Consider the following 72,089-nt stretch of genomic DNA (forward strand, 5'->3'; position numbering starts at 1 on the left):
GATGGTCCAAAAGGCCTCCTTCTGCACTGTTTCACTCCACACATTCAAATATATGCACAGTAACTCATATTTACATCTTATTGCTTTTACCCTTACTTGAACACCTAATGTTTTACTATTTCTTATTCTAGTGTTATCTGTCTCTCTGAATATTTATATGCAATGTTGAAAAATGTAAAAGCCCCCTCTCCATCATCATCTTTCCAGCTACATATTCAGCCACTTTATCCTCCTATTTCTGTACTCACTTGGGTTCAGCCAAGCTCACTCAGCTGGCCCACAGAACCATCATCAGGAAACTAACAAGAGGGGAAAACACTACCTGGCCATGTGTTCACCAATCTATCACAGATAAATCTGTCTGTGACATTGTCCGTAGGAGTGATCACCATACGGCCCTTATTGAGACAAATTTCCATCTTCACATTGAGGATGCACTCCCACTGTCAAATAGGACAGACTTCAAACAGATCTAGCAACACAAAATTGGACATCCATGAGGAACTGTGGGCAGTAGAATTGTATACAACCACAATCTGAAATCTCATTGCCCAGAATATCCCCCTCTGTACCATTACCATTGTAAGGGGGAAAATACAAGGGGGGCACACTTTAAAATGGCAGCACAAGAAAGCACACTCTGAAATGGCTGCCTGGCACATAAAGGGTTAACTGGGAAAGCCAAAAGAGCAGACACAGGCTCCTGCTGTTCAGAAAAACCTAACAGACAAGCCATTTCCAAATCACAGACAGTGACTCATAGCAAACAAACACCTCAGGAAGCCAAAGCCAAGGGTCAAGACATCTTTTAAGATAAGGAAACCCCAAAACAAAGAGCTTAGATTAATGTTAAAGGAAGGCGGGAAATATGAATGCGAGGGAACCGATTAGCACCTGAACGAGACGAAACTAGCCATTGATAGATACAGACATAAGGAGATGTACCCATTCATAAAATGCTAAATGTCTATACCTGTTTGTACTCTTGTAAACATGGGGAAATGTACCCATTCATAAAATGTTAAATACTTGTACTCACTTAAACAATGTGATAATGTTCGACTCACCGGTTTACCCATTGTGTAAAGGGTATAAAATTGAACCGCTCCCGGCATACAATTGAGAGAAGGTTTGCTACAGACCAATGTGCCTTGTCTCCATGGAGCTCCATTTAATAAATCGTATTTTCTGAATCTCGAAATCTGACTACTAGTGGATTTTTCCCACAACACCATTAAAACGGGAAAGTGTGTGAGGTTATTGCCCCTCTGCGGTAAGTGTATGACGATAAATAAACTTTTTTTTTCATAATTCACAAAAGCTTAGTGCTAGAAATCATTTAATCGTGCCAGTGAGGATAAGAATAGGGAGTTGGTTCAAATGAATGCCTGGCTAAAGGACTGGTCCAGGAGGGAGGGCTTTATTTTCATAGACCAATGGGAGGTTTTCAGGAGAGGATGGCACCTGTACAAGAGGGAGGGGTCACAACTAAGTTGGAAGGGCACAAATATCCTGGCTGGGAGCTTTGCTAATGCAGTTCGGGGGGGTTTAAACTAGTATGGCAGGGGGGTGGGGATCAAACTATTAGGTCTATAAGTGTGGTGGCTGGGGACGAGCTTGGGGCTGGGACAAGGCTGGCAAAGAAGAAGAGCACTCTGGGGGAGGACGACCTCACTGAGCCTGGGGGTCTGGAGTGCTTATACTTCAATGCAAGGAGCGTAGCAGGTAAAACAGACGAACTTGGGGCCTTAATGCGCACGAGGAATTTGGATGTGGTTGCGGTGACAGAGACTTGGTTGAAAGAGGGACAGGACTGGCAGCTGAATATTCCAGGGTACAAGTGTTTTAGGCGAGACAGAGGAGGGGCCAAAAGAGGTGGGGGAGTAGCGGTATTGGTTGGAGAGCATATTACAGCGGTGCAGAGGGAGGACAATTCGGAGGAGTCGTGTAGCGAGTCACTCTGGGTGGAGCTTAGAAACAGGAAAGGCGCAGTCACTATGTTGGGGGTGTACTACAGGCCCCCCAACAGCCCAAGGGAAGTGGAAGAATGGATATGTCAGGAGATACTGGACAGGTGCAGGAAATATAGGGTTGTTGTAGTGGGAGACTTCAATTTCCCTGGTATAGACTGGAAATCGCTGAGGGCAGGGACTCTGGATGGGGAGGAATTTGTAAAATGTGTACAGGAGGGTTCGTTGGAACAATATGTGGACAGCCCAACTAGAGAGGGGGCTATACTGGACCTGGTACTGGGGAATGAGCCCGGTCAGGTCTTCAAAGTTTTGGTTGGGGAACATGTGGCAAATAGTGACCACAATTCTGTTAGCTTTAGGATAGTGATGGAAAAGGATGAGTGGTGTCCCAAGGGTAAGGTGTTGGATTGGGGGAAGGCTAACTTTATTGGGATCAGGCAGAAATTGGCAGCTCTTGATTGGGAGAGGCTGTTTGAGGGTAAATCCACATCTGGTATGTGGCAGTCTTTTAAGGAACGGTTGTTAGGGCTACAGGACAAGCATGTGCCTGTAAAAAAGAAGGATAGGAATGGTAGGATTAGAGAACCGTGGATAACCAGGGAAATTGAGGGACTGGTCAAAAGGAAAAGAGAGGCGTATGTTAGGTCCAAGCAGCTAAAAACGGAGGGAGCTCTGGAGGAGTATAATGAAAGTAGGAAAATACTCAAACGGGGAATTAGAAGAGCAAAAAGGGGTCACGAAATGTTCTTGGCAGACAGGATTAAGGAGAATCCCAAGGCATTTTATTCATACGTTAGGAACAAAAGGGTTGTTAGGGAAAAAATCGGACCTCTCAGGGACAAAAGTGGGGACTTATGCTTGGAGCCCAAAGAGGTAGGGGAGATCCTAAATGAATACTTTGCGTCGGTATTCACAAAGGAGAGGGATGTGTTGACTGGGAGTGTCTCGGAGGGGAGTGTTGAACCGTTGGAGAAAATCTCCATTACAAAGGAGGAAGTGTTAGGTTTGTTAGAGAATATAAAGACTGACAAATCCCCAGGGCCTGATGGAATCTATCCAAGGCTGCTCAGGGAGACGAGAGGTGAAATCGTTGGGCCTCTGACGCAAATCTTTGTCTCGTCACTGGACACAGGTGAGGTCCCAGAGGATTGGAGGATAGCCAATGTGGTCCCGTTATTTAAGAAGGGTAGGAAGGATAACCCGGGTAATTATAGGCCGGTGAGCTTGACGTCCGTGGTGGGGAAGTTGTTGGAGAAGATTCTTAAAGATAGGATGTATGCGCATTTAGAAAGGAATAAACTCATTAACGATAGTCAACATGGTTTTGTGAGAGGGAGGTCATGCCTCACGAACCTGGTGGTGTTTTTTGAAGAAGTGACCAAAATGGTTGACGAAGGAAGGGCCGTGGATGTTGTCTATATGGACTTTAGTAAAGCATTTGACAAAGTCCCTCATGGTAGGCTAGTGAAAAAGGTTGGATCCCATGGGATAAAGGGGGAGGTGGCTAGATGGGTGGAGAACTGGCTTGGTCATAGAAGACAGAGGGTGGTAGTGGAAGGGTCTTTTTCCGGCTGGAGGCCTGTGACTAGTGGTGTACCGCAGGGCTCTGTATTGGGACCTCTGCTGTTTGTGATTTATATAAATGATCTGGAAGAAGGAGTAAATGGGGTGATCAGTAAGTTTGCGGACGACACAAAACTGGCAGGACTTGCAGATAGTGAGGAACATTGTCAGAGGCTACAGAAGGATATAGATAGGCTGGAAATTTGGGCAAGGAAATGGCAGATGGAGTTCAATCCTGATAAATGCGAAGTGATGCATTTTGGTGGGAATAATGTAGGGAGGAGCTACACGATAAATGGAAGAACCATAAAGGGTGTAGAGACGCAGAGGGACCTGGGTGTGCAAGTCCACAGATCTTTGAACGTGACGTCACAGGTGGAGAAGGTGGTGAAGAAGGCATATGGCATGCTTGCCTTTATAGGACGGGGCATAGAGTATAAAAGTTGGGGTCTGATGTTGCAGATGTATAGAACGTTGGTTCGGCCGCATTTGGAATACTGCGTCCAGTTCTGGTCACCACACTACCAGAAGGACGTGGAGGCTTTGGAGAGAGTACAGAGGAGGTTTACCAGGATGTTGCCTGGTATGGAGGGGCTTGGTTATGAGGAGAGATTGGGGAAACTGGGGTTGTTCTCCTTGGAAAGACGGAGGATGAGGGGAGACTTAATAGAGGTGTATAAAATTATGAAAGGCATAGATAGGGTGAACGGTGGGAAGCTTTTCCCCGGGTCGGTGGTGACGTTCACGAGGGGTCATAGGTTCAAGGTGAAGGGGGGGAGGTTTAACACAGATATCAGAAGGACATATTTCACACAGAGGGTCGTGGGGGCCTGGAATGTGTTGCCGGGCAAGGTGGTGGAGGCGGACACACTGGGAACGTTTAAGACTTATCTAGACAGCTATATGAACGGAGTGGGAATGGAGGGATACAAAAGAGTGGTCTAGTTTGGACCAGGGAGCGGCGCGGGCTAATTGTTCCTGGTTTCTCGTTTCAAGGCTTCATTCTATGATCATCTTGCTGGTGCCAGTACAGAGTGAGACTGCGGATAGTTGGGAACCTGTCTCGGGGGCAGGGAATTCATATGGTGTTCGTGGAAGTGGAAATGACTAGGGTTGGGAAGCATTTTCCGATCAGGGCCATTGTGATCTCCTGGACTCGTTTCGATCGCCTCAGGGGGTCGGAGAGGAATTTCCCAGATTTTTTTTCCCCATATTGGCCCTGGGGTTTTTCACTCTGGGTTTTTGCCTCTCCCTGGAGATCACATGGTCTGGAATGGGGGGGTGGGGGTAAGTTAATAGGTTGTAATGAACAAAGCATCGTAGCTGTGAGGGACAGCTCGGTGGATAGGATATTGGTATGTAGATAGGCTGGAAAATTGGGCGGGGATCCTGGAATCAGGATTCAATCCTGGACCGGGGAGCGGCGCGGGCTTGGGGGGCCGAAGGGCCTGTTCCTGTGCTGTATTGTTCTTTGTTCTTTGTTAAATTGGGACAACCACTCTGAGGGGAAGGAAATGCACACTAACCTCACATGTTAAAACAATTTGATTCCAGACAACAATAAAATACAGAAATTCTGTCTGTGACATTAGGTTCACTCCTACAGCAAATGATACCTGAATAAATTATAACACAACGGCAGGAATTCTCCAAAGTCGTATGTACTGGCATCGAGAACTGAGAATTTGGCACTTGGCCAAATCTCCATTCACAGCAGCGAGACTGGAAAGTCCCAGCCACGGCTGAGGTGGGAGAATTCTGGTGATGTACCGGGAGCTTGGACAGATAGATATGCACATTAATGTTAGAACTCCTACTATAATTACTACTTCTGGCATTAAAGGGCAATATGAGAGGGCAATGTGGACATTGGAGCTTCCATAGGAAATGTTTATATAACAGAATTTAATAGAACAGGAGATCTATGCTAATATGTAAGTAGGTTATAGATAAATGCAAAATGTCAAGGCATATATACACCTGTGTGACAGAGAACTATGAGTGCATGCAGTCAACTTACCCATAGTGCTCGAAAGTGTAATAAATTAAGAGGTGGTCATCTTCTTATTTGCTATTTAATTGCATGCTGGATTTTTATACATGGACACAATGCAGAAACTGATTACAGTTTCTAAATCAACACATTCACAAGATAACCAGGAAAGCTGCTGTAAATGGAATTTTCTCATTGTAGACAGGGGAACTGCTGGCACCAATGGGGCAGATTACAAATAAGTACTGCCCCATTATAACTCCAATTGATTTTTTATACTCCAATTCAAAGAACTAGGGCATCCAAGATAGGTCCCTGAAATTGCTTCTGAAAATCTAGCATTGTGACGAAATAAAATCAAATTGTAAAGCTTAAAGATTTAAAGAATGTGCAATGCAGTGCTATCTTTTAGGTCAAGGCTTTCTGGTTTCTGCTGAGTAAATATTATTCTCCTGACCTATTGCAGTAATCTGCTGCTGGAGAATGCCAGCAATCAAGAACAATTTGTGGAAGTAGTCTCTAAATATTCAGAAAGTATGTTTTCAAAGTGTGAATAATCCTCCATGAGAACAAAGGATGTTATCTTTTGAGGTAAACACAGTAAGGGTTTTAACAACACCAGATTAAAGTCCAACAGGTTTATTTGGTAGCAAATGCCATTAGCTTTCGGAGCGCTGCTCCTTCATCAGATGGAGTGGAAATCTGCTCTCAAACAGGGCACAAAGACACAAAATCAAGTTACAGAATACTGATTATCTCTACAGCCAACCAGGTCTTAAAGATACAGACAAGGTGAGTGGTGGGAGCATTAAGCACAGGTTAAAGAGATGTGTATTGTCTCCAGACAGGACAGCCAGTGAGATTCTGCAAGTCCAGGAGGCAAGCTGTGGGGGTTACTGATAGTGTGACATAAACCCAACATCCCCGGTTTAGGCCATCCTCATGTGTGCGGAACTTGGCTATCAGTTTCTGCTCAGCAACTCTGCGCTGTCGTGTGTCGTGAAGGCTGCCTTAGAGAACGCTTACCCGAAGATCAGAGGCTGAATGCTCGTGACCACTCAAGTGCTCCCCCACAGGAAGAGAACAGTGTTGCCTGGTGATTGTCGAGCGGTGTTCATTCATCCGTTGTTGTAGCATCTGCATGGTTTCCCCAATGTAACATGCCTTGGGACATCCTTTCCTGCAGCGTATCTGACGAAGGAGCAGCGCTCCGAAAGCTAATGGCATTTACTACCAAATAAACCTGTTGGACTATAACCTGGTGTTGTTAAAGCTCTTACTGTGTTTACCCCAGTCCAACACCGGCATCTCCACATCGTGACTACCATCTTTTGAGGTACACATTCACTAACTGTGCATCATGCTCGCCAACAAATTTGCTTTGACCACCGCAAGTCCTTGATGGACAAAGGAGACCATCCTGAACATGAAAGCTGTGGTTCTATGACAGAGGAATTCTGACTGTAAAAATGGGCAAAGTGTAGCTGTAAAACCTAAATTAATTTGTGAAATTGTAATTTAAAAAATCTACAGGGTATCTCGCATGATGCAAAATTATGTTAACATCAATGTTTTTGTATAAAAAGGACATAAATGCCTTAATGTGTGTCTCATAAATGCTGGAATTCTACATCCCGCCCGCCACAGAATCGGAGTGGGCAAGAGGCGGACAATGGAAGTGTCTGTTGACCTCGGGCGGGAATTTCCGGTCTCTCTCAAACAAGGCCGTAAAATCCTACCCAAAGTGTCTGAAAGTACAAATACTTTGAAGTGCAGCCACTAATATGTACAGAATGTCACGGTCGAGATGTGAAAGATAAATATTTATTCATCAACTGGACTGCTCTATAAAGTCATTTCTTTCGTGTGTTGTTAAAAATGGAAAATATGTCTCCAGCTTGTTACCTGATGCCTTGCAGTCATTCCAAAGTAACAATGGCCACGGGATGGTGAGTGTCTTCCAGCTAACTTTGTACAAACGAAAACCTTTGCAGGTCTTAATTTGCCATTAGGCTGCTAATGACTGAAGTGTTAACAGTCCCAACACAACAGTTTCGACAGAGAGTGACAGTTAGTAACCCGACACCATAGTATTTTTAAAAGTTTACTTATTAGTGTCATGAGTAGGCTTACATTAACACTGCAATGAAGTTACAGTGAAAATGCCCTAGTCGCCACATTCCGGCGCCTGTTCGGGTATATGCTAAAGAGAGAATTTAGCATGACCAATGCACCTAACCAACATGTCTTTTGGACTGTGGGAGAAAACCAGAGCACTCAGTGGAAACCCGTGCAGACACGGGGAGAACGTGCAGACTCCGCACAGACAGTGACCCAAGCTGGGAATCGAACCTGGGTCCCTGGCACTGTGAAACAGCAGTGAGAACCACTGTGTCACCATGGCACCAGTGTATCCAAAAACCAAAAGGCACAGGCTTGGAGGGCCAAAGAGCTTGTTCCTAAGCTGTACTTTTCTTCTTCTTTGCTCTAAACCTGACTTCAGTTAAATCTCTATGATTCCAGTCACTGCTCGTGTCCAACGTTGAGGAGTTATGCCACATGATCTTTCCAAAACTGTGGTGTGATATCATCCAGTGGAATTAAATTCGAGCAGTTACTGTTTTGGACCTTCAGCATGAACAGAATTCCAGGCAACAGCCTGTGCTCTTTGTCATCAAACCGGTGGCAGGAGAAAGAACTTGGACACTCATCAAATCTGCCAACTGCTGGAACCTTGGAACTCCTGTCTCCTGACTTATTCACTCTACGTACCTTCTCCGATGCAAATCTCACTCTGGAAAGATGAAGCATTCTACAATCAGCCAACCTCCTCTCAGAGGGAACAGACCGATTCTGGACTTGAGACACATGTAAAGCAAACTTGTGTTTTATTGTGGCTGTGCCCTGAATCCTCTTCCTTTTGTCTTATCCAAGTGTAAAAGGGGTAGATGTTGTGAAATCCCAAGTATGTATGCGCAAATATAAATAAACCAACCCCTTGTATTTTCATCTTACTTCACGTTTGCTGTGCAGGTTATTAATAGAGGATTGGAACATTTCTGAATTGAAGGATTGGGGAAAACAAACCATAATACATACATAAAAAGGGAAATCAGAATAAAAAAAGAAACACCTGTTTATGGACAGATAGGGAGTGGAGAAATCAGGGTTGTTTAATTTGACCCCTCCCCCCCACACTGCCACTCCACACCACCCCTCCCTCCCCCCTACCCCCCGCCAGATTTAAGTCATAGGAGTGCTTTGCAGTTGTGAGTTTGTGTTACTTATACAGATTCAGGATTATGAAAACAATTCAAATGTAAGGTAATGACACCACTTAATTCTGCACTGAGACAGCCTCCCAGATATTTCTATCATGCTCCAAGACTCCAAAGAACTAGAGTCATAGAGTCATAGAGTAATACAACATGTAAACAGGCCCTTTGGCCCAAATGGTCCATGGCAACCATGGTGCTCTCCCAGCTAGTCCCAATTGCCTGCATTTGGCCCATATCCCTCCAATCCTTTCCCATCCATTTACTTTTCCAAATGCTTTTTAAATGTTGTTATTGTACCTGCCTCAACCACTTTCTCTGGCAACTCATTCCATATATGCACTACCCTCTGCGTGAAGACGTTGCCCCTATGGTTCCTTTTAAATCTTTCTCCCATGCCCTCTAGTTTTCAATTCCCCTTCCCCTTTGAAAAAGACTATGGCCGGAATTTTATCGCCCCACCCGCTACAGGAATCGGAGCGGGTGAGGGGCAGACAATGGAAAAGTCCGTTGACCTCAGGTGGGATTTTACAGTTTCGGGACAAGCAGGCCATAAAATGCCGCCCTTTGTGTGTTCATCCTACCTATGCCCCTCATGATTTTATACACCTCATTCTGCTATGTTCCAAGGAATAAAGTCCTAGCCTGACTAACCGCTCCCTATAACTTAGGCCCACTAGTCCTGGCAACATCCTCATAAATCTTTGCACTCTTTGCAGTTTATCAATGTCTTTCCTATAACAGGGTGATCAAAACTGTACACAATATTCCAAGTATTAGCTAGCAAAGAATTTTGACAAAGTCAAAGGGGCAATCTTACCAACTCATCCCGCCAGTTGATTGGCGCAGTGAGCCGGTAAAGATCGGGTGAGAGGTGAGAAATCAGGATCGTGCCTGGTTTTTCATCCCTCGTCACTTTACTGGCCTGGTTTTGCCGGCGAAATCGGCGTGAATCCGATTTCAATATTCATGACTTAATTTAAATCTCATTAGTGGGTCCTGGAAGCAATCCGCTGAGCTCACTTGACCTTACCTACTCGCCGGTTGAGGTCCCCACCAACGGGGACCAGAAGTGATGGCAGCGCCGGTGGGAACGGAGGGTTGGGTAGTCGGGGGAAGAGACTGAAACAGGTAATGATCAGTGGTGTGTCCCGATGTCCACAGGGGCGGCGAGTGACATGAGATATCCCAGCGCACTGCGTACAAAATGGGGGCAATCTTACCAAAAAAATTCCAAGTGCCGAATAAGCGTGAAAACAGAACAGAATCACACCAATGTTTTGGGCGGGCTCCATGCACAATTGCACGGCACTTAGCGAGGCAAAGCATGATTCATGCCAGTAGAGGAAGTGACAGAGTCTATTCACATTGGGAAGCTGGCTGCTGACTGCCAGAAGGCGCCATTGTGCAAGCACCCTGATCTTCCAGTGTACACAGTGCAGTGGGAATCTGTCACTCCCCCTACCCCCTGGATATTGCACTCCCAACTCCCCGATCACACCTTCACCTATAATGCCCCCACTGATTACCGTCTCCAATTCCCACCCGCTGCTGACTGCTGCTCCTGCAATCCCCGATACAGAGAACACAGACCCTATTCAGACCCCACCCCTTCAATTCCCTCTCTCTCATTAAACCATGCCCTATGGAACTGCCAGGGTCCCAGGCTGGCACTGCTCACCCCTGCCCCCGATCACCCATTGGTGGGGGGGAGCTTTAATTGTTTCCGGTCCCACCGGAGAGGCCATCACATCTGGTTCCCATTAGTGGGGGCCATACAATTGCATCCCGGGCTCACTAATAATATTTAAATAGCCTACTGAATATTGAAATCAGCCAGGCATCCTTATGATTAGGGCTCATTACGTCGACAGATTGGGGCTGGCAATATTAGTAAGAAACCGGACAGGAACCCGATTTTTCACCTCTCATGCCATCTTGCCGGCTAGCCACACTGATTGACTGACGGGTCGAGCCAGTAAGATTCCACCCCCCCTTCAGTGTACACAGTACACTGGGAGATTGGGGTACCTGCACATTGGTGTCCCTAGAGCTCAGCAGCCGGCTTCACTGGTGAGATTGGGCTCTGTCCTTCCACCTACTGGCAAGAATCGCATCTTGGCATTTTCTTTTACTAAGTGCCATAAGGTTGCATTTTTTCAACTCGCCGATAAAACAAGTCTTAAACTCTCCCGTTTTTTCACTCATTCAGCACTGAGAACTTTTTTGGTAAGATTTCCCGCAAAGTGATAACGTTTGGTTCAGTTAGTAACTTCAGTGTCACAAGGCTTTGGGTAAGACTTTATTCCAGGAGTCAAGGACTTGGGGCATAAAAGTCTGTTAAACCCAATCCACTACTGAACCATAGCAGAACAAAGAACAAAGAAAATTACAGCACAGGAACAGGCCCTTCGGCCCTCCAAGCCTGCACCGACCATGCTGCCCGACTTAAGTAAAACCCCCTACCCTTCCAGGGACCATTAACCCTCTATTCCAATCCTATTCATGTATTTGTCAAGACGCTCCTTAGAAGTCACTAAGTGGGAGTGGGACTACTTTCCACTGACACCCATGTGCCCCCTCCTCCATCCAAATTCCTGAGACAAGATTCATTGATGCAAGATTTGTATGAATTCTTTCCATTTGTTGCACAGCTGGGGAAGCGATTAGGGAAGGGATGGCAGATATTTGCAGTGTAGGATGAGTAGACATTCTGGAAATATTAAAATTTCCACTTTATAAATGATTTTAAGTTATTGTTAATCCTACAGCCACATTTCACCCACTTGTACAGTCAGAATCCCACTGTTATAGGACCCAGAATTTCATATTAAGCGTGTTCTCCTGTTAGTACAAGAGGCTACTTCAGTTGACCAAGCACCAGCAGAAGTGATGTTTAAGCTGTTGCAACTTTCTTTGTGTTGGGTATCCATAAAAGATCTCAAAGTGTAAAAGATTGGCTAGTATCCAAACTGACCAATTTTCTATTAGCTGTAATTAACTGCTACAAGAAATTGATCTTTCAATCTCTGATAATTTAAGATTCTAACAGACATATTCCTTCTCATGTGTTCTCTGCCAAAAGGCAGGTCCGTGTCGCATTGTCTGCTGATGCTCACTCTGAGCTGTTTTCTGGGCAACTTTCTTTGGTCTGCCATTGCCTTCTACTCTCAGGGGCAGGGTGAGGAGACAGGTCTACCTCACTTAGAGCAGGAATTGAACACGTGCTGAGTGTTATTCTGAACTAAATGCAAGCCATCTAGCCAACTGCCACCACCCACCTCACACAATCCTGCAAGTATTTATATACACCAACTCAATGTAACATGCCTTACACAGTGATCCAAAGTTAATCCACAGGAACTGATCTGTTGAGTGACTTAATTCTCCCAGTCCTCCTTCGGACCTCAAAGGTAGAGATCTCAGGATTACTACCAGTGCTACATGCTAGTCAGAGCAGAAATAGGAGGATATATCAGATGAATATGTGACTGAAGTGATGCGGGGGAGGGGTTCAGATTCCTGGGATATTGGGACCAGTGTTGGGGGAAGTGGGATAAGGACAAACTGGACAGCTTACATCTGGGCAAGACCAGGACTGATGTTTTAGGGGAGTGTTTGCTAGAGTGGTTGTAGAGGTTTAAACTAAAATGGTAGGGGGATGGAAACCTAAGCAAGGAGTCAGAGGAGGGGAAATCAAGGATAAGAACAAAAGACAGAAAGGGGAATAAGAAAAGTGATAAGCAGAGAAATCAAAGGTCAGAATCAAACATGGCGACAGGGAAAAATAATAGCAATAGGACAAGGATTGTTAAAAAGACAAGCCTTTGTGCCTTAATGCGCAGCGATTTGCAATAATGTGGATGAATAGGGCAGAATGGTGCATAGTGGGGCAGGGTCCCAGGTTCAATTCCCGGTTTGGGTCACTGCCTGTGCGGACCTACACGTCCTCCCCGTGTCTGCATGGGTATCCTCTGGGTGCTCCGGTCTCCTCCCACAGTCCGAAAGACATGCTGGTTAGGTGCATTGGCCATGTTAAATTCTCTCCCTCAGTGTACCCGAACAGGTGCCGGAGTGTGGCGACTTGGGGATTTACACAGTAATGACTGAGCGTCTGCAGCAGAGAGTTCCAAAAATTATCATCCTCTGAGTGCAAGGATTCCTCCTCATCTCGGGCCTAATTGGCCTACCTCTTATTCTTAGACTGCATCCCCGGTTCTAGACTCCCCAGTCCTATTTTCGATCTTTCAGGAACATCATTACTGAAAGGCAAATTCATGATAGGTTTCCAGGATGGGACAAAATTTGAGACAAAAACTGTACACACACTCTCATCAAGGCTCCATACAATTGCAGCAGGGCATCTTTACTCGTATACCCAGATCCTCTTGCAATAAAAGCCAACATATCCTTTGTCTTGCGAATTGCTTGCATTACAGCCTACTGACTTTCAGTGACTCACAAATCAAGAAATCCAGGTCCCTTTGGACCTCAACTCTACCCAATCTCTCACGAATTAAGAAATACTCTGCATTTCTGGTTTTCCTACCCAAGTGGATGCCTCACATTAGGTTTTTCTGCCATGTTCTTGCCCACTCAGTTAGCCAGTCTAAATCGTCTTGAAGCCCCTTTGCATGGTCCTCACAAATCACATTCCTACCAAGTTTTGTGTCACCAGCAAACTTAGAAACAATAAATTTGGTCCCCACATCCAAATCATTGATAGGAGAAGAATCTTATGGCCATTCACGCTGGCGGGATTTTCCAGTCCCGCTACAGTGAACGGAGTTTTGGCTGGGCACCAAATTCTCTGACCTTACTTGCAGTGGCAACAGGGTGTGAACGGCACGTAAGATTGTGAATAACTATGCCCAAGCATTGATCTTTGTGGTACTCCATTAATCACAATCTGCCAACCTCTGTTTTCTGCCCATTAATCCTGGCCAGTTTATTTCCCCCAATCCCATGTGCTCTAATTTTGTTTACTAATCTCTTGCGTGGGATCTTATTGAAAGCCCTATAAAAATCCAAATACACCCCATCCACTGGATTCCCTTCATCAATTCTGTTAGTGATATCCTCAAAAATCGCCAACACGTTTGTTAAACATGATTTCCCTTTCATAAATCCATGTTAACTCTGTCCAATCCTACTATTATTTTCAAAGTGTTCAATTATCACATCCTTATATAACAAATTGTAACTTTTTTTATGACAGATGTCAGGCAAACCAGTCTTTACTTCTTCATTTTCTCTCTTCCTCTTCTCTTAAATTACAGCGTTAAAATTGCTATCTTCCAATCGGCAGGAACCATTCCAGAATCTACAGAGTTTTGGGAGATGACCACCAATGCATCTACCATCGCTCCAGCCTCCTCATTCAATGCTCTGGAATGTAGATCATCAGGAACAGGAGATTGATCAATTTTCAGTCCCATTAATTTCTCCAGTATTACTATTTTGCTAATACTAATTCCTTTCAGTTCCCCATTCCCATGAGTCCCTGGATTTTGCGAGCATTTCTGGGTTGTTTTATGTATTTTTCTCTCTGAAGACAACCAGAAAGTATTTGTTTAGTTTCTCGGCCATTTCTTCCTTATTATAAATTCTCCTGTCTCTGCTTGTAATGGGCCCACAATTAGCTTTGCTAATCTTTTCCATCTTACATGCCTACAGAAGATTTTACATTCTGTTTTTGTGTTTCTTGTTAGTTCACTCTGATATCTATTTTCTCTTTCTTTATCATTTCTTGGTCCTCCTTTGCTAAATTCTAAATACCTTATTACTTTTTATTTGCAATGTCCTATATCACTTCCTGTGTTCTAACACACCTCCTCTTGTTAGCCATGGTTAGATCACTTTTCCTGTTTATTTTTTGTGCCTGAAAGGATTGTATATTTGTTGTAAACCATGTATTAATTCTTTAAATGCCTGTCATTACATTCCTACCAAGTTTCGCCATGCCGGTCGATCGAATCCTGGAGGTTAGTGCTAAGAGGCACTAACTTCTTTGTTTGCCCTTGCAATCCATGGCACCGGGACCACATTGCAAGGGACCAGTAGTGATTTATGTCAGTGTTGCTTCCCGTTTGGGAAACCATTCCAGGCGGAGGGAGGGGATAGCATGGCAAACTTGTTAATGAGGTTGAAATCAATTCAATCTCATGCTAATCAGCCTTATGCACTTTTTGGGCAAGATCTTGTTTGCGCCAGCAGAAAGGAACTGGGAAGATCGCAAACCATTTGGTGCCAGGTGCAAAAACCGTGTTTTAGAACATAGAACATAGAACATTACAGCGCAGAACAGGCCCTTCGGCCCACGATGTTGCACCGACCAGTTAAAAAAAAAACTGTGACCCTCCAACCTAAACCAATTTCTTTTCGTCCATGAACCTATCTACGGATCTCTTAAACGCCCCCAAACTAGGCGCATTTACAACTGATGCTGGCAGGGCATTCCAATCCCTCACCACCCTCTGGGTAAAGAACCTACCCCTGACATCGGTTCTATAACTACCCCCCCTCAATTTAAAGCCATGCCCCCTCGTGCTGGATTTCTCCATCAGAGGAAAAAGGCTATCACTATCCACCCTATCTAAACCTCTAATCATCTTATATGTTTCAATAAGATCCCCTCTTAGCCGCCGCCTTTCCAGCGAAAACAATCCCAAATCCCTCAGCCTCTCCTCATAGGATCTCCCCTCCATACCAGGCAACATCCTGGTAAACCTCCTCTGCACCCTCTCCAAAGCCTCCACATCCTTCCTGTAATGTGGGGACCAGAACTGCACACAGTACTCCAAGTGCGGCCGCACCAGAGTTGTGTACAGTTGCAACATAACGCTACGACTCCTAAATTCAATCCCCCTACCAATAAACGCCAAGACACCATATGCCTTCTTAACAACCTTATCTACTTGATTCCCAACTTTCAGGGATCTATGCACACATACACCTAGATCCCTCTGCTCCTCCACACTATTCAAAGTCCTCCCGTTAGCCCTATACTCAACACATCTGTTATTCCTACCAAAGTGAATTACCTCACACTTTTGGGCCCACACACAATTTTCCTGGATTAGTGTGATCTGCGTCAGGTGCAAGGTGGTTGGAAAAATCACAGCCCATGGGGACGATTCTCACAGAAAAATTCTAAGTGTTAAATTTGAATAAAAACTGGAGTAAATCATGCTGGCTTTTTTAGTGGGAGTTTCAAAATGAATCTCCCACACTCCCATAAATCCCGTTGAAAATCAGTGGGCAGGCCTATTCCCACTGGAGAGGCCAGGGGCATGGCGCTCAGCAGGCCATTTGCCCATGCGCCCATCTGTCAGCGCCAAATTCGGCACAGTAGCCCCTGTTTGCTGGCCTCCTGTTTGCTGGCTAGCTCGAACGCTGGCCAGCCCCGCGACCCCCACATTACTGGCCATGCGACCCCCCCACGGCCTGATCGCTGGCCCCCTGAACATGCCCAGGCCAGGCTCAACCCCACCCCGCCAGTCCCAATCTCCCGATCACCCCCACTGGCAGCCCTGACCCCACCCCCGAATCCCCCTCAGCAGGCTGCGCCCGCCCCCCCCCCCCCACCCCCTCAACACCCTGATGGCCAGCCCTGATCGCTGACCTTCCTCCCTCTGTCACTCAGCCCAACGCAAGTGGTGAGCTATACTAAACCCTGCTGGAGTGAAACACTCCTTGCAGGGGGGAAGGGCGGGGAGGTTAGCTGTCCCGGAGATTCCATTCCTGGGCCCGCTAATGCTATTTAAAATACATGCAAATTAGTATTTGCATACATTATGCTGCTCCATGCCAATTTCTGGCGCAGAGCTGATGGCGCTGGAAATCCGGCTGCTGGAGACTCACAGAGGCTCTGGTGCCCAGCGGGAAGCCTGCGAAACGGCCTCCACTCAAGTCTCCTGGCCTGCTGCGCTACAAAAGCAGCACAACAGGATGGGAGAATCGCCCCCCATATGTTTTAATGTTTTCTAAACTTGCCAACTTGCTCCCTATACCTTCATAATTTTCTTTGTTTAGATTTAAGACCCCAGTTCAGTGAAATGAAATGAACAATATCACTTTCAAACTTAACATGAAATTCTATTTTATTGTGGCTACTCTTTCCAAGAGCCTCCCTTGCAATGAAATTATTAATAAGCACTTTCTCATTATATAATACCAGACCTAATGTAGTCTGCTCCCTCGCTGGCTCCTCAATAAACTGTTCCAGAAACCATCTTGTATACATTCAACCTCCACTGTATTATCGCTGATTAGGTTCACCCAGTCTATTTGATGGGTGGGTAGCCCACCGCCTTCCCACCCTGCTGTTCACCAAAATACAGCAGGTGGGCGAGCATTAAATTGGCAGAACGTACGCCATTTAAAATTAATGGGAAATTAAGCTTGATAACAAGGCTATTGACCTGAATATTATGCGGTCTACACCTTTATACAGTTGGCGTGGGCAGGTAGACAGGAGTGGGTAGGCTATTTTAACCAGACCCATTAAAAGCTGGGTAAGAATGTGGAGGGTTTGCCCTTCAGGGGCTCCTTGTGCTAATCAAGGGCACCCTGACCCAAGATGTTACCCCCCTGTGTTATTTCCTGCCTAGCCACCATACTCCACTCCCTGTCTTTCTCCCCTTCCCCTCTCCACAGGTTCCCCAATCCCTCCCCATCCAATATCACCAACTCCGGGGTCCATGTTATCTTCATTCTGGTGCCTGGTTACCATAGAATCTCTACAGTGCACAAGGAGGCTATTCGGCCCATCAAGTCTGCACCAACTCAGAAATAGCACCTTATCCAGATCCACAACTCCCCCGCCCCCCCCACCCCTTGCCCTATTCCTGTAACCCCACGCATTTACTATGGCTAATCCACCTAACCTACACATTTTTGGAAACTAAGGGGCAATTTAGCTTGGCCAATCCACCTAACCTGCACATCTGTGGACTGTGGGAGGAAACCGGAGCACTCAGAGGAAACCCACGCAGACACGGAGAGAACCTAGAAACTCCAAACAGACAATCACCAGAGGCCAGAGTTGAACCCAGATTCCTGGCACTTTGAGGCAGAAGTGCTAACCACTGTGCGCGGTTGCAGTCTCAGCAGTGTCTACTCCTGTGTTCTGGTGCTTCGGGGATGTTAGAGCTGCCGGCAGAAGTTCGAATCCCACTAACTTAAGGCTGCCACTCTGTATATTACGGCAATATGCCCTTGTCTTTTTGTTGGCTTGGGATTGACATTTGCTCCAGGGAGGGAGCAGTACACCAACAACCCTTCCCAGTAAAACTTAGCCCCATTTGGGTCGCAATTCCAGCAGATTTTGAACTCACTCAAATTTGTTGAAATGATAGCTAATTTCTAGTGTCGTCCTCTAGAGACTGACATTCAAAGATGTCATGGTGGCATAGGGGTGGCACGGTAGCACAGTGGTTAGCACTGCTGCCTCACAGCGCCAGGGTTTAATTCCGGCCTCAGGTCACTGTCTGTGTGGAGTTTGCACATTCTCCCCGTGTCTGCGTGGGTTTCCTCCGGGTGCTCCAGTTTTCTCCCACAGTCCAAAGATGTGTGGGTTAGGATCATTGGCCATGCTAAATTGACCTTAGTGTCTGGGGGATTGACAAGGTAAATATGTGGGGTTACGGGAATAGGCCCTGGGGGTGGGGGGGGGGGGGGGTAGGGGGGGAGGTGGGGGGACTGTGGTCGGTGTAGACTCAAAGGGCTGAATGGCCTCCTTCTGCACTGTGGGGATTCTATGATTCTATGATTCAGTGCGGTGCTGAAGGAGTGCTGTCTTTCAGATGAGAATTAAACAGAACATCCATCTATCTGTAAAAGATGCCCATGCAGATATTTGGCCAATTTACATCGATTGTGTGTGAATTGGTTGCTCTATGTGCCTACACAGCTAGAATAATTCATGGTCAGTATATTGCCTTCGTCCATCTCAAAAGCATGGAAAGCGCTAGCTCTTTCTTTATAAAATCAATTTAAATTGAATCAGTTATAGCAACATGTATACAAGCTCATTGAAATTTAATGTAAGCAAATGTTGAGAACTGAATCCAGCATTGTGAATGAAAGCATATTTTAGGCTACACTGTAATTGAAATAGCAGCAGTACATTCCCTGATTGGTAATCCAGATTTTAGGAATTTTTATGCTGATTGAGAATATTATTGGACTTTAAGTGCTGGAGCAGGAGCACTGTTACTATCTAATGACAGCATTGTGGAAAATATCACTATTTTTTCACTGAAGAGTGCTACATATAGATTTATAGCCACGTGTCCCATGGACAAAAATGGAAAACATCATGCAGAAACAGTTATGGCATTCAAACACTACCATGTATTTTTGTAATTAAGGACTTCAGATCAATGCTCACCACCCTGATTTGCCAATACAGATACTATAATTACTAAAATATAACTTGAGGTCCTGATGTCCTACCTCCCCACCAACTGAAGTAAATTCATTTCATTAAAGAACATGCATCGAGGCCTTCTTTTACCCCTTGAAATGGAAAGTAAACAATTGTACGTAAACATTAAAGCAGAGCATAAATATAAGTAGAACACGGTAGACCAGTTAGAGTCCTCTCATCAAATTGGAAAGCATCTACTTGAAATCACCAAAGAAAATCCACAGCCAAATAATCACTGATTCTTGTTTTTTGATTTCTTGTATCCCTTGCCTGTCTGCAAGTCCATTCCATCTGTTAGTCACTTATTATGAGAAACATAGAAACTAGAAGCAGGAGTAGACCATTCAGTCCTTCGAGCCTGCTCCACCATTTATTTTGATCATGGCTGATCAAAGTCAATATCCTGATCCCCCATTCCCCCATATCCCTTGCCCATTTAGCCCCAAGAGCTGTATCTAATTTCATCTTGAAATCACACAACATTTTGGCCTCAACTACTTTCTGTGGTAGTGAATTCCACCGATTCACCACTCTCTGGGTGAAGAAATTTCTCCTCACCTCAGTCCTAAAAGGTTTACTCCTTATCCTCAAACTATGACACCCGAGTTCTGAACTCCCCCACCACTGGGACATTCTTTCTGAATCTACACTGTCTAACCCTGTTAGAATTTTATAAATCTCTCTGAGATCCCCTCTCACTCTTCTAAACTCCAATGAATACAATCCTAATCAACTTAGTCTCTCCTCTCCTCGTATGACAGATCTACCATCCCAGGAATCAGCCTGGTAAACCTTCGCTGCATTCCCTCTTTAGCAAGAACATCCTTCCTCAGATAAGGACACCAAAACTGCACACAATACTCCAGGTCCAATTTCCGACGCGGGGCTGATTACATAGGAAAAAAGGGCCTGGGAGACGCGCCATCGTTGGGCACCGGTCATGGTCATGGTACTTGAGTAGCACAATGGATTGGGAGAATCTGGCCAATGTATCCAACTAGTATCATAGCATATTACAGCTTAGTAACAGGCCATTCACGTTGTTACGACTGGTGGCCAGGGCAAGGTGCCCAATCTCTCGCACAAGCTCCAATTTGTTATGTTCCAGATGGGATACCCCAATTTTCTATGTCTCCCCCCAATTGAGGACTGGCTGTTTTATTATCTCTCATCCCACGCATTGGAGATCTCTACTGCCTCCCGAAGATACACAAGGCCAACACACCTGGCCGTCCCATCGTATCAGACAATGGGACCCTGTGTGAGAACCTTTCCGGTTACGTCGAGGGCATCCTGAAACCCATTGTACAAAGAGCCCCCAGTTTTTGTCGCGACACTACAGACTTCCACAGAAACTCAGCACACATGGAGCAGTTGAACCAGGAGCACTCCTCGTCACAATGGATGTCTCGGCACTCTACACCAGCATCCCCCACGACGATGGCATTGCTGCAACTGCCTCAGTACTCAACACCGACAATTGCCAATCTCCAGATGCAATTTTACAACTCATCCGCTTCATCCTGGACCACAATGTTTTCACCTTCAACAACCAGTTCTTCATCCAGACACACGGAGCAGCCATGGGGCCAAATCCGTACCTCAATATGCCAACATCTTTATGCACAGGTTTGAACAAGGCCTCTTCACTGCACAGGACCTTCAACCGATGCTATACACTAGATATATCGATGGCATTTTCTTCCTTTGGACTCATGGTGAACAATCACTGAAACAACTATATGATGACATCAACAAGTTCCATCCCACCATCAGACTCACATGGACTACTCTCTGGAATCGGTTGCATTCTTGGACACACGCATCTCCATCAAGGACGGTCACCTCAGCACTTCACTGTACCGCATGCCCACGGATAACCTCACGATGCTCCACTTCTCCAGCTTCCACTCTAAACACGTTAAAGAAGCCATCCCCTATGGACAAGCCCTCCATATACACAGGATCTGCTCAGATGAGGAGGATCGTAACAGACACCTCCAGATGCTGAAAGATGCCCTCATAAGAATAGGATATGACGCTCGACTCATCGATCGACAGTTCCGACGCGCCACAGCAAAAACCCGCACCGACCTCCTCAGAAGACAAACACGGGACACGGTGGACAGAGTACCCGTTGTTGTCCAGTACTTCCCCGGAGTGGAGAAGCTACGACATCTTCTCCGGAGGCTTCAACATGTCATTGATGAAGATGAACATCTCGCCAAGGCCATCCCCACACCCCCACTTCTTGCCTTCAAACAACCGCACAACCTCAAACAGACCATTGTCCGCAGCAAACTACCCAGCCTTCAGAAGAACAGTGACCACGACACCACACAACCCTGCCACAGCAACCACTGCAAGACGTGCCGGATCATTGATGCGGATGTCATCATCTCACAAGAGAACACCATCCACCAGGTACCATCCATCTTGCAACTCGGCCAACGTTGTCTACCTGTTACGTTGCATGAAAGGATATCCCGAGGCATGGTACATTGGGGAGACCATGCAGACGCTACGACAATGGATGAATGAACACCACTCGACAATTACCAGGCAGGAGTGTTATCTTCCTGTTGGGGAACACTTCAGCAGTCATAGGCATTCAGCCTCTGATCTTCGGGTAAGCGTTCTCAAAGGCAGCCTTCACGACACACGATAACGCAGAATCGCTGAGCAGAAACTGATAGCCAATTTCCGCACACATGAGGAAGGCCTCATCTTGGGTTCATGTCACACTATCTGTGAACGCCCATGATTTGCCTGGACTTGCAAAATCTCACTAACTGTCCTGTCTGGAGACAATACACATCTCTTTAACCTGTGCTTAACCCTCTCTCCACTCACATTGTCTGTACCGTTAAGACTTAATTAGCTGTAAAGACTTGCATTCCAATCATTATCTTGTAAATTGAGTTTGTATCTTTATATGCCCTGTTTGTGAACAGAACTCCCACTCACCTGATGAAGGGGCAGTGCTCCGAAAGCTTGTGACTTGTGCTACCAAATAAACCTGTTGGACTTTAACCTGGTGTTGTGAGACTTCTTACTGTTTTATTGAGCCCCCTCAGTTGGTGTCAACAAGATTAATTTAAAAATTATCTCTTTTCCCAGTCCAAATGTATTACGGAACCAATTTGACCAGGCTTTCTGGAGTTAAAAAGTGAGTTCATTAGTAACTAAAACATGAGAAAAATAATAAAATGCAACACACATACGCACAGATGAAGTTAAAAATGAATATTCAAAATATTTTTGATTTGTCTGTGAGGAGGAGATGGTGAAACATGTTGCCATTTTAGATTTGTGATTCCAGTAGTGCTGATTCCAGTAGTCAAATTGTTGATTTTGAGATTCCAGCATTCTGCAGTTTAGCTGAGAGAAGTTATCCTGCTTCCTTTTCAATTGTGGCTTGGCTAACTTGACCATTCAGCAATCAGAGAGAGTGTGAAGCTTTTTTTGTAACCTGCCAGAGTAGCAGGAGTGGCTCTGCTGCCTTTCCTTGTTTGTGTGCCACACACTCTTGTCATACCCAGCCCTATCCACACTTAAGTTTGCAGCTGGCTTTTTATCTCAGTCCCCTGTGTATGCCTGGAAGGGGAGAACCCACAAACAGGTCTGGGACATTTACAGAATATGATTCCTGCTAAGATGATAATCAATTTCCATTATCTCCGCAGGAGATTGCAGTCCATTTCTGTATTGCTTCTTCCTTTGATATGTCCCTGTCGGGAAAAGGGTGTGACATTCCATTGTCTCTCAGGTCTTAATATAATTCACAAAGCAATTCAGACAGTTTTTGTCAATACATTCTCAGAATTTAAATCCTCAGACACCTTTGGCTTGTACGTCTATTTTTAAAAACCTAAGTATTATTTCCAAGTTCAATATTCCATACATAATTCGGAGTTTTGATCCACCCTCATGACAATGTTGGCATTGCCTTTCTTCCTCTCCATTTCAAGCTCATTCTCCTGGTCACTCTTTTAAATTGTATTGCTGAAGAGAGACATGTTGCCAAACATTTTGCCTTTGACTCATCAGGACAAGTGCAAGAGTGCCAAATTTCAAATGATCACCACAATTTATACTGGAGAAAAGACGGGGCTGATTGGTTGGCAAGTTAACTCTGCTTGGCTGAAGCATTGCCATGGAGAAAACACTGGGGAAATATAGGTTCCCCAAGCCTCTGGTTATTCACTGCTAAATGGTCTGTGCACTCACAATAATGTGGCTTAATCCTTCCTATTCTTCAATTTAAAACAAAGCGATTCTATTTCAACCACAATTCTATTTAAAGCCTTGCGCCTTGATGCTACATTATTTATTAGCAACTTTAGCTCTCCTCTCTGGACATTAGGATGCATGCAAAATGTTATGGATAAACTTGCCTTGCAGATTGCTCTTGCATCTTATGCAGTGCTTCAGATTGTGTTGAGTATTAATGTTCAGCACTTCAGCTAAAATTGCCAACACAGTTTGCTTTTTTACTCTAATACAATCTATCTTTGTAACGACAGTGCATCATTTCCTACGTCACAATCGTGACTACACTTCAAATTTAAGTGGTCAATAAAGTGCTTTTGGATATTTGACATATTTTTCTTTCACGCACTCATCTGGTCTTCTTCTGAAGCCAGCTGAGTTCTTTGCCTCAACCACTTCCTGTGTAAGTGAATTCCACATTTTAACCACTTTCTGGGTAAAGACATTTCTCCTTACATCCTGAGTTGATTTATTCATAACTATTGTGAATTTATCGTTCTTAGCTATGGATTCTCCCACAATTGGAAATATTCTCTCCACATCTTCATTGTTGAATCCTTAATTATGATAGAATGGGCTTGAGGGGCCGAATGGTCTACCCCAGTTCCTATTACAGTATTTTGAGGTAATAATCTTCAGATTCAGATACCCGGAAGCCATTTGTTGATGTCTGAAGTCAGTCAGTCTATCAACTGGCAAAGATTTCAACAGTAATATCAAACCCTGGAAATAAAAGCTGTCACATTCCATAATCATTTTTTAAAATCCCGTAAAAAGGTCCAGAAGAAATAAAGTCCTTTTGTCACACAACCTGCATCTTATTGCTATATTTCTCCCACTGAATATAGATTGAGTTGAGATAAATTCTGAAGTAAGAAAGACACAATGAAATTTGAGTCAGAAAACTAACAAAAACCCCTCAAATTTGTACAAAAATAGGTTTCTATTAATGGAACAATATACTCCTGTCAACTGGTTAAAAGATATTTTTAACAAATTAACAGAAGCAAAATTAGATAATTTACTGAATTACCAATCTGAACCAGACTCAATTAACAGCACCCTTTTGTTTTAAGGATCGAAGTGATATTGTGCATGTCCATAAAATGATGCAGTGTCAGCTGGCAATGGATACATGGAATGAACACATGTAACGTATTAATGTTTATTCAAACTGCCCTTGCTTTTCCACCCACAACATGTTATTTTCCTTAACTTCAGACTGCTTCTGTCCCACTAATGAATGTCTTCTCCAGCTGTATTATGCTCCTTTCCTGTTTCCTATCTGAAAACTTGCCATTTTTGATATAGCTCTGATGTTGAAAGGTGGATGTTTAATTCTGAAAGAAAAGAACTTGAACCAGTTAAAGGAAGAAGAATAGAAGAGTTGCCCCTCTTTCCCCATACCAACATTACACGTGTTGATACACACTGTAAGCCTCTATTTTCTCAGGAGGTTTAAGTAAATTTGCCGTGTCCACTACGATTCTCACCAATTTTTACAGATTTCATTGAATCATAGAAACCCTACAGTACAGAAAGAGGCCGTTCGGCCCATCGAGTCTGCACCGACCACAATCCCACCCAGACCCTACTCCCATATCCCTACATATTTTACCCACTAATCCCTCTAACCTACGCATCTCAGGACACTAAGGGGCAATTTTAACATGGCCAATCAACCTAACCCGCACATCTTTGGACTGTGGGAGGAAACTGGAGCACCCGGAGGAAACCCATGCAGACACGAGGAGAATGTGCAAACTCCACACAGACAATGACCCAAGCTGGGAATTGAACCCAGGTCCCTGGAGCTGTGAAGCAGCAGTGCTAACCACTGTGCTACCGTGCCGCCCACCTACCATTTACCATGGAAAGCATCCTTTCCGCTTGTATCAAAGCTTGGTATGGTTCATGCTCTGACCAAGATCACAACGAACTACAAAGGGTTGTGAACATTGCACAGTCCATCACACAAACCAGCCTCCCATCCACTGACTCCGTCTACACTTCCCGCTGCCTTGGAAAAGTAGCCAGCATATTTAAGGACCGCAGGCACCCCAGACTTACACTCATCCACCTTCTTCTTTTAGGAAAAAGATACGAAAGTCTGAGATCACATACCAACCGACTCAACTTCTTCCCTGCTGCCATCAGCCTTTAAGTGGTCTAATCATATATTAACCTGATCTTTCTCTACACCCTAGCTATGACTGTAACACTACATTCAGCACCCTCTCCTTTCCTTCTCCCCTATGTACTCTATGAATGATATGTTTTTGTCTGTATACCACGCAAAAAATAATTCTTTACACTGAATCCCAATACATGTGACAATAATTAATGAAATAAAAAGAAAAAGAAAGATTGGCATTTGGATCATGCTTTTCATAACCACCCGATATCTCAAAGTGCTTTACAGTCAATGGAGGACTTTTGAAGTGTAGTTGCTGTTGTAATGTAGGAATCATGGCAGCCAATGTGTGCTCAGAAAACCCACACAAACAGCAATGTAACAATGGCCAGATAATCGATTATTATAAATATTGGCTAGAATATCTTCCCTGTTCTTCAAAATAGTGCCATGGGATCTTTAATATCTACCTAAACAAAACCTCAGTTCATCCAAAAGATAATGCTTCCAATAGTGCACTACTCATTGGCCAGTCCTGATTTGTGTGCTCAAGCCCTGGAATGATTTGGTTTGATTTGATTTATTATTGTCACATGTATTAGCATACAGTGAAAAGTATTGTTTCTTGCACGCTTTACAGACAAAGCACACCGTTCATAGAGAAGGAAACGAGAGAGTGCAGAATGTAGTGTTACAATCATAGTTAGGGTGTAGAGAAAGATCAACTTAATGCAAGGTAGGGCCATTCAGAAGTCTGACAGCAACAAGTAAGAAGCTGTCCTTGAGTAGGTTGGTAAGTGACCTCAGACTTTTGTATCTTTTTCCCGATGGAAGAAGATGGAAGAGAGAATGTCTGGGGTGTGTGAGGTCCTTAATTATGTTGGCTGCTTTGCCGAGGCAGCAGGAAATGTAGACAGAGTCAATGAATGAGAGGCTGGTTTGCGTGATGGATTGGGCTACATGGAATGGACCTTGACCCCAGGACTTTGTGACTCAGAGATGAAGAACTAGCAATGGATCCAGGGCTGATACTTGTAGAATCTTTTTCTAAAAGAAAACTAACAGAGAGGAACAAAAAATGTAAAGGCATAGAAAATATCTACACAGATAAAGAAATTTACTCTGGTTTAAGATTAAGAGAATGTCACCTTTGACATTCAATGGCATTACCATCACTGAATCCCTTCCTAAAGTTTAAAGTTTTAAAGTTTATTTATTAGTGTCACAAGTAGGCTTATGTTAACTCTGCAATGAAGTTACTGTGAAAATCCCCTAGTTGCCACACTCTGGCGCCTGTTCAGGTACACTGAGGGAGAATTTAGCATGGCCAATGCACCGAACCAGCACGTCTTTTGGACTGTGGGAGGAAACCGGAGCACCCGGAGGAAACTCACGCAGACATGGGGAGAATGTGCAGACTCCGCACAGACAGTGACCCAAGTCAGGAATCAAACCTGGGTCCCTGACGCTGTGAGGCAGCAATGCTAACTACTGTGCCACCGTGCCACCCTGTCAACTTCCTATCAACTTCCTGGGAGTTACCATTAATCAGAACTGAACCAGGCTGGCCATATAAGTACTGTTGTTACAGGAAGACATGATGTGGAGATGCCGGCGTTGGACTGGGGTAAACACAGTAAGAAGTTTAACAACACCAGGTTAAAGTCCAACAGGTTTATTTGGTAGCAAAAGCCACACAAGCTTTCGAGGCTCTAAGCCCCTTCTTCAGGTGAGTGGGAATTCTGTTCACAAACAGAATTTATAAAGACACAGACTCAATTTACATGAATAATGGTTGGAATGCGAATACTTACAACTAATCCAGTCTTTAAGAAACAAAACAATGGGAGTGGAGAGAGCATCAAGACAGGCTAAAAAGATGTGTATTGTCTCCAGACAAGACAGCCAGTGAAACTCTGCAGGTCCACGCAACTGTGGGAGTTACATGTCACAATATTTGTAACTCCCACAGTTGCGTGGACCTGCAGAGTTTCACTGGCTGTCTTGTCTGGAGACAATACACATCTTTTTAGCCTGTCTTGATGCTCTCTCCACTCCCATTGTTTTGTTTCTTAAAGACTGGATTAGTTGTAAGTATTCGCATTCCAACCATTATTCATGTAAATTGAGTCTGTGTCTTTATAAGCTCTGTTTGTGAACAGAATTCCCACTCACCTGAAGAAGGGGCTTAGAGCCTCGAAAGCTTGTGTGGCTTTTGCTACCAAATAAACCTGTTGGACTTTAACCTGGTGTTGTTACAGGAAGAGGTCAGAGGCTAGGAATCTTGCAGCAACTCTGTCTATGATCTACAAGGCACAAGTCAGGGGTGTGATAGAATACTCTCCACTTGCCCGAATGATTGAGGCTCTAACAACATTGAAGAAAAAACAACATCTAGGACAAAGCAAACTATTTGATCAGTACTCCTTCCACCACCATAAACATCCATTCCCTTCACCACTGACACACGATGGCAGCAGTGTGTACTACATAAAAGATGCACTGCAGCAATTCACCTAGGCTCCTTTGACAACACTTTCCAAATTTGTGACCTCTAGCACATAGAAGGACAAGGGAAGCAGACAGGTGGGACTTCTTGAAAGTTCCCCTTTGGGCCACATACCATCTTGTACTATGTCATCATTCCTTTACTGTTATTGAATCAAAATCCTGGAATTCCCTTTCTAACATCACTGTTGGTGCACCTGCATCAGATGGACTCCTGGCTTTGCCAGAGATGCTCACTTCAACAATGGGTGAATAAAAAAAAGTATCTGAGATGCCAGTAAAGCTTGTTGTGGCTGTATCACTGCCTAGGGAATTTCATTAGTGTTAGAGCTAGCCTGGCAACATTAAGGAGGAAGTGGATCAGACAAGTAGAATGTAAGTTATTGAGTGCTAATAAGACAAGCATCAAGCTGGCTTTACCAAGATTTACACATCCTTTTATCTATTTATATTCAACTTGACAGTAATACGATTCTATGTAATATATAGTCAGATTTTGAACTCTGGGGCACATTGGATGTAACTGAGGAAATCTTTTGCAAGAGATGTACTTACAACATTTGGATATGGAGTACCATGAGTGCAATGCCCTTGGGGGCGGACCATGGAAGAGAAGTCGTTGAGAAGAATGCAGAATGTGGACTGTTGTTATCTAGCAAATGTTCCAATTTCAGCTAGTCTGGTGTTGGCTATTTAATTATATTTTAACAAATCTAGGAGGAGGTCAGGAAGAAATTCAATCTGCTGATATCAAGATTGCAATTGTACGTTAATTTTATAAATAGCTAAGTTATGAACAAAGCAATGTGATAATGGCAATATCTGACTGAGGTCACAGGCATTGTATTCAAAATTGGGATGGTTCAGGTTTAAATAGACTAATCACTGGGTCCATGTTATGCTACATTGCAAGAGGGAGGTCATTCGAGTAGGTGTTTGCAAATTCCAGATCCCAGAGTTGCAATATGACACTGCTTTAAATCAATGGAAATAAAACAGCATTTTGTGGAATCGTGGTTGAGAATGTCGACAGTGAAATGTAGGGGAGTCCTTATTCAGGAAATTGGCAGAACCTGCCCAAAGAAACCCATTTTTTATTATTGTTCATGGCACAGCATAAATGGGAAGAGTAAAGGAGTGTCTAATGCAAGCCGGTCTTTGTTTGCTGATCTAAAAGTACAGTAGTAATTGAGATAAAATAGGAGTAAAATAAGTTACCATGGGGATGTTTACCTTGCGTGCAATTGTTAGCAAATCATAAATAAGTGTTCATTATAAATAGGGTCATGATTTTGCTTGACAAAGCACATCAAGCGTATCTGCCCAAAAATAACAAAATGCTAAAGTAACAGGAAGGAGCTAAGTAATTCCACAATGCCTGCTTGTTAGTATATAAATTGGATAAATATTGAATCTTTCAGCAGGGAAATCAGTTCCTTGGTCAATTTTTAAATGCCAACATAACAGACGCTGAAAATATGTTTATAAAACTTCTACACATGCTGAAAGCAGATGTAAAATGAATCTTGTGTAAAATTGGCTTTGGCAAGAATTGGCATGGTAATTTGACCAATCTTGCATTCATAACTTAGGACGCTGCCCTTTATTACTGCAACAAAACATGCTGGCAAAATGTGTATACAGTGGGTAAATTTTCTGAGCCCTCCCTATGCAAGGTAACTGGCCCATTACAAACATATCGAAAACCATGGGCTATGTGCCTGTGAATTTCCAACCCGCACAAGCAGAGGGCCAGGTACCAGGTTTCAGAAAATCTACTCCAAGGTTACTGCACCTCCTTATTTGTATAGCAGAGACTCCTTTTCTACAACAGAGTGCCCCTTTCTTGCCTCTGAGGCAAAGTGGATTCAGATTTCACTCCATGGACTTCAGCACAAAATCTAGGCTTACATTCAGTGCAGTAATGAAGGAGTGTTGCTCAATCTGAGGTGCTGACTTTCTGATGAGACAGGAAAACCAGAGGCCAGGCTGCCCTCAATTGGGTGCCCAATGGTGGGCATGCATGGAGGCTAGAGTTAGAGGAATGGCGGGTATGACAAGGTAGCGGTGAGGGGTGTTAATGTGCTGGAGGGTGTTACAAGGGTGAGGAGAAGAAAGGCCATGAAGCAATTTTAAATTTAAGTTATTGGGGGTTTGATGTAGATTTGGAAAACAGAAGGTGTCGATGAGAGGGTCTTGGTCCAAGATAGGATTTACTTCTAATGGTTAAGATTTGAGTATTGTTGGGAAGTCTGGCCATCCTCATTGCTACAACTCGTGCATTGCTAGCCACCTCCAATAACAATTAAGAGTCAACCACGTAGGTGTGGCATTGGAACTGAACACAGGGAATTGAAATTCAGGGGTTCCCCTCAGTCTGCAGAGTTTTAACTTGACAGTATCCATGTAGATCATCAACAAATTCCCCAGGAAGAAAGCAACCTGGCTGATTGGCTGGATTTCCAGCCAAGTGGGGAGCAGTCCGATGCAGCAGATTAAGGTAGTTCCATGCCTCAGTCGGCTGTGGAATAGGCCTGAAGGAGGAGGAAGGGGCAGTATATCGACCTGTGGGGGTTGGATGGTGATCCAGGGGTGAGGGTGTTGATGTTGCAGATCTGTAAGGTTAGGGTCTATGGGGAGCAGTTTAGAGGCCTGGCAGAAAGGAATCAGAAAGCTGGGGCGGGGAGTAATCAGCAGCTGGGGAATCCGAGTCATCCACAGCTCAATTCAAAACATTAAATATTATAATGAGAGTCATTCTTCTTTAATGTGCCAACCCACATCCTTGGAGTAGGTTAGTCAGCCAGCAACCACCCAGCCTCATCTATAACTGGAAGTGGGTGGCTTGGAGTTGGGTTTCCGATTTTTAACAATTTAACCCCTGTCCTACCTAACTTAAACCCACATATACATTGTACATCCACACAACACACATTCCAGCAGAGATCAGTATAGATTGAGCAGGAGTAAGAACTTGGACACTGTTTCCTATTCTAGCTCAATAATACCTCAACCAGCCAGTGCCCCAACTGAAATCACCAAACTCAGTATAACACAGAGGTTGCACTGAGGACAATCCTGACCTGCAAACTTGACACCATACAAAGCATTTACTTCATTCAGCTACTGGGGGAGATGCTTATAAAGTTCACCGAGGTAATTCCACACAGAATACCAAAAACCTTAAAAGTATTATATGGTTGTATGTTACACTATACTTGTGGCCAAACAGGATAATTGCAATTCATGTACTATCTAAAGTTTCTCGCACATAAGGGAAACGAGTCAGGTATGAATGCAGAACTCCAGTATTACTTGGTCTCACTCTGTTGAGAGGAGCCCCGCTCACACTTGGGTAGTTGCCATTGTTGGTAGCCTGCTTTCATCACCATGCAGAAGGCAACGCCCGGACAACTGGATGCTGTTCCGCAGAAGGGTTGTGTTTCTTGCACTTGCGAACCAACAGCCCAAACTGCTTTCATCCGCTATCATCTGCGGAAGAGATTGTCGAGCTATTTTCAACCTTTGACAACAAGGAAGAGCAGTAGATATTTGAAAAGAATTCCAAATCTGGGACTTATATTAAGCAACGATGATGTATGAAGACTATAATTGATTTAGCCTTTTTACATTTGAATCCCATTAGCCACTGCACTTCGGAGGATAGACTCCTTTCCAAGGTTTTCCAAATAATAAGTTGAAAACCATTAATAACGCTCCTTAAGTGAACACTACGGCAGTATCTCAACATGCTGTGTAGTATAATTAGTTGGCAGGAAGCCCCGCTGAACAATTACTGTACCGTTGGGCAGCCAGCAATAGGGAGATTCTGCACAATGTGAGACTCGTAACCTGATCCATCACTACAACTGACCGTCTCATCGGTTTTCACATGGCAATGAAATTATGAAACAAATGAAACAAACTTGAAGTTACAAAAAAAAACTTGAAATAACATTTTTGTGCCATGACAAAGATACAAAACATACATTCGTAATCAATAATAATCCTCACTCAATCATAGACTGGTGAACGGATAGGCTTTAACTGTCTCTGTACAGTCACATTAAACCTTCAAGTCTCCAGAGTTGACAAACTGCAAAACCTCTCGTCATACTGAAATTCAAAGACGGTATTTTCTTACCTAGGACTAGGATCAGAGCCGGGTGCTGCCGCTTCCAAAACATGGTTGTCGTTTTATTTAATATATAGCTCCAGAACACGGCACCTATTGTTTCACCTGGGAGAGGGAGAAGTGAGAAGTTGCTGGGATCTGCCCGAATCCAACTTGTTCGAGTGACCAATTCTGCAAAGTTCTGTGGCAGTGAGCGCAGGAACTATGAGGAAATCTGCAGGCATTTCCTGTTTGCCCGAAATGACAGAGGATGAAGCTCGACTCCACACATTCTGCATTGAGATTGATGACCAGGCTGCTGGATGTATTAGACATTGCCCGCGGGGCTGCGGGGCACAGGCGCGTTCCGTTTCACTCATATGTTTGCATCAAGCCCAGAACTGACAATCAGCGCATGGATCTTATTGTGGCTGGGGCGTCGGGATCATACGAGGATCACAGGGCTGACTTGAAAGAGTTCATCCCCGTGAATGAAACAATTTAGAAAATTGGAGATATGTACAAAAAAAAAGCATACGGGAAAACACTCAATGTCCTCAAACGCGTTCCGCGTAGGGTTTTTTTTGTCACCTTAAATGCTCTAACCTTGAAAAGATATCCGAACGCAGGCTCACTTTGTTTTAATGGATGTTAATAACCTTATTAGGGAAAAACATAGAGCGAGCTCCTTCCTTTTTATCTGGATTTCAAGAAACAGATATTTTTTTCTGGATTCATCCCAGATGGCAAAGATTAACAAGAAAAAGAGAAACGCTTTTTTAAGAAGTACAAGAGATAGCGATTGATTAAATGAACATTTTTCCCACAAGCCCTGCTAAGAGATGAAACACGACTTTATTGGTGGGCAAAGTGAACCAGCTTTGTGAATTGCTGATGCTTGGACATGTCTGAGAAATACTGGTCCTTTGCTTATAGCATGCTGAGCTCCCTGAAGCTGCGGGCTGGAGTGAGGGCTGGAAAGTTGGCAGATGGCGACTAAAGCTACCCTGAAGCAAATCAGAGCTGCAATGGTGGAGGAGTGCAGGAGTGGGGTGGAGAGAGATATTAGAGGGATAAGGTAGAATAATAGAAGTGACTTCATTTGCAAGGACTCAAACTTAGTCAAAAACTATCCCAAATTATGTCAATGTTGTTTGAGGTGTCCCATTGATTATGAAATATGTCTAACAAGTTTGGTGTTCTCCACAGATGCTACCTGACTGGCTTTGTGTTTCCAGCATTTTCTGTGTTTATTTTAGATTTCCTGTGTCTGCCATATGTTGCCTTGGTTTTGATGAACCAGTGATTGAAGAGCAGTGGGTTGGGCAGTCGGTACTGCATTGTCTAATTAATGGGAGTTTGTATCAACAGTATTCATGCTGACTTTCTAAACATTCTTCTAAGCTGGGGGCAGTGTTAACCAATGGTCTTGGGGCAGCAATCTGCATGAACTTTGTTTAAAGTTTAAAGTTTATTTACTAGTGTCACAAGTAAGCTTGCAGTGTAAGTAATTAGTTTAATTTAGTTATTAGTGTCACAAGTAAGCTTACTGTGAAAATCCCCTAGTTGCCACACTCCGGCGCCTGTTTCGGTACACAGAGGGAGAATTTAGCATGGCCAATGCACCTAACCAGCACATCTTTTGGACTGTGGGAGGAAACCGCAGCACCTGGAGGAAACCCACGCAGACACAAAAAGAATGTACAAACACACAGACAGAGACTTAAGCCGGGAATCGAACCCAGGTCCCTAGCACTGTGAGGCAGCAGTGCTAACCACTGTGCAACCATGCCGCCCGTATAGGGAAACATGTGTTTCAGCATGTTTTCAGATGCAGGGATCATGATGTGCCATTATGCCACACTAGGTCCTGCAAACCTCATGCTACCTCCTCATCTAGGCATGCATCTGATTGTGACCTATGCTACTGACTGGCTGAACACTGAAAAGGGCAGCTAGCAACATGTGTGCCTCTTCTTCTTAGACAGTCCTTATGATTGAGGATGACTTGCTTCCACTCCACTTTGATGGGTCCTGGGGTGACTGATAAATCCAATGTGTGATCTGCAGACTCTGCTCCATGTGGGACAGACGCTGCTTTAAGGCAGATGAGATGTTGTGAGGTTTGTCCTCTCTTTCTGATGCCTCAACTTTGGCTCCATGTGTTCCTGTTACAGTCCCTCGATGTGTTCAGTGCCTTCCCGAATAAACATTCTTCATTTTGGATGGTCACAAGCCAGGATCTCCCATGATAGAGTTTTGATCGAGTGATCAAGGAAGTGATGAAGATGATTGATGAGGGTAGGGCAGTAGATGTTGTCTACATGGACTTCAGTAAGGCCTTTGACAAAGTCCCTGGTGCAGAAGGTGAAGTCGCATGGGATCAGAGATGAGCTGGCAAGGTGGATACAAAACTGGCTCAGTCAAAGAACAGTAAGAGTTTTAACAACACCAGGTTAAAGTCCAACAGGTTTATTTGGTAGCAAAAATCAAGTGTCTCTGTATGCCCTGTTTGAGAGCAGATATCCACTCCATCTGACGAAGAAGCAGCGCTCCGAAAGCTAATGGCATTTGTTCCAAATAAACCTGTTGAACTTTAGCCTGGCGTTGTTAAAACTCTTACTGTGTTTACCCCAGTCCAATGCCGGCATCTCCACATCGGTCAAAGAAGACAGAGGCTAGCAGTGGAAGGGTGTGTTTCTGAATGGAGGGCTGTGACAAGTGGCGTTCCTCAGGGATCAGTGCTGGGACCTTTGCTGTTTGTAATATATATAAATGATTTGGAGGAAAATGTAACTGGATTGATTAGTAAGTTTGCGGACAACACAAAGGTTAGTGGATTTGCGGATAGCGATGAGGATTATCAGAGGATACAGCAGGATATAGACCAGTTGGAGATTTGGGTGGAGAGATGGCAGATGGAGTTTAATCCGGACAAATGTGAGGTAATGCATTTTGGAAGATCTAATACAGATAGGAAATATACAGTAAATGGCAGAACCCTTAAAAGTATTGATAGGCAGAGGGATCTGGGTGTACAGGTACTCAAGTCACTGAAAGTGGAAATGCAGGTGGAGAAGGTAATCAAGAAGGCATACGGCATGCTTGCCTTCATTGGCTGGGGTATTGAGTTTAAAAATTGGCAAGTCATGTTGCAGCTTTATAGAACCTTAGTTCGGCCGCACTTGGAATATAGTGTTCAATTCTGGTCGCCACACTACCAGAAGGATGTGGAGGCTTTGGAGAGGGTACAGAAAAGGTTTACCAGGATGTTGCCTGGTATGGAGGGCATTAGCTATGAGGAGAGTTTGGAGAAACTTGGTTTGTTCTCACTGGAGTGATGGAGGTTGAGGGGAGACCTCTAGAAGTCTACAAGATTACGAGAGGCATGGACAGAGTGGATAGTCAGAAGCTTTTTCCCAGAGTGGAAAAGTCAATTATGAGGGGGCGTAGGATTAAGGTGCGAGGGGCAAGGTTTAAAGGAGATGTACGAGGCAGATTTTTTACAGAGAGTAGTGGGTGCCTGGAACTCGTTGCCGGGGGAGTTAGTGGAAGCGGATATGGTAGTGACTTAAGGGGTGTCTTGACAAGTACATGAATAGGATGGGAACAGAGGGATATGGTCCCTGGAAGGGTAGAGGGTTTTAGTTCAGTCAGGCAGCATGGTCGGTGCAGGCTTGGAGGGCCGAAGGGCCTGTTTCTGTGCTGTAATTTTCTTTGTTCTCTTTGTTTGTTGTTCTTTGAATCGGTGGGGATGTTTGATCTCTTTGGAGATGATTTGGGGTCACCCTCTAGTGTTTCCAATGGGAGTCTCCTGCTGTGACTGAGTTCCAAGTAAAACTTCAGGAGTCTGGTGGCAGGCACATGAATAACATGTTGCTTTGAGTGATCAGCGCCTTGCTGCTGAGTGTATTGGCTTGGGGAAGGACACTGCTGCCGGACTGTCTTTCTTGTCACAGCATTTGGAGGATCTTGCAAAGATGCCACTGTAGCAGTGCTTTGAAGTGCCTGTTGCAGGTTGCCCAAGTCTCTGAAGCACATAGAAACACGGGGATTACCACTATTCAGTAAACCATGTCCTTAATCTTGGCTTTGAGATCCCAGTTCTCAAATGCTCTTTCGTCCATTGGCCATAGGTTGAGCTGGCAGTGAGCTAATGATGAATTTTGTCATCTATAGTGTCATGGAGTTATAGAGATGTACAACATAGAAAGGGCCCTGTGGCCCATCGAGCCTGCGCTGACAATATTTACCACAGAAGGCATGCTAATCCCATTTTCCAGCACTTGTCCCATGTCCTTGAATGTTATTTTGTTTCAAGTGCTCATCCAAATACTTTTAAAAAGTTGTCAGGCTTCCAGCCTCCACCACATTCCCAGGCAGTGCATTCCAGATTCCCACTACCCTCTGAATGATTTCTTTTCTCAAATCCCCTCGGAATTTCTTGCCTCTCACCCTAAAACTGTGCCCCCTCAACCAAAGGGAACAGCTGTTTCCTATTCACCCTGTGCAAACCCCTTATACACTTGAATCATGTCCCCCCCACCATCACCCCCCTCAGCCTTTTCTGTTCTAAAGAAAACAATCCAAGCCTATCCAGTCTCTCCTTATAGCTCAAATGCTCCATCCTAGGGAACATCCTGGTGAATCACCTCTGAACCCCTTCGAGTGCAATCACATCCTTCCTTATAGTGAGTTGACCAGAATTGCACACAGTACTCCAGCTGCAGCCTAACCAATGTTCTGTACAGCTCCAACATTACCTCCCTGCACTTATACTCTATGGCATGATTGATAAAAAGGAAGTGTTCCATATGCCTTAACTACCCTATTCACCTGCTCTGCTGCCTTCAGAGATCTGTGAATAAATACCCCAAAATCCATCTGTTCCTTTGAGTTTGCTCATGTCCTGCCATTTGTTAAATACTCTTTTGTCTTCATGCTTCTTTCAAAATGCAGCACCCCGCACTTATCAGAACTAAATATCAACTGCTCTGTCTATCTGATCAACCCATCTATATCTTCCTGTGACCTACGATCATCTTCATCACTATTAACCACACTACCAATCTTGGTGTCATCTTCAAACATATTAATCATTCCTCCCACAGTCTCATCTACAGCACAATAGCACAGTGGTTAGCGCTGCTGCTCCACAGCGCCAGGAAGATTCCTGGCTTAGGTCACTGTCTGTGTGGAGTTTGCACATTCTCCCCATGTCTGCGTGGGTTTCCTCCGGGTGCGCCAGTTTCCTCCCACATTCTGAAAGACGTGCTGGTTAGGTGCATCGACCTGAACAGGCGCCGGAGTGTGGTGACTAGGGGAATTTCACAGTAACTTCATTGCAGTGTTAATGTAAGCCTTACTTGTGACTAATAAATAAAACATCACTAATGTATGCAATGAACAATAAAGGACCCAGAACTGAACGTTGTGGTATGCCACTGGACACCAGCCTTGAGTCACTCAAACAGCCTTCTATGTTGCCTTCATCATGAGCAGGCTCCCAAGATCTGAAAACATGGTCCATATTTTCCAGGATTTTGCCATTGAAGGGTGGCAAGGTGGCACAGTGGTTAGCACTGCTGCCTCACAGCGCTAGGGACCCGGGTTCAATTCCGGCCTCGGGTCACTGTCTGTGTGGAGTTTGCACTTTCTCCCCATGTCTGCATGGATTTCTTCCGGGTGCTGTGGTTTTCTCCCACGGTCCAAAGGCGTGCAGGTTAGGCTGATTGACGTGCTATATTGACCCTCGTGTCAGGGGATTAAATATGTGGGATTATGGGAATAGGGCTTGGGTGGGATTGTGGTTGGTGCAGGCTCGATGGGCCGAATGGCCTCCTTCTGCACTGTAGGGATTCTATGATTCTATGATTTGAATTAATGGAAGGGGGTGATGTTGCATGTGTTCTGGTTTGCACAACTTGATAGTAGCTAGTACTTAAAGGCAAACTGCATTCATTGAGCAAAGATTGCTGCAGGCGGTCTGTGGGAGATGTGGAAAGGGGCCTAAAACACTGAAAATCAAGCAACAGGCAAGACAGGGATTCCAGGTTTTCAGCCACGGCATTGGAAGCACTTGAAGATGGAAAGGGGAAGAGATGCAAGGGACCAAGAGATCCTCAAGACAAACTGGGGACGAGAATGGGAACAAGTGGCTAGGGGAGTAAATTTCTGGCAGTGCCCTGTACACCTGACTGAAGGACTGCTACTAGTTCACTGATCACTGGCCAAGGTGTATTTTCAAAGGTTCTGGACATCATATTTGAGGAAGGATGTGAAGGCACTTGAGAGGTGCAGAGGAGATTAAAAAAAGAATGATTCCAGTGATAAACAACTGTAGCTATGACGATAGATTGAAAAGGTTGGGTCTGTTATCCTTGGAGAAAAAAAAGCTGAGAGGAGACTTGATAGAAGTATTCAAAATCATGAGGAGTTTGGATAGGGTAAGTAGTGAGAAACTGTTCCCACTCAAGAGAGCATCAAGAACTAGAGGGCGTAGATTCATATTAATTGGCAGAAGGAGTAGGAGTGATGTGAGGAAAGGATTTTTTTCACCCAGACGGTGGTTGGAGTCTGGAACAAACTTCCTGAGAAGGTGGTGGTGACAGGTTCGATTGCAAAATTCAAAAAGGAATTGGATTGTTATCTGGAAAGTGAGAATGTACAAAGTGACGGGATAAGGCAGTGGAGTGGGGTGAGGTGGAATGTAATTTCAGAGAGTCAGTGCAGACTCGATGGGCTGATAGGCCTCCTCCTGCATTGTAAGGGTTCTGTGATCTCCTTCCCATCACAATACCAATCTTTTAAACTATTCAATGAACCATAGCTCTCTCACTCAGCAGTAATTGGGACTCATACCTTATATTCAGATGCTGCATCTCACCTGCAGACACTTATTTATGTTGCCAGCTTCGCCCTACTTGTCACTGCTTCCACATACTTCCAGCTATTCAGCTATGACAGGCACATTATCGAAACACATTGCAATACACACACTAACATTCTTTCCTCTCTGTCAATGGACTACATGATTCATATAGAAGGGAGCACTGGGGAAGAGAACTAAAGCATATAGCTATGCTTACATTCTTGAGTCCTCTTGTGGAAATGTGCTTCACATATGACAGACTCATTGCACCCACTGTCACTGATAACATGCAGGATAACAGTATGTTCCTGCATTATGGCCTTTCTTGAATCCCGCCTAATTCTCATCCTGCTACCTGACATGAAATGCAAGTTGCAGCTGGTGTAACCATGAACATCTAACTTTCCACCCCAAGCCCTCTTTCCTCACACCAACTCTCGCCTTCTGCATTTTTGGCTCCAAAACTTTGAAACTTTGCCATGTGGCCAACCAAGTCAATGTTATGAGGAAGAGTGTGATCAACACCAGCACTCTGGTGAAGAAGCACCATTACTTGATTTGACATTCCTTGCCACCAGGTCAGATACTGGCACTACATAAACTTTCGAGGATAGTTTAGAGCCAAGATCTGCATGTGGTGATTCATTGGACTGATGTAGGCTGCAGCCAGGCCAGGGGCAAAGAATAGTTTGTGTACCAACTCACCGGAGGTTGAGGCCACAGATGAGATCTGCTACAGGTAGCTCAAATAAGGAATTTGACCACAGAAGAATGCTGATGTTTATGCAAACTGAGATGCTCGATACACTGGTAGGCCGACCACAATGCCTTGTGTTACTGACAAACTGATGACCTTGAAACCATTGTCAATTGTCAGAAAAAAGACATCTGGTTCACTATTGTCCTTTAGGGAAGAAACTCTGCTGTCCTTACCTGGTCTGGCCTACATGTGACACCAGAGCCACAGCAATGTGGTTGACTCTCATCTGCCCTCTGAAATGGCCTGGCAAGCCACTCAGTTCAAAGGCAACAAGGAATGGGCAATAAATGCTGGGCCAGCCAGTGACGCCCATGACCCATGAATGAATAAAAAAAAGATCATGAATGAGTCCAAATCCAAATTGGCACAGGGCCTCATGCAGATCTTGGAATTCATCCTTTTCAGTATGGAACTGGCGACCCACTCCCCAAAAACATGTGCGAATCCTGTCATGACATATTGTCTGATTTATTTTTTTTGGCTTCCATTGTAGCACAGACAAAAGCCATTCAATGTCTTGGTACATAGAGATGTTAGAGGTTTTCTGTTTGTTACCTGCTTAGTGCCACACTGGATCATACTGGTCAGATACTGTTGCCATTGTGGCTACAGGTACCAATCGTGAAAGGGGCTTGCAGGCTCTCTCACAAGTCCAGCAATCTGCTCTTGAACAGCTTATTGGGATTGCTAAAACAGGGCCCTACGGGAGTGGCATTGGCTCAGTGGAACTTGAACCTGCCATCACCTTTAGGATGACAGCATTTGGATTTCTCATCACTGGCATCTGTATACCACCCATGCAGAAGTGGTGCAGAATGAAGTCAGACCTTCAAAGCTCAGAGCTGCTCAAGGTCAATCTCTGTGGTTATCTGCAGTATCCCCCCAGTGAAAACTAGCAAATTCTACCAGCCATGCTGCAGTCACTGTGGTAGCAATGCATAGGAGACTGGGAAAATAAAGGCAAGCACATGGAACTATATCGCTATTCCTTTACTGTTACTGGGTCAAAGTCCTAGAACTCCCTCCCTAACAGTACTGTGGGTGCACCTACACTATATGAAATGCAATGGTTCAAAAGGTGATTTACTACCACCTCCTCAAGGACAATTAAGGATGGGCAATAAATATTGGCCTAGTCAGATCAGAGATGCTCACATCCTGTGAATGAATTAAAAAAGACGAGAACAAAGGGAGTTCACAGGGTGAATAGATTGCTGTGTTTGAATGGATACATTGTTAGATAAAGTTTTATGGAATTTATATTTTGTTGGACACTTATTCAGGATTTTGTGCAAGAGGACACTGTGATAGTACAGAGCAGATGATTGAAAGGTGGTGAGTTATGAAGCAACTATGATGTGGAGATGACATCTTAGTAGAACCAGAATCTGAGTACCTGCTCAGATTGTCTGGAGTGAATGTGGTCCCAATTGCTTCCTTCCTTTCACTTCTTCCTCTTCCTCCTCCTCTGCTTTCTCCTCCTCCTCCCGCTACACATCGCTTCCCTCTCTGCTGCCTGTTCTTTGAAAATTTCAGAAGGCCAACATTGATGATGTGATCCAACATTGGATCAGTTGTGCCAGCTCAGCCTTCTATATAAATTACAGCAGCAAGTGTTTGAAAACAGAGATGTCCACAAGTCAATAAAGGCTTGTTGCAGAGAACAGCTGTTGTCACTACATTCCTGTACAGCAGTGAGACCTTGGCTGTGTTTCAGAGGCACATAAAGAAATTGCATCAGCAATGCCTCTGTTGCATCCTCCAGATGCAATGGGAAGACCATTGAAAACATGCTTGTGTCCTGGTTGAAGTCTGCTTCATTAGCATTTAGTCCTGAAAAATCAACCTCAATAGACTGGACCCTGTGCCTGGATGGCCAAAACATTTCCCCTACCAGATTCTGTTGTCACAATTCTCAAGAAGCCTGGTTTTCCAGGAGAGGCCAAAGAAAATGCTTCAAATACACCCTGAAACTCACTTTGAAGGGCAGCAGCATTGACATCAGTGACTGGAAGGAGCTTGCTCCCAATTGTTCAAAATGGCAACAACTTGTCCATCCAGCTCCATCACTCTTTGAGTCCAATATCTTAATGATGAGGCAGCGCAACAGCAGAGAAGGAAAGAAAAGGTAGCAAATCCTGCATTCTGGATTCTAGTACCTCATGGGGTGCCCCGTCCTTTGCACCCAAAGATCTCTGAGTGGAGAATCGGTCTGTTCAGTCACATGAAGGCCCATGGCAGAAACTCACAACCCTGAGTAGATTTCATCCTCAAACTGAGGGACAACAACAGTCAACAATTATAGCTAGTGGGATGGTCTCTCATAGAGCTGAGCATACAGGATGGGATTTTATGGCCTCGCTTGTCCCGAAACCATAAAATCCTGCCTGAGGTCAACGGACCTTTTCGTGGTCTGTCCTCGCCCACTCCAATTCCCATGGCAGGGGGGCGGGGGTGGTAAAATTCTGACCACAGTCTCTTAAGCATGATTAATGGAGGACGTTAACTGGAGAACAATGTGGGAAAGTGTGAGGTTATACACTTTAGCAGGGAGAATAGAGACATAGACTATTTTCTAAATGGGGAAAGGCTTTGGAAATCTTAAGCATAAAGAGACTTGGGAGTCCTGGTTCAGGACTCTCTTAAGGTTAACATGCAGATTCAGTTGGCTGTTAGGAAGGCAAATTCAATGTTAGCATTCATTTCTAGAGGGCTAGAATACAAGTAAGGAGCCTAACAACACCGAAAGGTGTTTGCTACCAATGGAGTGGAAGTCTGACGAAGGAGCAGTGCTCCGAAAGCTAGTGGCGTTTGCTACCAAATAAACCTGTTGGACTTTTTTTCTTTCAGTTTTTTTTTTTTTTAACTGGTCGGTGCAACATCGTGGGCCGAAGGGCCTGTTCTGCGCTGTAATGTTCTATGTTCTATGTTCTATGACTTTAACCTGGTGTTGTTAGACTCCTTACTGAGTTTACCCCAGTCCAACACCAGCATTTCCACATCTAGAATACAAGCGCAGGGATGTGCTGCTGAGGCTGTATAAGGATCTGGTCAGACCCCATTTGGAGCAGTTATGGGCCCCATACCTAAGGAAGGATGTGCTGGTCTTGGAGGGGGTCCTGGGGAGGTTCACAAGAATGATCCCAGGAATGAAGGGCTTGTCATATGAGGAGCGGTTGAGGAGTCTGGGCCGATACTCGATGGAGTTTAGAAGGGTAAGGGGGGGATCTAATTGAAACTCATAGAATACTGAGAGGCCTAGATAGAGTGGATGTAGAGAGGATGTTTCCACTCGTGAGAGAGTCTAGAACTCAAGGGCACAACCTCAGAGTGAAGGGATGCTCCTTTAAATCTGAGATGAGGAGGAATTTCTTCAGCCAGAGGGTGGTGAATCTGTGGAACTCATTGCCACAGAGGGCTGTGAAGGCCAGGTCATTGAGTGTCTTTAAGAAAGAAATAGATAGGTTCTTGATCAATAAGGGGATCAAGGGTTATGGGGAGAAGGCTGGAGAATGGGGATGAGAATTATATCAGCCATGATTGAATGGCAGAGCAGACTCGATGGGCCGAATGGCCTAATTCTGCTCCGGTATCTTATGATGTTATGGTTTATGGGCCATAATTTAAACATTATGATTTTCCATTTAAAGTCTAATTGATCCCAAGCTGAGATTCTAATCCCATTTTCTTTCCCTCAAAAAAATGCCCATTTCCAGTTCATAACATTGTCAACACTTTCCCCTATTTCATCCTCTTCTGACTGGCTTCCCATTCTCCACTCTCTCTAAATTTGAGCTTATCCAACACTTGGCTCTTTGTACACTGCATGAGGACCAACTCACCTTCTCCTCTGTCCTCAATGACCCTCAATACATTCCGATCTCTGAACACATCCAATTTTAAATGCTCTTGTTAAAATCATTCCATGATCCTGGCATTCCCTAACTGTAACTTCCTGCAACTCCACAACCACAACTTCCCCCTCTCACAGAACATTCCATATCTCCAACTTTGGCTTTCAGTGCCTCCACTTCCCTCTGCTTTTTCCAGAACTTGCTGAAAAGCTACCTATTTGAACCAAGCTTTTTGTAACCTTTTGGAATATTATCATCTTTGGATTGGCACCAACATTATCCCTTGTGCTTTGAGTCTTTTCTACATTTGAGGTGCCGCATAAAGTAACATTATTATTGTATATTTTGTATTTTATATTGCCAGTTTTTCCAATTGAGGATTTTCCCTGCTGCTGGCAGACTGAAATAGGTGAATAAAGACCCCTGCTTGTTTCGGTTCTGAAGATAGAATGTTGAAGGCACTAAATGCTGGTCTTGTTTATTTATGGATCATTTCATAATACCACTCTAAAGTGAAATACAGGAAAAGCTAACTTTAAGTCACAACTTGTGGACTGGGAGTTACTTGAGGAGACAAAGGAAAGGATTCTTTAAGTTTTGTGGCAAAGCTAAATATATGCTGCGGCATGAGGCATGCTGGTTTAAAAATAACTATTTTTACCCTTATTGCAGTGGTCTAGTGATCCACTGCTGAGGAGAGGCGAGTGGGAAATGACTGCGTGTACAGCTGTTCAATTGTATTTGATAATGTCCTTCTGTGTTCCCATGACCTGGCTTTTCTGTAAATCATAATTCTCCCATCCACAAAGTTGCATTGAATCTGTTTACACTTGCCGCTGCCTTGGCAGAACAGCCAGCATAATTAACCACACACCCCGGACATACTCCCTTCCACCTTCTTCCATCAGGAAAAAGATACAAAAGTCTGAGGTCGTGTACCAGCTGACTCAAGAACCGCTTCTTCTCTGCTGCCATCAGACTTTTGAATGGACCTACCTCGCTTTAAAATGATCTTTCTCTACACCCTAGCTACGACTGTAACACTACATTCTGCACCCTCTCCTTTCCTTCTCTATGAACGGTATGTTTTGTCTGTATAGCGTGCAAGAAACAATACTTTTCACTGTATGTTAATACATGTGACAATAATAAATCAAATCAAATCAAATCAAAATACCCATCTCATGTATTTAAAAGTCTGTGCGGAGAACCATGATCTGCTGGATGTAAGGCAAAATAATATTCGCAAAACAGTCAAATCTCATACTTTGAACAGATAAAATGAGAAGAAATGTGTTGTTTCATATAGGTACAGGAAATGCTAACTAACTAACTAACTTAATAAAATAGGCGACCTCTCCTTCCCCCTTGGTGAGAGGCATGAAATAAAGAATATCCTGCTATCAAGTTGTACTTCAAATTTCTCCATGAATAGCAACATTCTTTACATTGTAAAAAAATTCCATTGGATCTAATGAGTTGGAGAATATGCTGTGCTTTATAACACATGTCCCAAGCACCATGACTAGACCATGGGATCGGAGGTCATGCACAGTTCCTGCCAAACAGTACTAGGTTAAACAAGATGTTAAACATCTTAAGTTCACTTCCTGTCAACACGATCTGTGAGAACATTCTTGTCGCACTTCTATGTCATCTTTTTCGCATTTATAAATTTCTGCATCCACTTTTGTAATGGAAACTGCCTATCTAAATTTCACATGCTGTAAGTACATTCACCCACCAGTGTGGAAGCTGTAGTTCCCCTGGAGTGGTGTCTCTCAGCATCTCACCTTGCAGTTTAGAAGAACCCAATGTGCTCCATACGCTAGTTTTGCTGTTAACAATCTATGATATTGTTGTTGGCACAATGTTTAGCACTGCTTCCTCACAGCGGCAAGGACCTGAGTTCAATTCTGGCCTTGGGTGACTGTCTGCGTGGAGCTTGCACCTTCTCCCTGTGTTGGTGTGGGTTTCCTCTGGGTGCTCTGGTTTCCTACCACAGTCCAAAGGAGTGCTGGTTAGGTTGACTGGCCATGCTAAATTGCCCCTTAGTGTCAGAGGGATTATCAGGGTAAATATGTGGGGTTACAGGGATAGGGCCTGGGTGGGATTGTTACTGGTGCAGGCTCGGTGGACCGAATGGCCTCCTTCTGCACTGTATGGATTCTATGGAATATCAAATCAAAATATCACAGAAAAGTAACGAATGACTTAAAAGTGGAAGAGGGTCACAGCATGTCCGAGACACATTGGGCCCAATTCTCCCACCGCAACATGCTAGGTTTTTGGTGCGTCGGGTTGGGAAATGTTTGTTTTGGCCATTTCGCGGGATTTGCGCATGCATTCCCGACGTATGTGCGTCTTCCACCGCCGGAGAGCAGGCGCAGTCGAGACCACGCTGGAAACCGACGGGAAGACAAGGCAAGTGATAATTTAAGTGTCATTATTGGGCCCAGGACTGAATTCTCCCGGTCCAATAGCGTCTCCCACCCCGCCAGGAGTATTTCACTCCGGCGGGGTTTAGAGTAGCTCTCCACATTCGGGGAACTAGCGAGACACCCCGATGGAGTTAAGTGAGGCAATTGGCGTCCCCCCACGGGGTCGGGCAGCAGGGGGCTGGTACCACCTGGGTATGGGCATCCTGGCAATGCCAGCTTGTGCCCCCTGGCACTGCCCAAGGGGCAAAATGACCATGCCCAGGGGGCAGCTTGGCACTGCCACCGGGCATCGGGCAGTGCCAAGGGGGGCGAGGTCTCGGGGCGATTGGTGGGGGTGGCTCGTCCTACTGCAACTCTGCATGGGGATCGGTCGGGCCTGAGATCGTGGTGGACTGAGGGGTGGTGGTCTGCCGGGGGTCTGCCTCCCATGAGGGCATTCTGCCGGGGTGTGGAGGGGGTCTGCTGGGGTGTGGGGGGGAGGGGGGGGGAACTGCTGGGGTGGGGGGTGGCTGGAGATTGGTGCGCTCCAGGATGGGGAAGACATCGGGGCTGGCCCAGGAATGGTCATGGGAGCCACCATTGGGCCATGGGAGGGTTGGGGAGGCAGCATTGCGAGAGTCCCTGGCTGGCCAGCGATCGAGCTGGCCAGCAAACTGGAGACCTTGGGGCCACTGTGCACGCGCAGAGTTCCAGAGCTGTCAGCCTCTGGTGTGAATAGGCCCCACCCCCCAAGCTTTAAACAATATTAATGATTGCACAGAGTGTGGGAGATTCGAGTCTGAACTCCCACTGAAAAAACAATGTGAATTACACCATTTTTCCCACCAATTCAGCACTTAGATTTTTCTGGGAGAATTGGGCCCATTATTTAACTTCATTCAACCTAGCATCATGCTCAGTCTTAATTTCCCCGTCCAACAACACAGAAGACTCAGTAACAGATATTTTCAGTGCAGTAATGGCTGAAATTTTCAGGTGAAAGTCTTGCACAATATGCGACAGGAACCTCGGACTGAGGATGCTGAACCCACTAGCTCTTTCTTTCCCTTGTGGAATAAAATATGTTGCACAACGTGGGACTCCCATAGCGGTGATGAGCACCAATGGCTAAGGAGGTGACGCCTTGAACTAATTTGCCCTTTTTACTTCTATCTCACCTTGCAAATTCTGGATGATAAAACTGTAGCTGTATTCACCAGACACATCCTGTCTTTCACTTCAGATACTGATAATGTGGGCAAGCCTCTGTCATTTCAGGAAGAGGTAGCAGTTTCCGTGGAGAGTCAGAGACACTTGCTCTGACACCAGCAAGCACCAGTTCAGAGTTTGGTACAAGAGTCTGAGCTAGAGTTAGGGAACCTGGGGGTAGGACACCACATGAGAGAACATAAGGACATAAGAAATAGGAGCAGGAGTAGGCCATCTAGCCCCTCGAGCCTGCCCCGCGATTCAATAAGATCATGGCTGATCTGAAGTGGATCAGTTCCACTTACCCGCCTGATCCCTATAACCCCTAATTCCCTTACCGATCAGGAATCCATTTATCCGTGATTTAAACATATTCAACGAGGTAGCCTCCACCACTTCAGTGGGCAGAGAATTCCAGAGATTCACCACCCTCTGAGAGAAGAAGTTCCTCCTCAACTCTGTCCTAAACTGACCCCCCTTTATTTTGAGGCTGTGCCCTCTAGTTCTAGTTTCCTTTCTAAGTGGAAAGAATCTCTCCATCTCTACCCTATCCAGCCCCTTCATTATCTTATAGGCCTCTATAAGATCCCCCCTCAGCCTTCTAAGTTCCAACGAATACAAACCCAATCTGCTCAGTCTCTCCTCATAATCAACACCCCTCATCTCTGGTATCTACCTGGTGAACCTTCTCTGCACTCCCTCCAAGGCCAATATATCCTTCCGAAAATAAGGGGACCAATACTGCACACAGTTTTCCAGCTGCGGCCTCACCAATGCTCTGTACAGATGCAGCAAGACATCTCTGCTTTTATATTCTATCCCCCTTGCGTTATAGGCCAACATCCCATTTGCCTTCTTGATCACCTGTTGCACCTGCAGACTGGGTTTTTGCGTCTCATGCACAAGGACCCCCAGGTCCCTCTGCACAGCAGCATGTTGTAATTTCTTTCCATTTAGATAATAATCCAATTTGCTATTACTTCTTCCAAAGTGAATAACCTCGCATTTGTTAACGTTATACTCCATCTGCCAGATCCTCGCCCCTCACTCAGCCTGTCCAAATCTCTCTGCAGACCTTCTATGCCCTCCACACAGAGAGGTCAATGAGATTGTAAGATCTGCTGCAAAACACTCAAATTGTGACTGTGGGGGTCCAAGTTGCCAACAAAAGCTGATGGGTATACACCAGGGAATACTATTTACACTGAGCTGAGTGCCAGCAAGCTTACAATTAAATAGTATAACCTCTATGTTTATCAAGGCTTTGTGAAGAATAGGGAACTTCCATGGTGGTGATGCTGCCTCACAGCACCGGGGACCCAGGTTCAGTTCCCGGCTTGGGTCACTGTCTGTGCGGAGTCTGCACATTCTCCCCGTGTCTGCGTGTGTTTCCCCCGGGTGGCTCTGGTTTCCTCCCACAGTCCAAAGACGTGCTGGTTAGGTGCATTGACCCGAACAGGCGCCGGAGTGTGGCGACTAGGGGATTTTCACAGTAACATCACTGCAGTGTTAATGTAAGCCTACTTGTGATGCTAATAATTAAACTTTAAACTTTAAAGATGGTAGATTCAAAAACAGAAGAATCATGTCAATCATGATGGGCTTGGACATTGGCAGAGTCTGGTTCCAAATTGTGTCAAAGCTTTGTGCAAAACATGGATACCATTCTGTCCAACATGGAGATTCTGCTGTCAAACTTTTATTGGCTGCCATTTTGGCTTTGGTAGCCAGTGTTGACAGCAACTTCCAAGCACCACATCTTCACACAAAATTGTAGGAATGTTGAAGTATAGTCTTCGGAGTGAGGCTTTGGCTCATGCCCTCTCTCAGGAATGAGAGCATGCCTGTATCATTGCAAGTCACTCTGCCAGTGCCCTTGATAGTGACAGCCAGACCAACTTGCCCCAGCCCACATTGAGATATCACAGCCTCTGTAGCCGACCCACAAAGAAAGCTGCTGCTCCATGTTGCTCGTCAAAACCATCTGAAATTGGATAGCAGTAGTAAGAATAGTGGTCATAGGATTGTGGGATTGTTGATGTTTTGTAGACAGGAGGGTTGGTGCAGGCCAAGCATTCTCTGTTGAGCTGCTTCTATGAGCTCTGACCCTCAGGGCCTTGGTGGTGAATGCTGATCTTCACTTTGTTCTCTTCACATTGCTCCTCCTCCGGCGCCACTTTTGGCCATCCAGTCGACGGGAAGAGTTGGACTGTTGTGGTGGCAAAATATTGCAGCATGTAGCAGACAAGGATGGCAGTTTAAGGCTGTGTTGTATTAATTCTCCCTAATGGTCCAGGCAGTGGAAGCATTGTCTGATCACGCAAGCTGTCTGCTTGATGATGTTTCTTGTGGCAGCATGGCTCTTGCTGTCGTCTGCTCTGCAGCTGTGCCTGGGTTCCTAACATGAGTCATGTCTGAAGGGACATCTTTTATCATTCAATGGCCAGTTGTGACCAGACATGGCATAATCAAATTTCTGGACCTGGATGTTTGGCATTTTGATGAGTGACAAAGCACTTCCTACGTCCTGTGGAAATACTCAGTTGACATAAGACTTTTGAGTTTATAAACTAGTTTATTGCTGTTTAAGTGAAATTACACATTGATCTAAATGTGGAACTACATTTAAAACACTTGTGGATCTGACATAGCATAACATAATTACATTACTGTATCTAGTAGTTGGGTTTTCTCATTTTTTAAACATATTGTCATAATGTATAGTGGGCTGTTGTTTAAACACATCCACCTTAAATGAATGTCCTAAAGGTTTTATCATTCTTGTAAATTTGACATGTAATCGTGACTCTAGAGAATTTGTTTGGTCACAGCTGGAATATACACCATGTTGCAAGAAAACCATGAGAAGATTGTGTCATAAAGAAGTAACTGCTGAAACGTTTCTGTGTAACGTAAATGGCAGATTCCCCCTAATTCTGTGCCTAGCTGCATTGAGTTGTGTAACATAGCAGATATTTGAAAACTGGGTAGGTCAGAGTGTACACCTTTAAAAGACCTGCCTGATTTGTCCCCGTTTATTTAAGTGTAAGGAAAATAGGGTGGCTGACTTCATCTGGTGTGTAAAGAGATCTTGTTGCAGTTGTATAGAGTCTTGGTGAAACTGCACTCAAAGCTTTTCATACAGTTTTGGACTCTTTACATAAGGAAGGATATATTTGGGGTGGCACGGTGGCACAGTGTTTAGCACCGCTGCCTCACAGCGCCAGGACCTGGGTTTGGTTCCAGACTTGGTTCACTAAATGTGCGGAGTCTGCATGTTCTCCTTGTGTTTGCATGTGTTTCCTCCGGGTGCTCCAGTTTCCTCCCACAGTCTAAAAAATGTGCTGGTGAGGTGCATTGGCCGTACTAAATTCTCCCTCAATGTACCTGAACAGGTGCCAGAGTGTGGCGGCTAGGGGATTTTCATTGCAGTGTTAACGTAAGCTTACTTGTAACACTAATAAATAAACTTAAACTTATATTTGAACACAAACAGTACATTTAAGTGGCCACTGCAAATCTTTCGGCATTTTAGCAGTTTGAGCCTGACAGCCTGAGTCTCAAGTAAATAACAAATCAAATATGGACATTCACAGCATCTGGGAAATATACACATCTCTTTGTTTAAGGATAGACCATCAACAAAAAGTACTACAGCATTCTCGATACTCGTCTTCCTGTTTCACCATGGACAAACAAAATATCAAATCTCCGTGGGGCGAGTGTTACCGTCCCGCCTGCCTCAGGAATCGGAGTGGGCGAGGGCTGGACCATGAGAAGGTCCATTGACCTTGGGCGGGATTTTCTAGTTTCAGGGTGAGCAAGGCCAGAAAACCCCACCCCATGTTTGTTAAATGAATGTGAAATGGTTCCCATTGGTCTGTCTTCTGTTGACCCTTGCATTCTCTCTCTCGCTGACCTCTGTAGTCTCTCTCTCTCACTCGCTGACCCCCCACAATCTCTCTCTCATTCACTGATCCCCCCCAATCGCTCTCTCTCTCTCACTCGCTGATCCCCCACAGTCTCTCTCTCTCTCTCTCTCACTCGCTGATCCCCCACAGTCTCTCTCTCTCTCTCTCTCACTCACTGATCCCCCACAGTCTCTCTCTCTCTCTCTCTCACTCACAGATCCCCCCCAGTCGCTCTCTCTCTCTCTCACTCGCTGATCCCCCCCAGTCTCTCTCTCTCTCTCTCTCACTCACTGATCCCCCCCAGTCTCTCTCTCTCTCTCACTCACTGATCCCCCCCAGTCTCTCTCTCTCTCTCTCACTCGCTGACCCCCCACAATCTCTCTCTCATTCACTGATCCCCCCCAATCGCTCTCTCTCTCTCACTCGCTGATCCCCCACAGTCTCTCTCTCTCTCTCTCTCTCACTCGCTGATCCCCCACAGTCTCTCTCTCTCTCTCTCTCTCTCACTCACTGATCCCCCACAGTCTCTCTCTCTCTCTCTCTCTCTCACTCACAGATCCCCCCAGTCGCTCTCTCTCTCTCTCACTCGCTGATCCCCCCCAGTCTCTCTCTCTCTCTCACTCACTGATCCCCCCCAGTCTCTCTCTCTCTCTCACTCACTGATCCCCCCCAGTCTCTCTCTCTCTCTCTCTCACTCGCTGATCCCCCCCAGTCTCTCTCTCTCTCTCTCACTCACTGATCCCCCCAGTCTCTCTCTCTCTCTCTCATTCACTGATCCCTCCCAGTCTCTCTCTCTCTCTCACTCGCTGATCCCCCCCCAGTCTCTCTCTCTCTCTCTCACTCACTGATCCCCCCCAGTCTCTCTCTCTCTCACTCGCTGATCCCCCCCCCAGTCTCTCTCTCTCACTCACTGATCCCCCCCAGTCTCTCTCTCTCTCTCTCTCTCTCTCACTCACTGATCCCCCCCAGTCTCTCTCTCTCTCTCTCTCACTCACTGATCCCCCCCCCAGTCTCTCTCTCTCTCTCTCACTCGCTGATCCCCCCCAGTCTCTCTCTCTCTCTCTCACTCGCTGATCCCCCCCAGTCTCTCTCTCTCTCTCTCACTCGCTGATCCCCCCCAGTCTCTCTCTCTCTCTCTCTCTCTCTCACTCGCTGATCCCCCCCAGTCACTCTCTCTCTCTCTCACTCGCTGATCCCCCCCAGTCTCTCTCTCTCTCTCTCCCTCGCTGGTCCCCACAGTTTCTCTCACCACTGCTATTCCATGGTCATGCTTATGCACTACCATTCACTTTTTGTTGCTCCTCCAATCACAGGCCATTTATGTCTCCTGTTTGCTGTCGAGAGGCTCACCATTGAGCTTACGTTGAGCCTATCAGCAGCAAGTATTTGTTGTTCCCATCCTCGATTTTCCATGGGTTTCTTGGGGATTTCAAGAATGAATTTCAAGAGTGAATCGCCCCCTTCTATGTATTTTGAACCCTGAAATGTTTTCAACCACTCCACGTGACAGCAAGTTCCACACTTTCACTAAAAGTTTTGTAAAAAAACAATGTCCAAAGCTTGTGACAGCTTGTGACAGAGCCTACTAGGGAACAGGCAATTCTGGATTTGGCAACGTGTAATGACAGTAAGAAGTTTAACAACACCAGGTTAAAGTCCAACAGGTTTATTTGGTAGCAAAAGCCACACAAGCTTTCGGAGCTGCAAGCCCCTTCTTCAGGTGAGTGGGAATTCTGTTCACAAACAGAGCATATAAAGACACAAACTCAATTTACATGAATAATGGTTGGAATGCGAATACTTACAACTAATCAAGTCTTTAAGAAACAAAACAGCATGAGTGGAGAGAGCATCAAGACAGGCTAGAAAGATGCGTATTGTCTCCAGACAAGACAGCCAGTGAAACTCTGTGGGGGTTACAAATAGTGGGACATGAACCCAATATCCCGGTTGAGGCCGTCCTCGTGTGTGCGGAACTTGGCTATCAGTTTCTGCTCAGCGACTCTGCGCCGTCGTGTGTCGCGAAGGCCGCCTTGGAGAACGCTTACCCGAATATCAGAGGCCGAATGCCCGTGACCGCTGAAGTGCTCCCCAACAGGAAGAGAACAGTCTTGCCTGGTGATTGTCGAGCGGTGTTCATTCATCCGTTGTCGCATGTTTCTACAGGAAGGAAAAACTAGAACCAGAGGGCACAACCTCAGGCTAAAGGGATGATCCTTTAAAACAGAGATGAGGAGGAATTTCTTCAGCCAGAGTGTGGTGAATCTGTGGAACTCTTTGCCGCAGAAAGTGTGGAGACCAGGTCATTGAGTGTCTTTAAGACAGAGATAGATAGGTTCTTGATTAATAAGGGGATCGAGGGTTATGGGGAAAAGGCAGGAAAATGGGGATGAGAAAAATAATCAGCCATGATTGAATGGCGGAACAGACTCGATGGGCCAAGTGGTCTCATTCTGCTTCTATGTTTTATAGTCTTATGGTCTAAGTCTTTATTTGATTTCATTTGTTACTAAGCTTTCTTATATTTATGTGCAGGTTTTTGTTCTGGATTCACTTACAAGTGAAAATAATTTTTTCTAATCCATCTTTTCACATCCATTCATTATTTAACAACCACTAGCATGTCCCCTATTAATCATCTCTTTTTCAGAGCATGGATCCCTGGCTCCATCTTTCCTGCAAGCTGCACCCTTTCAATTTTGGTCACACTTACCTGCAGTTCCTCCCATCCAGGAGAATGCAGTATCTATTTTTGGGATCTAGTGTCAACAGATCTGGTATAGCACCATATGCGTCATTTTGCTTTAATCCAACATCAATATCATCTATTGCAACAGAGAAAATGTTTTCAGTTTCCATCCCAATTATCATAAGCATTTCTTGAGTAAAATATCACTAAACTCTGTATTAATTCGCGCCATATTCTGAGCAGTTTCATTTTGTCTTGGATTTGTTTTCAAAAACATTTTAAATCAAACCCTTCCAACCAGAAGACTTTCATTAATTAGCCTAGCCTGGACTTGAAATCTATTAGGAGATTTTCCATCTTTACATTAAAATATATGAAAGGAAAATCACAGATTAGGAATATACAATTTCTAGATTATGCACGGCAGGAAATCGCCTCTTAAATCCCACTGATTTAAGGACAGTGCACAGACTAACTGCACCATCTGATTCCCTCACACTACTTTGCGCTGACCCTAAGTATCCTTTGGATATTTCACTGCCATCTGAAGTGGGTCGTAGCAGTTATCGTGTGTTTCCAATTTCTCACTGATATAATTCTGACCAGGGAACACACAGGCAGCAAGCAGGAGGCCATTCTTGCCCTCGAGCCTGTCCCCACATTATAATTGTCCATGGCTGATCCAGCCCTCATCTCGATTGACCTGCCTTTTCTCCATTTCCATTAATACCCCGTATCTAACAAAAATTATGGGTCATGGTCTTGACAATTTCAGTCGACTCATCAAAGTCATCCTTCATTACCTTTTGCTTTCTGACAACTTGTCCAACTCTATGTTTAAAGTCATGTTCTCTTGTTCTGGATTCTCTCACCAGAGGAAATAGTTTCTCTGTTTCTGCCGCATTGAATCCCTTTATCATTTCATACATCTCAATTAAATCTCCCCCCAACTTGCAGGAGAGTCAGAAGTAACTTAGATCTTGTTCTTGTTTGTTTATTCATTCGTGGGACATGGGCATCGCTGGCTGGCCAGCATTTATTGCCCATCCCTCGTTGTCCTTGAAGGGCAGTTGAGAGTCAACCACATTGCTGTGGCTCTGGAGTCACATGTAGGCCAGACCAGGTAAGGATCACAGATTTCCTTCCCTAAAGCACATCAGTGAACCAGATGTTTTGTTTCGACAATCGACAATAGGTTTCATGGTCATCAGAAAATTCTTAATTCCAGATTTTTTTGAATTGAATTTAAATTCCACCTGCCTTGGTGGGATTTGAACCCAGGTCCCCAGAACATTAACTGAGTTCCTAGATTAATATTCTAGCGACAATACCTAGCCATCGCCTCCCCATAATGGTACACATCTGTCAGGAGTGGGGTGCATAGTGAAAGGGATTGTAAGACGGATCTCAATTGCATTGGTTGGTGAATGCATCTTTTCTTTAGTTTGATGTGTAGTTGCCTGTTAAGTAATGTTCAATATATACTGATTCTAGTTTATTTGTTATAGTAGATGCCTTAAAACATGAAATCTTGTCCTTTAGTTATTTCTGTTAGCTGTATGGAAAACTCATCTCATTTAAAAAGTTATCAGTCTCTTGGGGGATCACAACAATTTCCTTACTTTTGAATTCCAACCCCCATGATATTATGGCCAACATTCCACTAGTCACTTTGTACTAGCTTTGAATAATTTGTGTACATAGATGTCCAAATCCCCTTACTCCTCCATGGCTCCGACTCTCTTACAATGAGGAAATTATTTAGATACGTCTTTCTCAGTTCTGAAGTGGGTGACCTTACACTTCCTCATGTTGAAAACTAGCTGACATAGTTTTGCCCACTGACTTCGTCTGTCTAAACTGTTTCATATTCTCCTCCTCCCATCTAAAAAAATATTTGCCTGCTTTTCAGTAAACTTGGACATACAACTATTTCTTCATCCAAGTGTTTAATATAAAGGAAGAAAAGGAGAGGCCCCAGTACAGAATTCTGGGGAACATCGCTTGTCACATATTACCAATCAGAAGATCTTTCCTTTAACGTGACTGTTTTCCTATGTGCCAAACAATTGCCAATCACAAGATTGGCTGTGGAACTGCGCAGTTTCATTTTTGCTAATAATTGCTTGTATGGAATCTTATTGCATGCCTTCAAGAAACCCATATAGAAAATGTCCATAGTCAATCCACCACACCAGAATATACAATTAATGTAAGTTTGATATGATCTGTACTTCACATCCACCTCATATCTATAATCTAAAAGTGACTGGAGTATCAAAACTAGCAATCCAGTTGAGTAACAGCTGTCTGCATCTATATAGGGTTTGTGTGGTCCCTTCCAACCTGTAATCAGGATCTTTCTATGTAAGATGCGTGTGTGTGTATTTCTTTATCTTCAGGATGATTTTGCCTAATTTAAAATGGCAAGAGGATTGGAACCTGAGGGAAATTCTGAGTGGAGAGGAGAAAAACTGTCAGTGGGAAGTAGAAAAGTATTAACTGATAAACAGGATATAGCAGAGAATAAAAAGAACACTTGAAGAGTTTGATAGAATTTGAGTAGGCAATAGTAAGCCATTAGATGGGGTTCGAGTAAGGGGGAAAGTAAAAAAAGCCTAAGTCAGGATGACTGTACATGTATGTAAATGTATGGACTGTGGTTAATAAGACTGGTGAACTGCAGGCACACATTGACTCATGGAATTATGATAACAATCCTATAACAGAGACCTGGCTCAAAGAATGGCCGGACTGGGCTTTAAATATTCCTGGGTGTGGTGAACCATTGTTGGTTACCACCAGGAGTACTGAGCCATGGTTTGGCCAGCACTATGAGTCTGTAGATATGTTACTGTTGGGGTTAGGGTTGGGCTGTTCTACCTGGTAATATAGTCCTATGGTACACTCCAGTTGGCTCCGCCTTCCGGGAGAGGTATAAAGGTCACTGCTCTGCCTGGTGACCCTTTAGTCTGGGATTGTATATTGTATATAGTAGCTCCGTTATTGTTGGTAATAAAAGCCTTTATTTCCCGGGTACATCCAGCCTCCCGTGTGATTTATCGCGCATCACTGGGTACAAGGTGTTTAGGAGAGACAGGAAAGGAAAAAAAGAGGGGAGAGCTGGCTGATAGTATTATAGTACTGCAGAGAGACGATGTTCCAGAGAGGCCAAAGATGGAATCTCTCTGGTCAGAGGTAAGGAATGAAAAAGGTGTAATAACATTGATTGGTGTAATACATAGACCACCAACTAGTGAAAGGGATGTAGAGAAACAAATTTGCAAAGGAATTACTGAAATGTGCAAGAATTATAGAGTAATTATAATAGGGGACTTCAATTATCCAAATATAGACTGGGATAGGAATGGTGAAAAGGACCCAAGAGGGGCGAGAGTTCCTGGAGTGTGTTCAAGGCAATTTTCTACAACCTTATGTTTCTGGTCCAATGAGAGCGCAAGCATTGTTGGACCTGGTTCTGGGGAATGTGTTGGCCCAAGTGGATCAATTATCAGCAGGGGAGCATTTAGGAGACAGCGACCATTGTATTTGAAGGTTAAGGCTGACCATGGAAAAGGACAAGGAACAACCCAGAACAGGAATAATTAACTGGGGGAAGCCAACTTGAATGGGATGAGAATGCATTTGAGTTGGGTGAGTTGGATTCAAATGTTGGCAGAAAAATTGGTGATTGAACAATGGGCCACCTTCAAAGAAAAAGAATTGCAGGCAATGTCAGGATATGTTCCCTTGAAGGGGAATGATAGGACAGATAAATTGAGAATGCCCTGGATAATGAGAGAGATAGAGGTGAAGATGAAAAGGAGAAAGTACACGTATGGCAGATGTAAGGTAGACAATACAATCATCTGGCTGAATATAGAAGGACGAAGGAGCAGCGCTCCGAAAGCTAATGGCATTTGCTACCAAATAAACCTGTTGGACTTTAACCTGGTGTTGTTAAAACTCTTACTGTGAATATAGAAGGGCCAGAGGGGGAGTGAAAAAACTAATAAGAAAAGCAAGGAGAGGGCATGATAAGAGAATTCCAGCTAACATAAAAAGGGAATCCCAAGGTCTTCAATAAGCATGTAAATAATAAATGGATGGTAAAAGAAAGAGTAGAAATAAAAAAGGAACTTGCATGTGGAGGCGGGAGATATGATAGAGGTATTAAATTAATACTTTGCTGCCATCTTTACAAAGAAGAAGATGTTTCCCAGGTTGAGGTGAGAGAGGAGGTAACTGGGACACTAGAAGAATTTACAATTGAGAATCACGAGGTGCGAGAAAGACCATCTTTACTTAAAATTGAGAAGGTACCAGGACTGGATAAGATGCTGCCAAAGGTGCTGAGGGAAATGAAAGTGAAAATTGCAGAGGCACTGGTGACAATGTGGTGATTTTGAGCTCAGGTTAGTCATCAGCATAAACAGTGACATGGGCCCAAATTCTCACCAGAGTCGGGAAATGTGATTCTCGCTGGTGAGATCTTGTTTCCCGATTTGCCATGTCCCTTGCCTGTGACGTAACAAGGTTCTCACCCAGAAAGGGTGGAAAATTAATTTCAATAAATTTTAATAAATTTAAGTGCCAATATAAGGCCTTGCAATTTATTCCCCCTCACTGAATATTTGTACATTGGTGAGGTTTACAACATGTTTTTAAAAACATATTCGGACATTGCCCTGGTAGGGACAGGCCCTCTGGGGAGCCCTGGTGTGATGGAGCGGGTCACACCCCAATGCTTGTGAAGTGGGGGGAGGGTATTGTCCCAATGCTCATGGTTTGAAGGGAGGCCCAATGTTTGTGTGGTGGGGTGGGGGAAGAGGTGTGGGGGGATGTGTGAAGTGGGGATGCACTTGATGCCTTTGTGGTGGGAGCTGGGCCACCCGGATGCTTATATGTGTGTGGGAGGGAGGGGAGGGGGGTGGGTGTTTGTTTTTGTGGTAGATTGGAGGACCCTTTAAAAACGGTGTCCTGATCTCTGTGGAGCCAGCGTTGCTGGCTCTATCAGGCCCGCCCCAGCAGACTGACTGAGAAAAATGTGCCCTCAGATTTTTTTTTTGCACTGAGTGCACTAAAAGCTGGAGAGAAAGCATAGGTGTAGCTGTAGAGCTAAACACTGGTTTTCTCGCCTCACAGTAAGAAGTTTAACAACACCAGGTTAAAGTCCAACAGGTTTATTTGGTAGCAAAAGCCACAAGCTTTCGGAGCCTTAAACTTGTGGCTTGTGCCTTTTGCGACCAAATAAACCTGTTGGACTTTAACCTGGTGTTGTTAAACTTCTTACTGTGTTTACCCCAGTCCAACGCCGGCATCTCCACATCATTTCTCGCCTCAGCCAGCACACTGTGCACTGAGCGGAAGCTTCGGATGAATTTTCCAGTCTTTCTTAGATACTAGGGTGGTGCCAGAGGACAGGAGAATTGTGAATGTTACACCCTTGTTCAAAAAGGGGTGCAAGGATAAAGCCGGCAACCACCGACCGGTCAGTTTGACTTCAGTGGTAGGGAAACTTCTGGAAACTATAGTTCAGGACAAAACCAATAGTCATTTGGACAAGTGCAAGAATATTAAGGAAAACCAGCACAGATTTATTGTGGTAAAAATTCTGCTCAAATAACTTGCTGGAATTTTTTGAGGAGATAACAGAGAATGTTGATAAGGGCAACACTGTTAATGTGGTGTATATGGATTTTTAAAAGGCATTTGATACAATGCCACACAACAGACCTGTGAGTGAAATCCTAACTCATGGAATAAAAGGGGAAGTAGGCACCTGGATAAGAAATTGACAGACAGGAAGCAGAGCCATGATAAATAGTTGTTTTTCAGATTAGAACATAGAACAGTACAGCACAGAACAGGCCCTTCGGCCCACGATGTTGTGCCGAGCTTTATCTGAAACCAAGATCAAGCTATCCCACTCCCTATCATCCTGGTGTGCTCCATGTGCCTATCCAATAACCGCTTAAATGTTCCTAAAGTGTCTGACTCCACTGTCACTGCAGGCAGTCCATTCCACACCCCAACCACTCTCTGCGTAAAGAACCTACCTCTGATATCCTTCCTGTATCTCCCACCACGAACCCTATAGTTATGCCCCCTTGTAATAGCTCCATCCACCCGAGGAAATAGTCTTTGAACGTTCACTCTATCTATCCCCTTCATCATTTTAAAAACCTCTATTAAGCCTCCCCTCAGCCTCCTCCGCTCCAGAGAGAACAGCCCTAGCTCCCTCAACCTTTCCTCATAAGACCTACCCTCCAAAGCAGGTAGCATCCTGGTAAATCTCCTCTGCACTCCTTCCAGCACTTTCACATCCTTCTTATAGTGAGGTGACCAGAACTGCACACAATATTCCAAATGTGGTCTCACCAAGGTCCTGTACAGTTGCAGCATAACCCCACGGCTCTTAAACTCCAACCCCCTGTTAATAAAAACTAACACACTATCGGCCTTCTTCACAGCTCTATCCACTTGAGTGGCAACCTTTAGAGATCTGTGGATATGGATCCCAAGATCTCTCTGTTCCTCCACAGTCTTCAGAACCCTACCTTTGACCCTGTAATCCACATTTAAATTTGTCCTACCAAAATGAATCACCTCACATTTATCAGAGTTAAACTCCATTTGCCATTTTTCAGCCCAGCTTTGCATCCTATCTATGTCTCTTTGCAGCCTACAACAGCCCTCCATCTCATCCACTACTCCACCAATCTTGGTGTCATCAGCAAATTTACTGATCCACCCTTCAGCCCCCTCCTCTAAGTCATTAATAAAAATCACAAAGAGCAGAGGACCAAGCACTGATCCCTGCGGCACTCCGCTAGCAACCTGCCTCCAATCCGAAAATTTTCCATCCACCACCACCCTCTGTCTTCGATCAGACAGCCAGTTACCTATCCAATCGGCCAACTTTCCCTCTATCCCACACCTCCTCACTTTCATCATAAGCCGACCATGGGGGACCTTATCAAACGCCTTACTAAAATCCATGTATATGACATCAACTGCCCTACCTTCATCAACACACTTCGTCACCTCCTCAAAAAATTCAATCAAATTTGTGAGGCACAACTTGCCCTTCACGAATCCGTGCTGACTATCCCGGATTAATCTGCATCTTTCTAAATGGTCGTAAATCCCATCCCTAAGGACCTTTTCCACCAATTTACCAACCACCGAAGTAAGACTAACCGGTCTATAATTACCAGGGTCATTTCTATTCCCTTTCTTAAACAGAGGAACAACATTCGCCACTCTCCAGTCCTCTGGCACCATCCCCGTGGACAGTGAGGACCCAAAGATCAAAGATTATAGAAAGGTTTAAAGTAGTTTCCTAGGGTCAGTGTTCGGATTCTTGCTCTTCCTGATATATATTGATGACCTCGACTGTGGTGTGTAGGTCATGTTTTCAAAATTTGCAGGTGATATATGGATTGGTAATGTTGTCAACTGTGATGAGGATAGTTTTGAACTTCAAAAGGACATAGACATATTGATGGATCTGCAAGAGAAGCAACAGCTGGCTTCAATACAAAGAAGTATCAAGTGATTCACTTTGGCAGGAAGAATATGCAGAGATATAGGATCATAGGGTATAGGAATTCAGCCCTTCGAGCCTGTTCCACCATTCAATCAGATCATAGCTGATCTCTCAGACAGCACAAAACAGAGGGAAAAACTCATAAGGAGGTTCAGGAGCAGAGGGACTTTGGTGCTTATGCACCTACATAATTCATTGAAAATGGCAGGGCAGGCTGAGAGCAGCTAGTAAAGCATTTAGTAACTTATTAAAAGCTGTTACAAGTCCTTACAGCACAGAAACTAGCCATTCGGCCCAACCCTCAATGCTGGAGGTAATGCTCCATATGAACCTCCTCCCACCCTTCTTCATCTTACCCTATTAGAATATCCCTCTATTCCATCCTTTCTCCCTCATGCTTATCCAGATTTCCCTGAAACATATCCATTCCATTCACTTCAACCGTTAGATGTGGTAGCAAGTTCCACATTCTCACCACTGTCTGCTAAAGATGTTTCCCCTGAACTTCCTGTTGGATTTATGACTCTAAACCTAGAAGCATAGCCCCTAGATCTAGTCTATACTAACTGTATGCTTCATACACCCTAACCACAGTTTTTCATTTTGGGTGGAATTCATGATATATCCTAGGCTTTACTAAAAGGGGCATTGAGTATAAGTGTAAGGTGGCCAAGTTGAACTTGTATAAGAAATCTTTTAGGTCTTATTTGGAGTACTGTGTCCAGTTTTATGTGCCATACTTGAGGAAGGATGTGAAGACACTGGAGAAGCACAGAGATGATTCACAAGGATGATTCCGGGGATAAAGAACTGTAACAATCAAGATAGATTTGAGAGGTTGAGACTGTTTCCCTTGGAGAAAAGAAAGCTGTGAGGAATCTTGATAGAGGTATTCGAGATTGTGAGGGGTATGAACAGGGTGATTGGAGGGAAACAGTTCCTCACGAGAGCACCAAAAACTAGAGGGCACAAATACAATCTGATTGGCAAAAGGAGGAAAATCTTTTTCACTCAGAGGGTGGTTGGAGCCTGGAATGAACTTCCTGAGCGAGTGGTGGAGGCAGGTTTGATGGAGGTATTCGTAAGGAAATTGGATTGCTATCTGAGAAGAGAGAATATGCAAAGTCATGGAGATATGGTAGGGGAGTGAGAGAATGCTCTTTCCGAGAGCCAGTGCAGACTCGATGGGCCTCCTCCTGCACTGTAAAGATTCTGTGAAAATAAATTCCAGCAGCAGGTCTTTTGGTGACTTTTAAAAATAGTTATTTATTCTCACACACTTGCCCCGTGTGTTTGAATGCAATGTCTCAATCACTTACCTCACTCGCACTATCAGACACAGCCAAAAAAAGATGCAGAAGGTGTTAAAACTGGATTTATAATTCAGTCTCTACGTCGATGCAGGTCTGATGTCTTCTTGGTTGAGTTGATAGTTCAGTTGGAGTGAAGGTCTTTTAGGCACAAAAAGATTCTAATGAAGCTGTGAAACCTTTTGCAGATGAATAGCCAACAAGTTGGTTCTCAGGTGACTTGGAAGCTGCAGCAAGTTCAGCTGCTTTGGCTGCTTTAAAAACTTTCAGTTATAATGGTTCAGCTCTTCAGATGTTTCTCACACACCCACAGATTTACTTTGTTGTGGTTGTGTTATACTGCTCAGTTGGCGGGACATTTGGTTTGTGAGTCAGTTCAGCACCAACAGCGCGGGTTCAATTCCCATACCGGCTGAGGTTACGCATGAAGGCCCGCCTTTTCAACATTGCCCTTAGCCTGAGGTTAACCTGACCCTCGGGTTCTTCAGCTCTTCCTCTCAAAGGGGAAAACAGTCCATGGTCATCTACTACTATGGTGACTTTACATTACCTTTATACTGCAGTCCCTGATAATTAGTTTCCAACAGCTGATTGCATGACCTCTGGAGTCCAAACAATTATGGTACAATAGCAGTTGACAATGGTCATTCACTCTTATTTCTCTCCCAATTCGGAGCTGAAATAGTCTCCTTCGTTGAATATCGCACTCTGAGACCAACAGTGTAGAGGTGCCATATTTCTTTAATACTGGTTCATCCTTAAACAAATGTTTAAACTTCACAGGTGACTGCAATGTATCTTTATTCAGGCCCATATTTAACTAAATATTGGCCACAAAATTGAACACTATCCACAGTTTAAATGTCCATAGTCACACATCAGTTAAATTGAGGCCATCATATGAGAAGCTAAAATAGCTCAGTTAGGAGACTGTTAGACTGAAGATTTAAAGGTCCCTGGTTCAATCCTGGGTTTTAGCATGAGCCCACCTGCTGGCTTTCTTTGCTAATTAGCACTGCATTTTTCTAGGCAGCACGGTGGCACAGTGGTTAGCACTGCTGCCTCACAGTGCCAGGGACCTGGGTTCAATTCCTGGCTTGGGTCACTGTCTGTGTGGAGTTTGCACATTATCTTCCTGTCTGCGTGGGTTTCCTCCGGGTGCTCCAGTTTCCTCCCACAGTCCAAAGACGTGCAGGTCAGGTGGATTGGCCATGCTAAATTCTCCTTCAGTGTACACGAACAGATGCCTGAGTGTGGCGACTAGGGGATTTTCACAGTAACTTCATTGCAGTGTGAATGTAAGCCTACTTGTGACGAATAAATAAACTTTATTATTACTTTATTTTATGATTAGACTTAGTGGCCACTCTCACAAAATGTGATTTAGCAGTCTGTAGTTGCGAGCTCCTTTAAGGGACAAGGTTTTGAAGGGACATGTGACCCATTCGGTCAATTGGGCCACAGTGAACAAATCCTCGGGCTGAATGAGGGCTCTCTCAGGCATTCTGTAGACTGGAGTCAAAGTAATCAGTAGCATCCTTCTCACTCTCTCTATATAGCTGTTCCTGTTGTGCAATAGTTCTTTAGTTACTTCACTTGGTGGTCACCACTCTTTCCAAGATATCATGTTTGGCAACAAGGATCAATAGAGCGCTTTCTTTTTGCCACGGAAAATGGCAGAGCAGACAAGTCATTGGAAGAACGTCTATTCAGTCAGTGAGTTATCGTAATGCCTCTGTTTGGAATGCTTGAGCCATTTGACCCTAATTCAGAGGATTGGGTTCAATACTTTGGATGCCTGCAACACTCTTTCAAAGCAAATTAAATAAGGAGGAGAAGCAGTGGGTAATTCTGTTGTCAGCCTGCAGTGCCCAAACCTATAAATTGATAAGGAGTTTGACTTCTCCAGATGCTCCTGACACTAAAACCTTCAAAAAACTCACAGAAATAGCAAAAGGATATTATCAACCAAAGCCCTCAGTGGCCAAGCAGTGATATAAATTTAATTTGATGGCAAGAGCTCCCGGGAAGGCGATAGCAGCTTTCATGATGAGGTTGTGGCAAACAACTCAACATTGTGAATTTGGGTCTGCCCTAAATGAGATGTTGTGAGACTGGCTAGTGTGTGGGGTGAATAATCCTGCAATACGGAAGATACTGTAGGTAGAAATAGAAATGATCCTAAGGAAGTTGCTAGAAAAGGCCCTTGCTATTGATTGTGCCGAAGAAGGCACAATGGAACTTCATAGCATATAAGCTGGTGAGGTCCACCAAGTTTGGAGGGAAACTGCTAATGGAATTAATAAGAAGTTTAACAACACCAGGTTAAAGTCCAACAGGTTTATTTGGTAGCAAAAGCCACGCAAGCTTTCGGAGCTCCAAGAAGAAGGGGCTTGGAGCTCCGAAAGCTTGTGTGGCTTTTGCTACTAAATAAACCTGTTGGACTTTAACCTGGTGTTGTTTAACTTCTTACTGTGTTTACCCCAGTCCAACACCGGCATCTCCACATAATGGAATTAGTGCCAGCAATGTGGGCCAGTTTAACAAATAAATAAGTACAAAACCAGAGAGAGTACCGAGGTACAGGAGATTCAGCTTACAAAGCAGGAACTGTGAAAAAATGCGATGTGTGTGTGTGTGTGGGGGAGGGGGGTGGTGGGTGGGGTGCAACCCTCAGAAGTGTCGGTTTAGGGAAGCTATGTTATGCCTGCAGCAGAAAGCACATATAAGAAGCAAGCGCAAAGCTAAATAGTGGCACAGTGGTTAGCACTGCTGCCTCACAGCGCCAGGGACCCGGGTTCGATTCCTGGCTTGTGTCACTGTCTGTGTGGAGTCTGCATTTCTCGCCGTGTCTGCGTGGGTTTCCTCCCACAGTCTGAAAGATGTGCTGGTTAGGTGCATTGGCCATGCTGAATTCTCCCTCAGTGTACCTGAACAGGCACTGGAGTGTTGTGACTAGGTGATTTTCACAGTAATCTCATTGCAGTGTTAATGTAAGCCTACTTGTGACTAAAAAAATTAAATGAAACAGGATCTGCCCAGTGCTAGAAAACAAATCCTGGCTCCGGTGCACAGCATAGAGAGTAATTCTGAAGAAGGATCAGACGTGTACAGGTTGCATAATATTAAGTTGGGAAAAATAGCTCCCATCACAATTGTACTAATGGTTAACGGTCATCCACTCAAAATGGATGTAGACACAGGGGCTTCCACCACAGTAGTGGGAGAACAAACTTGTTGATACTGTGACCAAACAGGCCACCTAAACTGGCGATTTACAGAACACTCTGGGATAATTGGACAAGAACTGAAACATCAGGCTTCAGCTTAAAAGGCAGAGATTAACAGGCTGCAACTCAGACTCCTGAAAACACAGGATATGGGCCATCTCCAAGACAAAAGGAACTTTCTGGTCAAACTGGGTTGTTTACCAGACATAGGGGCGCCTTAACCCCTTATTTGGGAGGGGGCAGTGTGTCCTACGTGCCCCAAGCACCGACAGACATGGTCATTGGGGACACACCCAGAGAATGGTGTGGCAGCACCCAATTGGACTTTATCGATCAGGGTGATCAAGTCCTGATCGATTGATTGGAAATGGCCAAAGGGGGCGCAAAAGCCAACAGGGTATAAAGGGTGCTGCGCAACCAAGAATCTCTCTCTCTCTCTGACCCCACAAACGAGCAACAACAACAGTGACCATCGCCAGCAACGACCGGCATGAGGAGAGCCACCACACCCAAGAAGGAAGGAAGACCAGAGCCAGAGTATCAGACCAGACCAAAGGACCAGACTACGCAGAGGACTACAGAGACCAGCTCACAGATAAAGGCCAATATCTGCCTGGGTACTTGCCAGTCACGCAGAAGTTAAGTCAAGGTCTAGTATTGGACTTGAACTTTCGTATTTCTGTAAGATAACTTATTGTTGGTTGTGTGCTTAAATAAATATTGTACTAACAAGAAGTCTACTTGCAATTCTTTTTCCACCGTATAAGGGTTAAAACAGACTGTGTGGCACGCACAATAATTAATACCTATAAGGAGGGGTTCAGCCCCTGAGAATAAAAAACACTGCAACCAGGCTGGTGACGCATATGGGGGAGGCTGGATGGATTTTAGTAACAGCATCAGTACCTGTCAGTTGTAGACAGCAATCTGCCCAATTGCCTTTAATCATAGTTGAGTGCCAAGGGCCAAGCATGATGGGACAAGATTGGCTTCAGGAAGTAAAATTTAATTGGCTAGGAATTTTCAAAATGAGTGAAGGGGACCGACATGATGTCCTCAGGAGGTATCGGGAGGTGTTTCAAGAAGAACTAGGCAAAATACAAGGCTTTAAAGCTGAAGTTGATGTTCATTCAGAGACTGCCCCAAAATTTTACAGAACAAGACCCGTGTCCTATTCACTGCATTAGAAAGTGGAAACTGAATTTAGATGGTTAGGCGATTTGGGCATTATCAAGCTCATGCAATTCACAGAGTGAACAGTTTCCATTGTGCCAGTAGTTAAGCCAGACAAGACCTTACAAATATGTGGGGCTATAAATTAGTGGTCAATCAGGTGGCAAAATTGGACAGGTATCCCATACCTAATATAGCGGACCTGCACACCAAGCTAGCTGAAGGTCTAACCTACACTAAGTTAGACATGAGTCATATGTACCAGCAGCTGGAACTGGCTGATGCATCTAGGGTGTTTGTCACTATTAAGACACATAAGGGCCTACACAAATACACCAGACTGCCACTCCTCTGCTTGAGAGAACAACAGTCCCTCATAAGCCTTTGGCTTTCAGTGCAGATCATTGTTGATATTTTCAGCCTTCTTGAACAAGACATCCTTCACAATCATATCAGGTGGGCACACATTGCCAGTGACATCAAGCTGGCTATCACCAGGGGCCCATCACCTGGTTCTCTACCTCTGCCTGGTTTTATTTACTCTCTTCTCTTTCAAGGACAGAGAGCAAAGCCAGAATGTGGATTGTGTGGAAAGGAGAGAATGGCATTATTTGTGGAGGGTGGTTGTAAAGCATGAGAGTGAGATGTTAGTAAGACAAAAATGAGTGTGTGCATGTGTATTGGTTTTTCATTTGGGTTTAAGAGGAAGTGCCTGGTGAGAGAGGAATAAATGGCACAGAAAAAGTGCTGTTGTGAGGAGTGCTGTGCAAGAGAATGTTGGGAAAGTATTTTCCACTCCCCTGTCCTGCTCTCATGAGGTCCTTGAATCTTGTGGCCACCATATCCAGCTTGGAGGGATCACACACTACCTCAGCCACTTTAAAGCATGCCTGCTTGGTTAGAGAGGCTAACCTCTTCTTCCCATCCATGGGAAACATCACCTCATTTCGGATCCAACATCAAGATCTCCAGGGAAGAGTCAGAGACACAGGGGTCAGAGTTCCCATCCCTCCTTTCCATTCCTGTGGTTTCTGAAGTCTCAGGAAGTAATGTAGAATTCAGTCATTTTGATCCCGGTCGGGGTCTTTACAGCAGAAATCTTTCCATCGACAGATGTGAATCGTCCTCGTGTTGGCAGTCTGTGATTGGTTAGGAACTCTGAAAGTGGGATGCGAATGCTGAGTTAAAGAGCCATGGTTCCCGACCAACTGCTGGCTCCCCTGCTGTCAATGTATTGCTTCCACTTTATTTTCTTTACAAATTTCTCTATCAAATATTCCCTCCTTATCTCCTCAGCTTGCTACCTCTGCCTCCTCCATGGTTCCCAAATGTACATCATTCTTCAATGCCTCATCCAGTTGTGCAATATTCATGTCTGATTCCTCTGTGATTATTGCCAGGCTGTTCATCTACAGGATCATCACATTGAAATTCAGTCTAATTCTCGTTATGCTCAGTGGAGACCATTTAACACTGACCAGGGGTGGCACGGTGGCACAGTGATTAGCACTGCTGCCTCACAGCGCCAGGGACCTGGGTTCGATCCCTGGCTTGGGTCACTGTTTGTGTGGAGTCTGCACATTCTCCCCATGTCTGTGTGGGTTTCCTCTGGATGCTCCAGTTCCCTCTCATAGTCTGAAAGATGAGCTGGTTAGGTGCATTGACCCGAACAGGCGCCGTAGTGTGGCAACTAGAGGAATTTCACAGTAACTTAATTGCAGTGTTAATGTAAGCCTTACTTGCGACTAATAAATAAACTTTACTTTACTTTTACTTTTTTACATTAGGAGTCAAAGCTGACACCTTGATGACCTCCATAATTCAGTTGTATTAGCAGCAGAAACTGTGGCTTCCTGAACACAGTTCCTGTAACTAATTCCTGCAAGTACTGGATTCAATATTTATAAAGTGATAATACCAGCAGGAAGGATCCAAGAGACCAAGATGAGTTTATGGTTTTTGAGTGCTTGATCCTCTCAATGAGACATAGACCTACCTCCATGATCTTTAACTGTCTATGACTATTATTTTTAATTGAAATTTAAGTTGCAAGTTCTCAACTCATTGCAATGTTAACATAATTGTTAATAGTTTATTTTTTTAACCTCTTCATTATCTTTAGTAAAACATTCAAAATATTTTGTTCCCTTTATTGCATTTATCTCCGCTTCGCTATCATCTTTTTATGAGTGCAGTTTCCTGCTGAAAATTACTTTGAACTGAATCTTGGGATATGCTTCTAGATTGGGATGAGTGTCTGAACTCAGATTGCTTTCAGCAATTTCCACTTTTGTGACACTGGGATTAGGCTCGAAGTTTCCCTGAGCAGCTCCTGCTCTGTACTCATAACATCACTGGAGAGAGTGGCGTGACTTGGGGTGATGTTGGTGTTGTGCTGATACTGGACTAGTAATCCAGAGACCCAAGCTAATGCTCTGGGAATGCACGGGTTCAAATCCCACCATGGCAGCTGGTGGCAATTGAATTCAATTAATCTAGAATATAAAGCTAGTCCCAGTAATGGTGACCGTGAAACTGTCATCAACTGTCATAAAACCTATCTGGTTCACTAATGTCCCTTTAAGGAAGGAAATTAATAGTTACGTTAACATTGCAATGAATCAAGAACTTGCAGTTTACATTTCAATTAAAAATAATAGTCATAGACAGTTCAAGATCATGGAGGTAGATCAATTTCGCATTGTGAGGATGAAACACTCAAACTATAAACTTCTCTTGGTCTTCAGCTTGGCTTCTTCCTGCTGGTGTTATCACTTTATAAATATTGAATCCAGTACTTGCATGAATTGGTTACAGGGATTTTGTTCAGGAAGCCACAGTTTCTGCTGCTGGTACAACTGAATTATGGAGGTCATCAAGGTGTCAGCTTTGATTCCTGGTCTGTGTTAAATGGTCTCCATTCAGCACAATGAGAATTAGACTGAATTTCAATATGATGCTTCATTAAATGAACAGCCTGGCAATAATCACACAGGGATCAGACACGAATATTGCGCAACTGTTCGAGGCATCAAAAAATGATGCTTATCCAGCCTGGTCTACATGTGACTCCAGACCCAAAGCAATATGGTTGACTCTTAAGTGCTCTCTGAAATGGTCCTAGCAAGTTCAAGGGACAATTAAGGATGGGCAATGAATGCTGACCTTGCCAGTGACACCCACATCCCATGAAAGAATAAAAAATATCTGGAATTAAAAGCTGACCTCAGTAATGGTGACCATGAGACCATTGTTAGTTGTAGCAAATTGCTCTCTGGTTCACTAATTTTCTTTAGGGAAGGAAATCTCCTGTTCATACCTGGTCTGGCCTACATGTGACTCCAGATTCACAGCAATGTGGTTGATCCTGAAAAGGCCGAGCAAGCCTTTCAAATCAAGGGAATTAGGGATGGGTAACAAATGCTTGTCCTGTCAGCGATGCCAACGTCCCATGAAATAATACATTTCAGTCCAAATTTGATGATTGCAGGTTAAGTTCTTGAATTTACAAGACTCCTGGGTCCCTTATTGTGGTATCTTTTACTCATGTTACCTTGGAAAGCTGTTAAAAAAGCACAAAAACGAAACACATTGAAGTTTTTATTCGGAGCCCAGTGTGTTAGTAATGTCCAATCAGATTTGTAAATTTAAATATTCAAAACTTTGTAATGTCCAAAATGTATATTTGACGATACACAGGTAATGTGGTTAATTTAAAAAAAAACAACAGCTGTCAACAGAAAGGGCTAACTTCCAACTTGTTTTCTAAGGCGTGGAGCAAAACCGGGGATAGTGGGTGCTAAAGGCATTGAAATGTCCTATCAGCCCTGATCGTATTAAATGGCAGAGCAGGCTCATGGGGCTGAATGGCCTACCTCTGATCCTATTTTCCTAAACCATTCTCAAATGCACACAATCGCTTTATGTATTTAAAACAAAACTTCCCATTCAAAAGAACCAAACTACATTTTAACTCAGCTTATTTTTAAAAAAAAATGCTATGTTTCATTTAACTTTGCCCAAATTTCGATGAAATTTCAATTGTTTTGAAACCCTTCAGCATTTTGTGAGACATTTGTCACCCAAAATGTTTTGTAGTGCAAACAGATTTCAAGACCAAAAGAGTTGAAGAGGACTTACAACTTCTTAAAAAGACAACACTGTAACCAAACAGCCTAACTGTCTGTTTATCTTCTGTTTATCTGTTTACTTCTTTAAAACAATTTTCAAGTCACGATGTTTGCTACATAACCAAATCTGAAAGAAATAGTCAGTGAAACATGTCTTCAATTTTAACTTCAGCAGTTCTTCTTGAACTCTGGTAGAAATATTTGAATAGTTTAAATTGGATTTCTGCCAAACTTGTTCAAGACTTCAAGCTTTTAGGGGGAAACTATCTGCAGAGCTTTTTCACAGCTGCAGTTGAATTCATACGTAAAGTTACTTTCAATCAGTAACTGTCTGTTTATGAAGAACACTCTGTTTTAAAAATGACTTAATGGTGTTTCGAATGTATGATATGCTCACAGTTGGGTGAGAGCACAACGTCATGGGGTTGGGGTAAGGATCATGGATCGTGAAAGGTGGTAGTGTAGAAGTCAGAGTCAACTAACATTAACTGCTGATGGCCTCCATTATCAACAGGACAGTCTACTGGTCTCACACTGCCATTATTTCCATATGGCCTCGATCAAGTGTTCCCAGCACAACTGATTAGAGTCATAAAGGTTTCCAGCATGGAAACAGGCCCTTCGGCCCAACTTGTCCATGCCGCCCTTCTTTTTTAAACTTCTAAGCTAATCCCAACTGCCTGCATTTGGCCCATATCCCTCGATACCCATCTTAC

This window comes from Mustelus asterias, chromosome 1 (assembly GCF_964213995.1).
Source record: "Mustelus asterias chromosome 1, sMusAst1.hap1.1, whole genome shotgun sequence".
In the NCBI taxonomy this organism is placed as follows: domain Eukaryota; kingdom Metazoa; phylum Chordata; class Chondrichthyes; order Carcharhiniformes; family Triakidae; genus Mustelus; species Mustelus asterias.